Source organism: Colius striatus, chromosome 17 (assembly GCF_028858725.1).
Source record: "Colius striatus isolate bColStr4 chromosome 17, bColStr4.1.hap1, whole genome shotgun sequence".
NCBI lineage: Eukaryota > Metazoa > Chordata > Aves > Coliiformes > Coliidae > Colius > Colius striatus.
Window position 1 is genome coordinate 7,769,677 of NC_084775.1, and position 70,034 is coordinate 7,839,710.

Below are 70,034 nucleotides of genomic sequence, written 5' to 3' on the forward strand. Positions count from 1 at the left end.
GTTTCAATAGCAAATGTGTGAATTCCAGCATCTGTAAACAAAAACACCTAAGTTTTCAGTCTGCAGATTTTCAGGCATTGGAGCAACATGTAGAAGAGCAACAGAAGTTTTGTTTTGAAGAACTTCCCAAGAATTTCATACATAAAAGAGAAGACATAAAACAGGGCTGCATAACATCTGACCATGAGCTTATATAGCCTGCCAAGAACTTTCTTTGACCCATCATAATGCTCTAGTAAACAGACTTCCCTGGACTGTCTTCTTACACTTAACATAGTACACAGCTGGAATGATGCTGAGCCTGCTCAGGGTTGGGACACATGGAGATTTGCTAGCTCTCGGCCATTTAATTAACTTTAAATCCAAGAATTATTTATTCTCTTGGTTACTTGTGGCAATGCTTCAGTTCTCTGAGAGATAAATGCACAGCAGTATAGTGGATAAGTAGCTGGATGGCATGAAGAGTTGTCATATATCACAGACTGAATGTGTCTGCAAAAAGCACATATGGAAATACAGAGTGATTGCTCTGCTCAGTTTAGCACTTGTGAGACTTGAGCCAAATTTCTGTATCTAGTTCTGGACTCTGAAGTTTGAAAAGAGCAAAACTGTGGACAGAGGTGGTGAGGGAGAGAAAGACAGGGAGGGCTAAAGTGCTAAGAGATTTAGGAAACATGACCTGTCAGGAAAGGTTGAAAGACCTGTTTTTGTTACATTTAGAATAATAACAAGGGAAGTTACAAGTCTCAAAAAAATTAAATGGCGGGTTTATTTTATATTTTAATATGTCAATCGTCACTCCTTAAGTTCACTAACACAGAGTAAGAGGTAGTTGGCTAATTTACAGCAAGGAGTGTTAGGTTAAATAGTAGGGTTTCATTTCTGATCTTGTGGGTAGCACACTGAGCAGCAGGACGTGTAACCAGCAGGGATGTGGCATCTCGGGGAAGGAAAATTTTTAGACTAACCCAAACAGTCATTTTCCAGGTTTGAACTACTAGTTTTATTACCCTGTTTCCCCTACTCTCTGTCTGTTTGCACAGGTAGGAGGGATATGGAAAACCCCTCTTGTGTCACCACCAATCCCAGCCTACGTAGAGCTCAGGTCTTGAGGATCTGTCCAGACCTACATTTCCAGAAATCTTTTTTAAAATGCCCTGACAGAAGCACTTGTGATTCATAGCGTGGGATATGTGGAAGAATCAACAGAGGTCTGCAGAGAATTTGCTGGTTGTTTAATACTAGAATAGTTATTTGCATCATAATGTTGCGAAGACTGAAGTTTCATGACTAGCCCCTGTAGTTAAAGGAAAAACTTGGTGAAACTAAGATTTGGATACATGTGGCTGTTAGTGCAAGATAAAAAGCAAAAACAAATAAATAAATCCAAATTGCCACCTTAAGTCCAAATTTGGACACAATCATCTCCATGATTTGCAGAAGATAAGCACAATCTCCTATTTCTGTATATATCTTTGCCTCCTGATACTGGTGATGTCTTGGTGGCTTGTTAATAGGCTTCTCAAAAAATGGCCTCAGCCTGTATGGACTACCTCAAAATAACTAGAAATTAACTAATCACATATTCAGAGCTGATCTGGAATAAGAACAATTTTCATTAGACACAACAGATGAAAATGCTAGTCACAGTTTCAACATTAAAAACACTTTGGAAATTCAGAAGTTCTAGAAGTAGGTATCATCCAACACAAGTGATTATTTAAGTATTTTTTCTTCAGAAATAACCAATTCATTTGAGGGTTTTTAAAATCATTTCACATCCATTATAGAATTCCTGTAGAGACATATGCAGGAGAAACATTGTCAGCACAGCAAGAAACAATTCCAAAGTGTCCAAGTTCCAGTGAGAAATGTTTCAGATTGGTTTCTCTTTGGTAAACAAATAGTAACATTCTGAATCTGCCATGAATAACACAATCAAACTAAGTTTTACTTTTTGACTTTCAGGTTTTTTATTTTCAGTTTACATGTGTAAGGCTTGATAGGTAAAAAAGCTGATCATTGCCAGCACAGAGTGAGATCTGAAACACTTCACAGTTTTCATCTTTGTTTATTTTTGGATGCTGCCATCTTTCCACTTTGCTTAAGAAGTCATCCAGCAGAATTCCCATTCTTTTGGGGGTTTTGAAAAGCTTGCTGATGCTCCAGCATTATAAGTTATGCCTATTGTGAAAAGTCCAAAGCAATGAGACAGCTGATGTTTGAAACTGTGCCTAGAAGAAGATATTTTAGATATATGTGTCAGCCACCAAACCACAGTGAGCAATGCTTTGTCTGCAGGTGGCAAAAAAGGAGATGAGTTGATTATTTTCTATTCCACCCCTAGATGCAGCCACGTATCTATTGGCTTGGCTGATCTATTCTGATTATATCCTATCAGAATCATAAAGATATGAGATTTACTGTATATGCATACCACCTCTTGAAAGCATACACACTGATTTGGGGAATAATATATAAAGTGGTTAGTGCCATAAAACTGAGCCTATTCCCATGAAATAAACAGGAAATTTCTTACAAAACTGACTTCACAAAAGCAGTTTGGCATTTTTATTCAGAGGATGTTTGATTTCCAGAGCTATCTTTATTAAAAGCCATTCAGACAAATACCAAAAACCTCATTGCAGGACAGATCATATTGGGCACAGATGAGTAATGCACAAGAATTGAAATGAATTTGCCACTGTTCCAGGCACTGGGGATGAATCCTGGTCTGACTGAACTTGCAAGAAACAGGTCCCTGGACTTCAATGAGATAATAATTTGATCCATGCGATTGCTTCTGTCTCTTTCTTTGATACTGCTGTAATTGCCTCTTCTTGCTTAATCCAAAACAACTGAGGTAGAAAGGAAAGCCACACATGTTTTTATAGTTAAAGGACAATACATAATGTTAAAAAAAAGTACTTCATCAAAGGTGCAACCATTTAAAATGCAAAACAGATACTAGAGAGGTGACAAATTCAAGTCCTTAGTTGTTTTTATTTAAGATCTTTGAAGTATTCATTTGCCAAGAATATTTGTTTAAATTTTTTAATGTATTCAGTTAGTCATATTCAGTCCTCTTTTATGTCCAGTTCTCATGAATCACTTGATAGATGATCTTCTACAAGCACATCCCATTGGGAAAAGTAAATTTTGAGTCATAATAAGAACATAACACCTGACATACTGGATCAGAGCAAAGGTCTATCTAGTCCATACCCTGGTTCTGGCAGTAGCCAAGAGCAGTATATTAGATTTTAACAGTAATAGCTTTGATCTTTCAGTGAGCATTAGTTGGTGACTAAGCAGAAAATGAAAATAAATCTCAAGAGCAGAGCATTCCGAAACTCAGAAGAAACAGCACATGAAACCGTTTCTCCCTCTGCCTTAAGGGTCTCTGGCTCACGAAGAGGCAGTATCAGACTGATCAGCTGCAAGGGTGTTACCCTCACAGGCAGCACTGGTGTTACTGAAACTCTGTTGCACACTCAGGGCATGTATTTGTTTTATACTCTTGCCCAGCTAGATACAATGTTTTGGCTACTCTTGCCAGTTCTGTTGCAAAATGGAAGTACATAATTACACTCTAGCAATGGGAATGAAACGTGAATGGAAAAGGAAGAGAAATGGATGGAGGAGGGAAGAATGCAGAGTGGACACCAGGAGGTGTAGGTTGAACACTAGCAGTGGTGAGGAGTTCTACCAAAAGGGATAGTATGGGCTTAGAAATTGGAGCTTACACGTAGTACATTGGCAATATCTAAAACCTATTCAGCTCTCATATCCAGAGCAAGAGCTCCATTTGTTCCAGTGAACTTGTAGTTAAAAGTTCTCAGGATTTAGCTCATCTTTTTAATTGCTGCTGCCTCAATTAAATTGCATGTGTGATAAAAACAGCCCTCCTGGAGACACAAAAGGAACTTGAATACATTGTGAATAAATTAAGTAATTGTGTAAATTATAAAGTTTACATCTAGTGGTTATTGCATACACACTTACATATGGAATACATACCTTTCACAACCTCCCTGCTTTAGGAAATCTTAGGAAAAAAAGGTGCTTATCCTGACAAAAACCTACAAAGATCACTGGTAATTTGTTGATCAGCATTAGGTTCATTAAATCTATGCACTTCATTATCTGATTAATTCTGAGGCAGGTTTGTAATCACTGATGAAATGTTTAAGGTTCTTCTGCTCTGGCCTCCACAACCTCCTGCAACTCATTAGAAAAGCTAATCAGATTGAATTTTCCACCATGCTGTTTATTGTAGCTCTAATGGAAGACAATCACTTTAAAATTACACACTTGGCAGGTAATTTCTAAAAGGCATAAGCTGTGGAAGCTCTCTTCTCCATTGGCTCTTTGTCTTTACCAGGGCAAGTAAGTAAAAGTAATTTCTATTAGAATTTGGAGGGCTGGTTTGCAATATAGGATGCTCCTGGAAAAATATTCAGGTCTTCACTATGCTTCTTGTCACTTCAAAGCCCTTTCAGAAATCTTCAGTAATATGTGATGAGTTTGTTTTAAAGCTCAGATGAGTCTCCCACTTTGTGATTTAATAATTAGAAGTATGAAGGACTTTCTTCATGTACTCTTACCTTGGGGTAAATGGTATTAGTGAAAATAATGAGGGCAACACTTTGGCCCTCATGTTTCCCAGATCACTAGACAGAAATCACAGATCTGTTCTGTTGGAGCTCTCTGAACTCAGATATTACTATGATCTGAAAATACAACATTTAGTGACAAGGAATCAGAAATTAAGGTGACTTAAAATACAGAATAGTCTTAAATTTCTAACTATTGCATTTCTGTGAATTATGACATGAGAGCAGAAGTTGATAGTCTTCTCTTGCACTAGCAATACTGCTGCCACTCTGTTTTTCTGAGAGTAAGTGAATTGGAGAATGCAGCAGGGACAGTCAACAACTGAGTGAGAGGTGTTGTTGTTCCACCTGTTTTAGGAAAGATCCTTTCAGTAGAGCAAGTGTGAAGAACCCCAGACTGGGAGCCAGATCCAAGGCAGCAGAACAATTCCTCTGGCTCACTCTCTGCTGCTTTCTCCATCATGTGGACAAAAGTCTGCTTGTGGTTCAATTGCTGTATCTATTAATCTCTTAACACATGAAAGGATGTGCTCTCCTGTGGCTGGACAAGCACTCATGGAGACATGGGCTGAAGGCATTTGTCCCCTAACATGTAACAACAAGTGAACCCATGATATAAAGGAGAATGTGGACATACTTTTAGTCATATGGTGACTGAATGGATGACATAAGGAATTATTTTCTTTAGTGGTTTATCATAAAGCTTCCCTGACAAACCATGTTCATCACATCTTTACCTACAGGCCATAAGGGATGGAGACATGCCCATAGAACTCTGTGAAGAAGGTGTATACCCAATACAGATCAATCTTTTTGTCAACCAATATGCTCTAAATGTGCCAGCCTCAAGGACTGGATCCTGCTTTTGGGTTCTGTCTTCTTGTCAGTGATCCAGTAAGCAGCAAGTTGCTAATGCCAGCCCTACTTCTGCGTGGATGTGACTGCTTGAATAGCAAGCACCAGTTGTGCTCGGGTCAAAGAACAAAATGTTCTGTGCAGGAAAAGTTGGGGGTAAAGGTCATAGCAAAATGTGTCCTATTCTAGTGGATGACACTCCTGCTTCTCATTGGTTAGAAGAATATTAGGGTTTTTGAAATACTGAAATCTAATGAAATTAGATTTGACTTAGTGTGATGTTTTTCCACAGAGTCTTATCTATCAATTCTGTACAGATGTAACTGAGCTAAGAATAGAGGAGTATTGTAAACCTGTTTGGGAATAGCACCTCTCAGCACCTCTCCAGCCTGGGTCAGCTTTGCTCTAGAGAAGCATTTGTTGCAGTGAGGCAAGGGCTCCGTTTCATGGGATTACCTTGTAGATGAACCTGTGGATGCTCTGTGTGGTTCTGGCAGAGCCACTCACCCACCAGTCATTTTGTATATCTGTGTGTTCAAAGGGCTGTGTTTCACCCATGCCAGAACTCATGCTCAGAAGGTCACAGCCTGTACAGTAATGGAATCTAGTTTTGAGGGCATAGGTAAAGGAAAAGCCTCAACTTAAGAGTCTGGACCATTTTCTCTGGTTTTTGTGCAGGAAGTGTGGTTCATGAGAAATGATGTCTTTCTTCAACGATGCTTTATTAAAAACTACATTTGCCATTCTGGTTCATTCTATTACCCCTCAATAGCTCTTCAAGTGAAAACCTGGGTCTGAATGAATGCATCTTTAATATTATATTGGAGGTTTATGGGCCTATTTAAACAGAAATTAGACATGAAAATAATAGTCAATCATCTAATGCCATCTCCCCATGAACATGCAGTTGCTTTTGTAGTATTTTGTATCCCTTTGATTCAGAGGACTTTGAGGAAATTTCAGCTGTTTTAATCAAAAGCAACACCTCCTGGGGTGTGAGACCTGCCAGTTATCCTTTCAACACCCTTGAAGTCCATTGCCAAATGATATAATCTGTGTCTTTCATCTGACTAATCTTTCAGTGAGTTTGAGGCCGTGTGGATGGTGATATCCAAGACAACTGTATTTAGTTATCTTTATGATGCCACAGAAAAATCCAGTGTTACACCTATTACTGTATTACTTTCTGTTTCAGACTGGCTCACCACTGCTCTGTGTGGTCGCTGTCTAATGAGTCAGAATGTACTCTCCACAATGGCAGGCAGCTCAGTTCATAGCTAATACTCAACAGAACAAAGCCCATCCCACTTTCCTACTAGTTGCTGCAGGCTCATGTCTAACCTGATTTGTGGCTGATGATCCATAAGGTTATGGGTGATCCAACAACTGTCCAGTGCCCTCTCTCCTTCCCAGCATGTGCTGCTATACGCATCATGCCCACGGCTTCCCCACAAATGACTGAGAAGCATTCTCCAAGCTGTCCCAAACTCCCAAATTGAAAACATCTACCAATTGCTCCCAAACAGAGGGTGATAGGTAGAAATGTGTTTGCTGTCCTTAAGTTTTCCATAAGGATACTTTAGAATCCCCAGGAATTTACCTCTCTCGTCTTCACCCCCAACTTCATGAGTCCATCTTCAGGACCTTTGGTAGCTTTAAATCATGAGATTATTCCTGTATCTGTTGTATCCCAAGCTTCTAACTATACAACTAGAGAAACAGCCTTTTCCATACCACTTGACCTCAGGCTGTCATTCCATCTATGATGTAATTCTGTCTAGAACTTTAAAAAAATAATAGGCAGTGAAACTTTTCTCAGTCACAATGAAACAACATTTATAGCAGAGGGTGGAAGTATGGGAGTATTTTAAGCACTGAAAATAATATCTATAGAGCTTCACTGTCACTTTTAAGTGCCTACAGTCTTTTAATCTGGTCCTTTCCATTATGTTCCAATGCAAATATTTCTTTGTAATGTTGTAAGCGCTTAAACAAAAACAAACATGGAAACAAACAAACAAAAGTAACAAAAAAAGAGAACCTTTGAAGCAGGGCACCGTTTGTGTCATGAAGTGCTCCTGAACAGACCTGTCTGAGGAACAGACGTGAGTCAAGTTTGGCTCAAAATTGAGTCTCGCTTTTAAACAAGTTTTATCTGAACGGGAGGCAGATATGAAGATGTGCGTAAGCTACAAAGCCGAGCTCTCCGTGTGGGCCGGCGCTGGCCGGAGCGTTGCCGCTGCCGCCGGTGCCGCGGCCGTTCCGCGGGCTCTGCCGCCCCCTGGCGGCCGCGCGCCCGCCGCCGAGAGGCCGCTGTCCGTGGGCAGCGCTGCTCTGGCAAGGGGCTCTTCACACCCTCCCCTTTACCCTTTGTAGGTTTTCTCCCTTTTTAGCTTTTTATCACTTTCTTTGTTTCCCCCTCCTAGATTTTTTTGTTTCTGCCTCTTAGATTCTTGTTTTCCCCCCTTAGATTCTTGTTTTCCCCCCTTAAGTTCTTGTTTTCTCTCCTTAAGGTTGTTGTGTGTCCCCCCCCTTAGGTTCTTGTTTCTCCCCTTAAATTCTTGTTTCCCCCCCTTAGTTTCTTGCTTCCTTCTCCTAGATTTTTTTTCTCTTCTCTTAGGTTTTTGTTTCCCTCTCTTAATTTTTCCCCCTTCAAAGAAGTCTAGAAAATTACTGTTAGAAAGAAATACTGTTTCTTCTAATCACAGAGCAGATTATTTATGTTAGAGCAGAGGGTTACACACTACTTTCAAGTCAGCTAGCAGTAAGAAAAGCAGTTTCATGCCAGTGGTACGCTTCAGTTTTCTGTGCTCTGTACATCTCTGTCAAACTAGCTATGTCTTACAACAGATTTTAAATTACTGATGGCTCTTTAGGTACTTGTACAGGTAAGACAAAGGTCAGAACAGTTCCTGGGACAGTGTTAATACAGATGATGTAATCAGCCCTTGACTGTCCCACTATCTAGGAGGTAGAGAGATTTCTCCACAGAAATCAATAGAACTCACACTAGACCTGTTGCCTTACATTTTTAATACCTCCTTCTCATCAAAGAGATTAATTTATGAGTTATCTGCAGAACTAAATACAATGCAAGGATAAAATAACTTTAATAATGTTTTACAAGTTTTGCCTTTGCTAAAGGATGATTTTAAAGGCAAATGCTGAAAAAAAGCCACAAGAAATTGGCATAGCTCTTTTTTTGCAGTGAGAGATGGTCTTTTTCAATGTGATGTTCGGAGGTTTTGGCACCATGGGACCCTGATTCTGGTTCATGCTGATAGAAGCTAATGCAGCATGAATAGAAAACACATACTTGCAGTGCAAAGTTCATAGTATAGTTGCTGTGGTACTTTGTACATTCCCCTCACCATCTGTATATCAGTTTCCAGCAGTACACTTAAACATTGCTATTGAAACACAGTGTAATTCGGCAATGATTTTGTTAAAGCTATTTTTAAAGGTTTCCCCACTGTTAGCATAGCTCTGCAGCTGTGAAAGAATGTTTTTCAAATTGTTGGGTAGCACTGAGAAACTGTGGAGATGCTGAGCCCAGGTGAGGTCTGAGGTGAGCTCTCACCCACTGAGCAATTCTCTGGATTTTCTCAGCTTTCTGCCTTCTTCTTTGCCCTGCTGACCAGGGCCTGGGTGCAAACCTGCTCCTTCTTTCATGCTGCTTCCATCACAGATGGAAGGGGAAGCAATTCACAAAGCCAAGAATAAATCAGTCATGAGCTGCTATACCCACAGTACTAAATGAGCTTGAGAATCTACTAGGGCTTGTGTAGGGTTAACTTGAGTCTGTTACATGTTTACTGATAGCAGAAAGGAAATTAACATAACTCTTTTGGGCTTTTTTGGAGTCATTTGCACTCTAAGGGGTCTGTTTCAGTCATAATCACTTTAATAAAGTACGACAGACAAAAGGCAGGAGGAATTAAATGAGTTTATAATTCTATAGTGGATATTTACCTGATAGAACGAATGTCAGATAATAAATATCACACATAGAATCACAGAATGGGTTTGGTTGGAAGGGAACTTAAAGATGGTCTAGTTCTAACCCCCCTTCCTTGGGCAGGGACACTTCCCATCAGACCAAGTTGCTCCAAGCCCTGTCCAACCTGGCCTTGAACACTTAAGGCACAGGGCACCACAACCTCTCTGGGCACCTGTCCCAGTGCCTCATCCCCTTCATAGTAAACAACTTATTCCTAATATCTAATCTAAATCTCCCATCTTTCAGTTTAAAGTCATTACCCCTTGTCCTATCACTACATACCCTTGTAAAAAGTCTCTCTCCAGCTTTCTCACCAGCACCTTTAGGGACTGGAGGCTGCTATAAGGTCTCCCCAGATCCTTCTGTTTTCCAGGCTGAACAAGCCCAACTCTCTCAATTGGTTCACATGGGAGAGGTGCTCTAGCCTTCTGAGCATCTTTGTGGCCTCCTCTGGACTCGCTCCAACAGGTCTATGTCCTTATGCTGGGGACCTCAGAACTAGACTCATTACTGCAAGTGGGGTCTCACATGACTGGAGTAGAGGAGGGGAGAGAATGACCTCCCTTGACCTGCTGGTCACAGTGTTTTTGATGCAACCCAGGATAGGGCAGGCTTCCTGAGCTGCAAGCACATCTTGCTGAGATATCAATCAGCACTTCCACATCCTTCTACTCAGGGCTGCTCTCTGTCTACACAGAATCATTTAGGTTGCAGAAGACCTTTAAGACTACGAAGTCCAACCGTTAACCTAGTACTGCCACTTCCACCACTAAATCCATTGCTTTAAAATGCTTGTCATTAGAGATCTAAGAAACTGAAGGAACAAGAAAACTTATATAAAAACTTCAATCTGTTGACAATTTTACAGGGATATAGGATGGGGGACTGTCAACAAAAAATAAACTAAGCACATCTTGGATTTTTATCCATTTTAGCTTTAACAGTTCCAATGGAGAGGCAGAAAATTATTTAAAGCAGTATTATTTTTATCATTTTTTACCTCAATTGTTCTTGTTTCTTACAAGTAGCTCCCTTTAATGTGCTTTGAATGAATCAGAATTCATTTAAAATCTGAATTCTGTATATTTTGCTAACAGGTGTATCCAAAGAACCCTGAATGCAAGGAGTGTCCTGTTGGACCAGGACAAAGATCCATCCAGGCCACTACTCTCTCCCTGACCATGGCAGTAGGATGCTCTGTTTAGAGACCTGCATGCAAGCCCACAGTCTGTTCACCTCATACTCTCAAGCATCCATAATTATGACTAGACATCAATTAGAGATGTTACACGATGATTCCATGCCTGTTCTCTTCTTTTAATCTGTTTATAGACTCGTTACCCAGTCTGACTAGTTTCCTTTCGAACCTGCTGACTATTGCCTTTACTGCAGCCTGTGGCAGTGAGTTGTAGACATTAATTACCTGCTGTGAAAGAAGGTACTGTCTTTTGGCATTAGTAGTGCCTGATTGGTCTCACTGTGTGCACCTTCATTCTAGTACTGGAAGATCTGATATATAACAACTTCGTATTCACCTTGGCCACTGCCTTTATGATTTCATACACCTTGATCATATCTTCTCTCAGCCTTCTCCCATGCAAGTGGAAGACTCCCCAGTCATTTTACTCTTTTTTAATTTGGCACTGTTCCACCCTCTCGATCATTGTGTCTGCCCTTCTCTTTACTCTCTCTAATTCTGTTGTACTTGTTTTGAGGTATATAGACCTGTCCCTCTTATAAGCAGGGTGCGGGGGTACCAAATTTTCATACAGCAACAAAATTGTTCTTACTCTTTCCTCTTCCCCTTCAGTTTTCATGAGTCTTTTTGTTTTCTTTCAGATGGCCATTTCATGAGGCTACAGGACTGTTGTGCTGCGTTGTGGCTCACTGTTTACACCATTTTATGAAATTGAACAGTTATGTTCTTCAAAAGACTGGAAAAGTGACAAAAAGTTATCTTTGGGGGTGGGCAGGCATAAATGTAATGTCCAGTCCCTTGAAGAAACTGCAGGGTAAGCACTAAAACCTGTTGTCCGGACACTCATAATTGTCAAGTAAAATAATGGATATAACCTGTAAACTACACCAAAAAAAAACAGGTTAAAAAGGGCAGAGCCATCTGCAAAACTCAGTATAACTAATGGCCTGGGTCTTGCTAACAGGAAAGCAAGAGACAAATGATGACATTCTGTCTAAAATGAAAATCCTGGTGTTTTTTCAAGACTATAACAGCATGTCATGGCTGCCAGTAACCTGCATCCAGGCAAGATCCAGCAATACCAGTATGGCTGCACAACCCTTGTTCGTAAACAAGATATGCATCAGTGTCAGAGCCAGAGGATCTGCTCTGGATCCAGTCTGAAGCTAGATACTGAAAGGATCCAGGATACTGGTGGCAGGTACATGAAATGTGCATCTTTCTGTGTAAACTTCTCAGATACCCTGCTGTAATAAAAAATTTCACATTAAGTGGCAATTTGTGAGGACAGTTACAATCAAGGATTTCTTCAGAACTGGCTGTGCTGCTCTTAGTTATAGTGTGGGTGGTATTTTTTTCTTGTCAAGGAAACTTAGATTATCTTATCATTGTCCTGGATACTTCTGACACTGTCTTACAAGCTATAAACCCAAGGGTTAAAACTACAGGTAGTAAATCAGAATTCCCTCTGGTGCTTCAAGTACCACCTGTTGTGTGTGGCAGCTACGTGTGTCAGTGCAGGCATAGGCATGGGCCTCAATAACTATTTTGGAGGGAAAACATGTGGTCTTGGAAAACTATGCAGTCAAATAAAGACAAGGTAAAGATATGAATAAAGCTTTAGCAAATAAAGAAATCAAGACATTATCTAAAGCAGCCTGTTTTTCATATTTATAGACATCTGGAAACTGTTCTCCCAAGTTACCATGGCATCAGACTCAGGTATTTCTAAACTTCAGAATCGCATAATCTGAACGAGCCCTTTTATCAGATGTTAGCATTCTTCGATCTTCACCACCAGCATCCTGCTTCAGCAGCACATTTGAAATCCTCACAGAATCTCTACAGCTTCTGTTCTCACACACGTACCTGCCTGGCACATGTGTAACTTCTCCAGGCAGTCAGTGTAGTTGCTTGTTCTACATTGCTCTGCAACTACACCACTGTGGGCTGACTCTTTCATTTTCAGTTTCCTCTGACTCCATTTTTCTTGAGTAAAACTGATGCAATAATCTTTACATATCCAATAGAAAAATGTTATAGTGCTCTTCAAATATGTTTAATTAGAATTACTTATATTTAATTGTTGTTTTTTCCACATTATTAATAATACACATGTTACGTTTCAGAGCAATAAGCACTATTGATTCAGGGAATGATTTTGATTGTGTACTGAAGTTCTGTGCTTCGTAACTAACAATTTTTGTTGCGTTTTTACGAGTTTTTGAAAGCCTCTTGTAATAACCACATTTCCCTTTTCAAGTTTTCTCAGTTCATAAGGCTTAGAACTTTTTCAGGTGACTTGTTGCATAAAGCAAATGTTAGATCACGTGAGGACATTAACTGACACAAAGGAGGGGGAAAGAGAAATAAGGCCACCCAGACCAGATTTTAGAGTAATTCCTGAGTACACTGAATCGAGAGAGAATGCTTTAGGGAGCAAGACCAGTACCTGGGCTCAGATACTGGTGGCATTTTAGATGTCCCAGGGTAGTAACTTCTGTCCCATGACATATCTGCTGGCGCTGTGTCTTAGATATCCAAGGGCACCCAAAATGACACTGGCTGCTTATGGTTAGATATCTGAACTGCTCCTACAGTGGCTGCTAGAGCCCAGCTGGGGAGGATCAGAGCTGGAGAGCAGTTACACTCAAGCCTCCATTAAAGAGCTAAAAGGCACATGGCAAATTATAGCCTTAATACTGACAGTGACACGATCTCCTCTTCCACAGCTTGCTTTTCGCTAGGAGATTGTGGCAGGGCAGAGCAAGCTGGAAGCTCAGGGGTGAGGCCGGGTTTAACTGGTCTGTCATAGCAAGGCCAGCGATGTGCTGGTGAGGTGGGCTTCATGGGAGACAGCAGGCCTAGGGATGGTTTCTGTGGGTCAGGCACCTCTTCTGGAAACTCCCCTCTCCCTTCAGCAGGTGTTAGGAAACTAAGGTAAGGGTTGTGAGAGCTCTGGGGATAATGTGAGCCTATTTGATAAAGTGTAGAACATCAGATTGTTGTGTCTTTCATCACAGCGAAGATGATACCGAATCTGGGGTGATGTAAACAGGATAAGCCTGATCAACGATTAAAAATATACACGAAGACAAAAGGTACTGGGGGTACTGGCGGCAGACAGACAACGGGCCCTCCCAGAGGAGCTCCAGCAGCCCTCGGCCCGGGGCGACGGGTGTGCACGGAGCACTGCCGAGCGGGACGGCTACCGGCAGCGGCGGTGCAGCCGAGCCGAGCCGAGCCGAGCCGAGCCGAGCCGAGCCGAGCCGAGCCGAGCCGAGCCGAGCCGAGCCGAGCCGAGCCGAGCCGAGCCGAGCCGAGCCGAGCCGAGCCGAGCCGAGCCGAGCCGAGCCGAGCCGAGCCGAGCCGAGCCGAGCCGAGCCGAGCCGAGCCGAGCCCGCCGCGCAGCCCCGCCCCCGCCCGCCACCCCAGGAAGCGCAGCGCTTTAGCGCCCTGCCCGCCGCCGCCATGCATTGTGGGGCGGCAGCAGCAGAGCCAAGATGGCGGCCAGCAGGAGGCTGATGAAGGTAACAGCCAGCGGCGCGCCGGGAAGGGCCGGCGGGCGGGTGGCGGCGGGCACCCCCCTCTCCTCCTCGGCGCCTCGCCGAGTACGAGGAGTCGTCTCCCCGGCCGCTGGCTCGGCGGGGTGGCCTCCTCCCCTCTTGTCGGCGGGCCCCCAGGCAGGAGCGACCGGAACGGGAGCAGCCGGCACCTAGGCCGCGGCCGTGAGGGGCCTCGCCTTCTTCCCCGCCGCCACCCCGGGCTCCGGCGGCACCCTGCGGCCCTCGGCCGCCACGCCAGGCAAGCGGGGGCTCTCGGCGGGCGCCGCGGGCCGCCCCGTCCCCCTCCCTCCAGGGGCTCCTGCGGTGACTAAGCAAAGAGGAAGGGCCGGGGGGGGGAAGGAAACGCCGCTGCCGGGACGCCTTGGCCCCCGCCCGGGGCCGGGGCGATCCCCGGGGCTGCGAGAGGGGTCGCCTTGCCGGCGGCGGTGCCGCAGCCGCGGTGCAGTCCGCGGCCCTGCCCGCGAGGAGGGCTTGGCCGGGCGGCGGGGAAGCGCCCTCTTCTCTTTCCCGGCGGGTGGGAGTTCTCCGCTCCACCCGCCCCTTCCCTGGTGAGGAACCTTCCCCGAATGCTCGGGGATGAAATAATTTCATTTTCGTTGTTTCGGCGAGTAACCTCTTCCTTGTATGAGTAAGAGGTTTATCACGCTGAAATATGGACCTGGGTTCAGAAGTTTCCTCATTCACTGCAGACCTGGTGATGTTTTTGTCTTTGCTGCTTTTGTTGTAAAGTACAGATAAAGCTTGTAAATGTAAACCCGGCCCCAGATGGGTTTTAACCGGGAGCACATATAGTTTATTGTAACATACTGCTTGGGATGATGTTTCTCATCATTTTGCTTGAGGACTAAGGCAATTGTTAGAAAATGATAACCATTGTCCCCGAAGCATACGGATTTGCTTTATGTGTTGTATGTAATTGCCAATTAACATCAGAAGCTGTGTGCAGTGGTGTTTGACTGGGACGTGCATACGTAGCGGCATGAAATTTAGTCATCTGTAAAGTGCTGTGGCAATACCCTACAGTATTTGCATCAAAAGTGCCTGTAATGTAAATCAATGAACTTTACTGGCGAGTCCTGTGAAATGTAGGGGAAAGACCCTGTGACTATCAGGCAATGTTTTAGCCTTATTAAAAAACCTGTTCCTGTGAGATGCGCGAAGATTTAACAGATACATGGACAATTCTGTTCAAATTAATCATGTAGTTTCAGTTTTACAGCTGGCTTCAAGAATGTTGGGCCCTTAATGGGGTTGGGATTTCCCTAGGACGTGTAAATGGCAGGTTTTGAAGTGGCATTTCCTTAATTTTGCAGCTGGATAATTAACCATTATAAGTTTGGACACTTTTGAAGATACCAATATCTTCAAAATAGAAAAAGCAGTGCTTTCATATGGCTGCTTTTGTTCAAAATGTGGAACTTCAATTGGAAGTTCAATACCAGATACATTGTGTGCAGAGTCATTTATACATGTCAAATCAGTAGGCATAAACCTTTAATTGTCCTGAAGGATCTTGATGAGATGGCATTAATTTTTTAACCTTGTTCTTGATAGCTGTTCTATTTTGTCACAGCTTTAGTTTATTAATCGCTATATCTGTTGCTCTATACTCAAATATTGTTCCCCTTAGTTTCAGGTAGTAAACAGCCATTTAATTTTATGTTTTTGTAAGGCAACTTTTCTGCCTGTTCTGAAAAAGAAACATTAGTTGTTCAGAAGCACAGCACTGTTACTCTGTGAGGGGGAAAAAAATACATTTCTAATTATTTCTTCTTTTTACATTGAAAATAGAACATAAAAATCTGAAAGGCAAGAGAAGTAATGTGCTTAATATCTGCAGTGCCTCTTGCTTTTCAGCCCCCCTCCTCTGTTCCACTGTACTTTTGAGACACCAGTTAGTACTTTCAGCTTTCACAAAAATGATGTAAAAATGGGTTTTGACAACGTGACCTCCTTTTCTAGAAAAACTGTGTGTCAGTTGCATTTCAGAGGGAGTGGTATGGGAAGGAAGGAAAGACTGAGCCCTCCTACATTTTTACGTTTGTTTTCATTGCCTGGTGCTTGTGCGTTGTGCATGTTGTGTACCTTTTTCATGCCGGTTTGAGAGCTGTAAGATGCTGTATCACATGACTGGTAAAGGCTGTTAAATAAGCAGCTGCCTTCGTGCCTTTTTGGCAAGTCGAGTCAGCCCAAAGGGCTTTCAGTTTTGCCATTCCTCTCAGTAGGAACAAAGTAGAGCTCTTGTACAGATGATGTAATCTGAATTGCTGCAGCATGATGATTTGAAAGTCCAAATTCACACGTGTATCAACCTAATATGATTGTGTTGAAGTTCCATCTTCACAGATCCACTTTCAGAAGTCTTCCACTACTGAAGTTATACAATATAAGAGTCTGTGACATGTCTTTCTCAGGGTCATAGAGTGATGTGTGATTACAGCTAAAGGAAATAGGGGTTTTTGATGTGTCACTCAATTATCTTTAAAATAATGTAGGATAAGCATTAACTGTCTTTTCTTTGCACTAATTATCAAGCTTGCCTTTGGTAAGAATAAACTTTGAACCTTTTATAGGTCACATAAAATAAAACCATTTTCATTTCCTTAAGGTCTTGCCAACATTTTGAAGTACTGCATTTTTTCTGAACCCATCATTGTTACTCACATTAATCACAAGATCTCAAAAGACTGGATGTAGTAAGTTCAAATTAACACACTGGCCTGTAGAAAACTGGGGAGTATAACTTCCACCTTCCAGGTGGAAATGAGTGTCCTTTTCAGGTCGTGGAAGCCATTTGTATCTTCAGCAGCAAACCTGCTTGTGCAATGGTTAGAAATATTGCCACTGTACTTGAACTGTTCCATTTTAAACATGAAGTTATGACAGGAATGAGATTGTCTTGTTATCTCAGTGTCTGTTTGAGCAAATTAAATTTCCTAGGCCAAAGAGCTTATTTATGGCCTATTTTTGCAGAGCTTTATACCATCAAGTAGTCTAACCAAAGTTTTTTCTGCTGTTTTACAACAAATCCATGAAGGTATGCCCTTTCCAGGAGCACACCTAGGTTAGCAAAAGTGTGACATAAACATGGCTGATAGATTGTGTTCTAGTGACATCAGAGGTGGAGTTCTGATCTATGAGCCACCATTACACCTCTTCAGAGAGCCACTGTTGTCAGATCTTGACTCTTTATGAAATGTGAGAGGTGGGAATAAAGTAGTCTTTGTCAAGGATATGTTGTTATGGATGATCTCCCAGGGTAAAAACAGGTAAATATGAAGTAATTAGGAAAGGCTCTGAAATTTCTCTTTTAAGCTGCTTTGTTTCACAATCCTTTTTCATAAAAAAAGCAAACTGTCTTCAAACATGTATGATTGGCAACATAGATCTGCAGTAGACATGCCAGAGATTACAATGAAATGCTCTTCACAGTTGCCACCCACTAATGTAAAACAAGCCGTTCTCCGTGAGAGATCTGTAGTTACATGCTGAGTGCAGAGGTAGTGGGTAGTTGCAAAGGGAAGGCTATTTCGGTGCTGGATAGTCATAGTGGTGTAGTAACATACCTTCAGCAGGCGTTTTGAGGTGGTGGTTGAGAAGGCTGTCGTGGTCCCTGTGTGGAGCTGCTCCCTTCTGTGTTGGTCTGTGATAGGACTGAGCTGCAGTGTCGGTGAGATCTTTTGTTTCCTGGTTTTTCAGATGTTCAAAAATATCCGTAGTATTAAAAAATTGAGAACAGATTTAAGGAGTAAATAACACCTCCCACGTGAAATGAGGTATGGAGACAATCATTTTAATTTTACTGCTTTTGCTCTGCTTCCGTAATTGCACAGTCAAACGTTTATGCAACTGTTGAACCCCATGACAAAATACAAACACGAGGCCACACCCAGGTACCTGCAGTCTCCAGTGTGCTGTGGTCTTGTAAACACCATAGCTGTTCCAGATAAAGGCATTTTAAATGACTTTGGTATTGGAAAAACTATTCTAGATTGATGCAAATGGTAGTTCTCAGTAACAAGGGAGATGGGATGTTGAGCGATGTACGATTGTCCTTAAGTGGAAGGCAGAATACAGGTTCATTTTCCCTTTTGGAAACTGAGAATTGACAAAAGGATTTTTAGTCAAATGAAAATACTCTGCTAAAAAAGTAAAATTACTCAATAAATAAGACATATGAATAAACAGGGTTGTAATGTTGCAGAGGAGAGTTAATAGTAGCTCTTATAAGAGTTAGAATCTATTTGGCTTTTATTTGATTTTGTGTGTTTGGAGGGGTTTTTCATTATGTTTCTATTTTAGAGTGTTTGAATAGTTCTCTGTACCAGATGAGATTCAGAAAGTAAAACTGGATGGTTCCCTATCAAAGTCTTCGAGCCTGTTTAACTTTGTCGCACTTCTGTTAGAGAATATCATAGAATCGTAGAATGGTAGGGGTTGGAAGGGACCTTTAGAGGTCATCTAGTCCAACCCCCCTGCAGAAGCAGGGTCACCTCGATCAGGTCTCATAGGAACATAAAAATATATTTATCGACAGGTCAACAGTGGAGAATCATGGTTTAGTTATTTCAGTAGACTTGGAAGGGGTGCTTTTAACAGGATTATGTGCTTGATACAGAAGTTTTCTGGGGGCAGTATGAGCTCTTGCACTTACTTCTGTATTCTTGGATTGTGCTCTTACAAGTATTTGTCTTCACTGCATTTTCCCATCTAGCTTGGTTTTTTAGAGAAGTCCTCAAACTTGAAAGATGCGTAGGCAAAACAGTTGCAGAGTTTTTTAGGGACTTCACTACATTTTAAGCTGGTGATATTTAATTTTCTTTTTAATTTCAAACATTTTTGCTTTGAATAGCACAAACGATTACACAGTGTACTTTTATTACTACCTTCAGCATTGTACCTGAAGATCAGATACCACTTCAAAAACAATGTTTTCTCCATTTCATATGCTGCGTATAACGCTTTCTCTGAACAGATCCAAACTACAAACATCACATCTCTAGAGAGCCCCAGGAAGTAAGACATTTCTGTTTTACAAATGAGCAGGCCAGTGCAGCAAGGTCACGTGCAAGGTTGGTAACAGAGTGGGGAACGAAGACTGATTTAAATACTTACTGCAGTCATCTAACCTTTAGGTACATTCCTTCTCTGCCCCTTTAATTATGTTACTTGACAAAATTAAGGAGTGAAGGACAAGAGAAGGAATTAATCTGTTTACTCTCAGCCTAGACTATCAGTATTACTTTCAAATAAATATCTGGGCTGTATCCTTTTACCATGTAAAGTAATTTTTTGTCCCTTTGGAGTTGCTCAAGCCCATGTTAAATGCAATAGTAACTTTTAAATTGTGCTTTTTGAAAGCATTTAGTAGCTCATTTCACTTCTTAAACTACATTTATACTGTAGCTGTGTCTGCCTCTAGCTTTGAGTCAGATCTTTATTATGGGTTTTGGCAGTTGCAAAAAAAAACAGCCAACTTCCCCTCACACCTTTGAATTGAACAGTGAGTATCTTACCACTCCTGATGCATTAGACAGAAAAACCTTAAAAGCATGTCTTGTGAGTATAGAATTACATTGTATTTGTGTGGATAGCAATGTGAAGGAAAAAAACCCCTATTTGTAAATAAGTAACATAGAATTGATTCCTGTAAGAAAAGTAATTTCTCTTGTAAATTGGAATCTCTTAAGCGTTTAGTTCAGACAAGGGCTCAGCTATAAGGTAGGCTTGATCCTCCATGACCTTTGTGGTCCTGCCTGTGTGTGAAGAAAGAATTACCTGATTTGTCCCTATCCTACCCTTTTTTTCAGTTCTCAGTTACTACTGCAGGACCCCCAGCAGCAGCAGGAGAAGCACTGGGTACAGTCCTGATACACTGCATTAATTTACCACTGTCTTAAATCTTGAAAGTGAATTCCTGCAAAGGCTTCACATGTCAATTTAGAGAAGAAAATGTCCTGAATAATTTTTGATGAGTTGTTTAGAGTTTTCCAGGCTCTTTAATTCCCTCTCTTATGTTGTGGACATGAGGGGAAAATGAGGAGCAATTTCCATATTTCTTTAAACTTTTTCTTTTCGTACACAGTTTTGCAGTTTTGTGATGATCTCGGTACTGGATTCTTGCATTTCTTAACTCAATATGCAATTTTTTTTAACCTGAATCTAATTATAACATGCAGATGTTTAATTTTTCAGTAATATGAAGCCATGCTTTTCTAATTTATTTTACTAGTTTAATAACATACCTGAATTGTAGAGTCACAGTCCTCCCTCCTTCTGTGTCTGGGCAATTGTTCTCTGGGCCAGAAGCAGTGCAGTGCTATTGTCTGAACCTATGATAAAAGCTCCTGCATGGAAGCTGCACTCACACTGGTACACTGTGGGGGGAATTTCTGTTGTTTATGTTTCTGATATAAAAACTAGAAGATTGTCTAAACCCATTTTAATTTCCTTGTTCTAGAGTGAAGGCACTTGTGATGGATGTTAATTGATGCTTAAATACCTACTGGTTAATTAGCTTATTTTGTTCCTCATGCTTTTGATGCTTTACAACTAGTGTGGAATGGGATTGATCCCTCTTAGTTCTGTGGAGTCGTGGTTTGCCAGGACTTCACAGTTCTGTATGTGCACAGTGAGCAGAGTGAGCTGCTCCTCTGACCCTGTCAGGCATTTGCAGTTTCAGTGACAGTGAAGGATCTCTTGTAGCCATGATAGTAAAATTATTGCCTTTAGAATATTTCAGTTTGCTCTGTATCACTATAAATGTGCTTTGTGGGATCATCTTTGTGGGAGTTTTGTATGTTTGTCCTTCTCTAAGGAAATAGGATAATCCTCTTACCTTTCTTTTAAAAAAAACACCCAAACTGTCTATGATGCTGTGCGAATCTGTCAGCGGTGGAGTTAGACTAAATAGTTGGTTCTAGCGTTGTGAAGATTGCATTGGACATAGATCAATATTTGAGACTCTAAGGTTAAACTTCCGTGTTAAGAGTATGCTTTTGCTTTCATAGGTGCAGTGGGTGGGAATGTCAGTGTTCGTCTACTCATGTGTGGCTGTCGTGATTTCTTTTTTGTTTCATGTGTGTTTGGAACATGCAAAACAATGTTTCCCTTTGGGTTTGTATCTTTATCATGATGCAAGTTTATGCAGGAGATTACTGCAAATACTAAATCTCTGCCAGAGACAAGAAGGTTTGATCCAAGATGAACATGGAGCTATTTTAGATTATGTTTGGCTTTTTTTCTTTTTTTTAGATAGGATAGTACTTGTACCAGGGAAACTGCTTTGGCTTTTGGATTTGGTGAGTTTTTTGTTGTTTTCAGTGTACAGTCCTTTTCTTGTAGTTGGTATTTTTATCATAATAATATACAATCTAGGAAATAGGCCAGCACCCAGTGAAGAGCTGTGTGCTGGCAGAGCACAGCAGTGTTGCTGTGTGAGCAACACTTTTCCTAACTTAGTAGACACACAGACAGTGCCTCAGTTTTGAAAGCACTGGGAAAGTTTTAGATGCCACTGTGGATGGCTTTTAAGTTTTAATTAGTTAAATTCTCTTTAGAGATAAAACTGCCAAATTCAACAGCAAAGGACTGTAATTGTTAGGGAGGAGGAGAAGTGGAACCTTGAGGCCTTTCTTTTTAGGTCTTATGAAATACTCCAGGAAACTGTTGCTACACCAGGGCTTATACATTATTTTCAGCAGAAAAAAATACCAAAATACTTGCCTTGTTGCTACCTGGATCACTAACTGATGAAAATGGTTTAACTGGTGATTGGTGCAGAAAGACCTTGTTCACGAATGATAACAGCTATAATGAGACGAGTTCACTTTCAGGTACAAAACAGAGATAAAGCTATGTCTTAAGCTGTTGGTGTAAATAAGGCTAGTTCAGCCATATTTTTCATGGGTTTGCATCAATTTCACTTGGTCATGCAGGAAATTCTTTGTTTTCAGTTCAAATAATTGGCCTGTTGAGTGACTTTATCCATGTTTAAAACTTAGGAAATATTTCTTCCAAACCTTTGTTTCTCAGACACATCTGAAGGTGCATTTTATTTCTGTGCTTCACAGTGTTATCAGCAGTTTGTTACCAAAGGCACCAATTCACATTTGGAATAGAAAACCCACTTTTTAATACTTGTACTTCACTGTGTCTAATGATTTTTGTATTTTCTTGGCATATCAAAATGTAAAGGTGTTTTGATGTCTTGTCCAGAGAATCTTCTTACAGGTGCAAAATGTTATTTCCTAATTGTGTGGGTTGCCACTGTGAAAACCTCAAGCTTCTTTACTGTTAAAGAAACCCACATTGACCTCTGGGCACCCTGAAAAAAATAAGTGTGGGAATCTTGCTTAGCACTGTGATTAACGCTTACACTTTGCTTGCTTTTTAGGAGCTTGAAGAAATCCGCAAGTGTGGAATGAAAAACTTCCGTAATATCCAGGTTGATGAAGCTAATTTATTGACCTGGCAAGGGCTTATTGTTCCTGTGAGTATAGACTACTTTTTCTAACAAGCTTTAAAATAAAATGAGGATCATTTGTATCTCATAAATCCTCAGTTTAGTAGTGTTGTTGGTGATTTTTGCATCCTGGAAGGAATCTTTTAATATTATAAAACCTGGCTTTTTGTGTTGTGGGCTTCTCCAGAAGTGAGTTGTTTATAAATACATCTTAAGTTTATACAAGTTATAGTACGGCATCTTAAACCCACTCTGGGCAGTGGAGTGTGCTCCTGGACTTAATGCTTGTCTCTCTTCAGACATTTTGTGTAATCTTGGGCAAATAGTGTAATTTTCCTTTCTAATTTTGAGTGTCTTCTGTGTTCTATTTGATCAGTCTGATAGTGTTAGTGTTTCTTACAGCTGGTCTCAAGAAAATTCCATACATAATTGAAAGGTGCTGCAGATCAATGTCTGCTGAATGCTCCTTAGTGGTAGGCCTGGTCTAATGCATGGCACGGGCTGTGGGCTCAGCACTGACACTGCCATACTCAGGAGGGCTCTTGGAAAGGGAAAGCAAATGAAGTTGGTACTTTATTACATTAAGCTTAAAGTACAAAATTTACCTCATAAGGAAGAAAGTTGTTAGATGAGAAATGTTTGTACTCCTTAATGGCGATGTGTTTTAAAAAAAATCAACTGGGTTTATCTCTAGGATAACACTGAGTATTGGGGAAAGTTTGATGCAAGGAAAATATTTGGGCTTTCAGAAGTTATCTCTTTAATTGGTGCCTAAATAAAGAGACTTTCTTTTAATGCTAAAATCCAAAACTCTATTTTTTTAAAGCACTACAATCTTTTAAGAGAATGTTTAATTGAAGCAGAAAACCACTGTATTGGTCACATAGAGAGGGATTCGTTCCACAGGGGAAAGAAGGATCTTTAGTATGTTGAAGTCACTTTGATTTTCACCTCCTTTCTCTTCCACTGCCATGGCCCATGGTCTTTTTGTTACTTTTAAGTCTACAGCAATAAAGACTGTGCCACTAGGGCATGAGTCCTGCTTTTCCTTGGGTGCTATTTAAAAGACCCCCTGACCAGTGTAAATGTGCCTTTTTATTATAAGACTTTGAGAGATCTCTTTAGCGGCGCCTCTGCTTTGTTAGTTGGAGGCCATTCCCGAATTCAGACCACACAGGCTGGGATAATGGCCAGGCCTCTGCACTTCACATATGGTAGAATACATTGAGTTTACTCTTGTTTACTTACATCCCTGCAAGTAATTCCTTTGAGTGGTTGAGGCTACTCTTGCAAATAAAAAGCAAGCAGGATTCAATGTGCAAATTTGTCAGAAGCTGAGAAACAATATGCTTTAATAAGCCATTCTGATATTTGTGGTTCATGGGCAACAGTTTACTGCTTTGGTAATGCATTGAAGCAGTATAGGGTTGGTAAACATGACTAATAAAGCAAAACACCAAAATACTTGTTTATTCCTGTTAAAATTAGCAGTATCTGGTGTACATCAGCTTCTGCTCACCAGAGGAGGGGCTTAGTGTTTGTTTTGCAAAAGGTTCAAGTGTTTAAACCTTGATGCAGTGAACTGTGCTTCATACCTGCCTTTTGGGTTGTAGTATGCCCTGTTACAAGAGAAAGAACCTTAAATTCACTACTGATATAGTTAAGAGGGAATTTTATCACAAAATTACCTAATTTAGCAATTAATAGTATCGTGTTGTACATGCTCAAAGGGTAACATAGTTTATTATTTTAGATTATGCTACAGAAGATGCTTTAGTTTTAATGTAATTTGTTTAGCTGTTGTGATGCTGGCTTAAAAATGTAATATCCAAGCCAGATGCAAGTTTAATCTTTCAAGAGCATAAACTCAGCAGAGTTTTACATGCTATTTCCATTTTAGAAAATGTTCTTGCTTACAATTTAAAGACATACTGCTCCTACTTCGGTAGGACTAACCAGTTTACTCATTATTAAACTCTGTAACTAAGTGTTAATTTTGTTTAGCTGCTTAATGAGGCTGTGAAAGATACATAGTAAATATTTTTAACAGCATTCATGCAAGAATTACTGTGAAAAACACTGCCTTAAAAGTTTTTGGTCTATGTAACATATTTTGTTCATCAGTAATCTTTTTTTTATAGATTCTGTTTTGTATATTTAAAACATGAGCAGTTCTTTACCTACATTTCTGCCTCAATTTAATGATGAGTTACAGTAAAGAACTGTTCTGAGAATAATGACATTTTCGTAAGCTTTAAATGTAGCAATAGTTTCTTTTTCTTCTGCAGTTAGTATTTGAAATAGTGGCAATAGTCTAACAGGTTTTCCAAATGAGATTCTGGGCATTGTTGTTTCTGCTTCAGCATGAAGAGCTGCCTTGCTTACTTCATGGTTCTCTCATCATGCTCCTTCAAAAATGATCTGTGAAGAGTGGGTTGCTCATTGGCAGACACAGTGACTATCTTTAGTACCAATGAATGCTGAGCAGATTTTTGTGTAGTCAGCACAAAATTCTTCTTGGAACATACAGGGAAATCTGACAAATCTATTTACTTTGCTGTTTGTGCCACCATATTGAGACGTGTAAAATAAGTATGTTTAGGGAAACCTATTTTCTTTGTCAGACTTTGTGTTTTCATCTCAGGGTTTACAATGTTTCATGAAATACCAAGTTGGGAGTAAAACTACTTATTAGGTAGGACCTTGAGTTCAAAGTAAATGGGATTGAATGCTTTCTTCAGTAGATATTCAATAGAGATGTTAGCCAGCTTCAGATCAGTGGTAATCTGCTTTTTCCAGAGTGAAAATGTTGTATTTCTTCTCTCTTACCACATAGGTTCTGTTTCCTAACACACAGACATGTCAGTATGTGGTGGAAGAACGTACCTTTAAAATAGGTCATTTGGTAGATGGAAGTCTGTCAAATAGATACTTTTTTGGAACATACTTTTTCTTAAATGTATCCATTAGAATATTCCACATCTTTTACATGCATCTGCTTTCTCACTGCAGGACAATCCTCCATATGACAAAGGAGCCTTCAGAATCGAAATCAACTTCCCAGCAGAATATCCATTCAAACCTCCCAAGATTACATTTAAAACAAAGATCTATCACCCTAACATCGATGAAAAGGGGCAGGTTTGTCTGCCAGTAATTAGTGCTGAAAACTGGAAGCCAGCAACCAAAACTGACCAAGGTAGGACTCCATGTGGAGAACAAACTGGATATCAAGAAACTTAGTGTTTCAGTTTAAAGCCAATAGTGTTTCAGTCTGTCAGCTGGTCACTGCTCTTACGGTATGCTCATTGTTGTAAGATTTGTGCTATGAATCATGTGTTGTGAGCACAGTGTGCAACTTGTTTGGAATCTCATTTTGTGACTGGAATGTAAGGTAATGACACTGAGGGTGGTGTTCTCACTTCCAGGAAACCAGAGAACTCCTCGTGGCTGAAGAGTTTATTAAACCAGTGTCCTTGGCATACTTAAATTCTGGTGGTAGTTTATGTTAGGTGATTTTGTGTTTCTTTTTGAACTGTGACTTTATAATCCAGAGGCATTCAGTATATTCCTGCATGTTTGAAAGAAAGGGTCTAAAATTTCCAGGCTTTGTATATTTTGTCATGTGGCTCAGTGATTTGAAGAGATGGTTTGAAATATCAAAGGGACAAAGCACTAAATTATAACACAAATTAACTCTTAATTCTTAAAAGACCACTGCTGTGAGGCTTACTGTGTAGCATGTCTTTGGATAAGAATTTCAATATTTTATGGGGAAAAAAACCCTCAGTAGGTTTTGTGGCAGACTGAGAGTGGGATCTGAGTTGGGTTTTTTTTCTGTTGGGGTGAAAATTTCATGATTTTTGACAGGAAATGATTAGTCTGATATTAAGCATTTTTTATTGTACATAGAGGAAGAGCAAACATCCTTCAAAACCTGTGTATTTTTAAATAATACTAATTCAGTTCAGTGCAAGAACTCCAGTGCCACTGTAGTATCTTGCTCTATAGGAGAAAGTATTCCTTCCTTCCAGACTCCTTCAAGGCTACTTTTGCTTGAACTGTGGTCTTGATACTAAACAGTGTTGTACTTAAGATTTCTTTTTTTTTCTGTGTGCTTCTGCATGCCAATAAAACTACTTTCAGTTTGCATAATCTTGCTGCAAAGACAAAATAGGACAATTCTTGTTGTTTGGGGAAAGATCAAGTAGTTGAATGTTGTGGAGAAGGCAGAGGTGGTGGCAAAAAAAACCCACCCTGTTAAACTCAAATAGGTCAGTGAAGATCTTAGGATTTGTTGTTGATTTATCCCAGATTATAGCAGACAGATCCTTGGGAGAAGTGAAGTAGAAACAATGTGTAGAAGGTTCTATTGATGCCTTAGCAGTTGTCTTGATCTTGTGAGCCTTCTCTAGCAGTAAAGGGAATGATATGTCTGCCTCACTTCATGTGGAAGTTGATGAACTATGGAGACAGATGTTTGCATGTAGGGAATGGTCGATGTCTCCTTGAGTATCAGCAATTCCCCTCTTGTCTGAGAGAATGAATATAAACTATGTTAAAATCAGAATTTGGAGTAAATCCTGGATACCAAAGTATTGCAAATCCCTTGATTTCTAGTGGTTTGTGGGCTTTCATTTGTCTTTTACCTCTTTTTCTTCAATAAGTCTTTTTAGTGTCAAGGTCTGTTGTTACCACATCCTCCTGTGAACTGGCAACAGTTCAGCCCTGCTGGAGTGTCTGTTCCTTTTTCTCCAGAACTCTGCACTGGAAAACAAAACCCTAGTCTGTTTGCTGTTTGGGCCTTTCTCAAGGAAATAACACAATGTTATTAGAACAGCATCAAAGCAATTGGATTTGATCAGTCTGGTGTCAAGAAAATAGAGAGATTAGGTTTATCATAAATCATTAACTCACCTTTCATGTACTAATCATGCATCTTACTGATGTACTTATTTATGCTTAATATTAAAACAAACTGTTGTGACCTGTCATTTTAAAATTCCGTGGATATTGAGGCAACTCCTGTTATGACAGTCCTGATCTTTTTTCTGGTTTGTGTATTAACCTTAATAACACAGTAATGCTTTCTCTGTAGTGTTTTAGTGTGTGTTACTGAATGAAAAGGTGTTGTCACAGGCAGTATTGATGCTAATTCTGTAAGGAGTCATCAATGTGGTGACAGTTGCCTTAAGTTCAGGACTGGTAAGTCCCTCAGAAGTAAGTTAATACCAGTTCTCTGGATGTTAAGGATTTGTTTTGAGGTATGTTCCCCATTCCTATGGGAATGAGTGTAAGCATGAGAAGACTGATGCTCTGAGAGAAGTTTCTCTGGTGTCCTAGTATTGATTGAAGTGATAAGTATCATAAGAACTGACATTGGAAAACTAGGAAGAATCCTACTCAACTGCAAAGTAGCAGTTTCAGAACAAACAGACTCTGTCTTTCCAGGAACCATGTGGCTGAGTCGCAGAGCTCCAGCTGCAGACAGGGAAAGGGCTCAGGAGGCAGCCCCAGTGTGCAGTATGGGGAGGTCACAGGCTTTGGTTATAAGAACCCTTGGAGTGCTACTTTGTATTCCTCCAAGTGGCACAGGCTTACCCCAAATGGAGTATTTAATGTTGGCACACAGGGAAATGTTTTTCCTGTTCACCCATTCCTGTAGCTTCAGCGGGTTATGCCTGTACCTGTCAGTGGGTGACTATGAGAACTCCTGACCATGGTGATCTGCCTTGCTTTACATGGTCATGAGAATATGTGCTAGGAAAATGTAGCAAGAAGTGTCGCTGCAGGATGCAACGAGCACTGCACATGTCAAGTGCAGTTCAGTTATTTTAAGAATGACATTTCCTTTGACAGTGAGAGGGGAAGGTCGGTGAAATGGCTGTGAACAGAGGGGTGAAGGACGTCTCATAGTTCTGACTGGCTTGTGTATTGCTACTAGTGGATGTATTTGGCAGTTTAGAATTAGGGGAACAATCCCCTGCTTTTCAGAGGGGAAGGCAGAGACATGGAAAATGAAGCTGAAAAAGGGCTTCCAAAAGCAGGCCCAGTTACAAATGCATCACTGTGACAGGTGCTGGGATGGAAATTCCATCTTTACCCAAACCCTTTGAGGTAAACTTCCCTATGAAGCTTTATTCCTTCGCCATGGGAGAGTATCTCAGACAGGATGCCACTTACAGGGGAAATAATTTGTAGTGTGTTTTGGTGTCTATTCAAGTTGATTTTTGTTTACAAACACGACTTTCTGGTGTTCATTCATGATCATTGAACTAACTCTTGGCATGTTGCTGTAGCTTATTCCTGCTCTGCTTTTGAAAGGACCCTAGATTTGTGGGGGTGTATTGAAATGCAGTTAAAGCTCTTTTCTTACTGGGAAATGGTTGCTTACACTTTGATTCTTAAAAGTTAATCATCTTAGTCTCTGACTGTTTATACTTCTCTTGACAGTAATCCAGTCCCTCATAGCACTGGTGAATGATCCACAGCCCGAGCATCCCCTCCGGGCTGACCTAGCTGAAGAATACTCTAAGGACCGTAAAAAATTCTGTAAGAATGCTGAAGAGTTTACAAAGAAATATGGTGAAAAGCGACCAGTGGACTAAAATCTGACACGATTGATGTCAGCAACGTACGATAGAAGATCGGAGCAGTGCATTTGAGACACCCCGTAAAGCAGGACTCTATGGAAAATTGACAAGTGCCACCTTTCGGTGTTAACTTGTGGCTGTTACTAACTTTCTACAGTTTTCTTAATCAAAAGTGGGCTAGGTAACCTGTAAAGAAAGGATTAAAATTTAAGATGTTCTAGTTCTGCTTTCTTTGTTTAAAAATCACTGCTTCAATATACTTTAAAGTATGCTGTTTTCTTTTTCTTGTCAGAATTTATCAAAAATATCTTAGACTTATATTCTGCCCTTAAATTGAAAAGGTTGTGGCTGTCATTTCTTATTTTCCCTTGCAGTTCCTGCTCTCTTGGATTCGTTTAATTCCTCATTGAGTTTTAGCCCCTTCCCCCCAAACTGATGTCTTAGAAAAAAAAATACCCCAGTTCTGGCAGAACGTGATTGAGTGTTTGGCAGTTTTGTTTACTTTTCTTTCTAAATGTTGCACTGTGCTTGGTGGGACTTCTTGCAAGTTCCCCTTCAGTTTGTAACATAATAAACAAACAAAAAGAAAACCCTCCAAACCAACCTCACAAAACCAATCAGAAATAATGTCCAGGTCTCATGTAAATCTGGCTGATGTTACCACAAAACATTTATTAAACGGGGAAACCCAACCTTTGTGTGTGTCATTGAGTTCCAGTGTGGCTTATGTCCTGCTTTTGGAAGACTCTGTGGGGAAAAAAATTCTGTAGCAAACTAGCAGTGGAATGTGATTATAAACTTCTTTCACTTCTGTTGTTCCTGCCTGGGCAGAGTAGCCAGGAAAATGTGCACAGGACAACACTGCAACCAGTTGAGAAGAGTGTCAGAACCCGGGGACCAAGAGGTACCAAAGTCATCAACTGTTTTTTTGGGTTTTTTTTAGTTAAACTGGTCTGGAAATGTTAATCTTGAATTCAAATACTAAATCTGACAGCACTGCTAGTCATCTTAGGACATTTTTTCCATCAGAATATTTTAAGAACCATCTGTGTTCCATGGGAGGGCACTTGTGCTCCTTCCCAGCTCGATTGCTGTACAGTCCTTAGTGAAAATGGGATGAGACAGTGTGAAGCAATAACCTGTCCAAGAGAACGCTGGGCTGCTGCAGCTCCTGGGCTACAAACAGGTCAGATGATTTAATGAGGGCTTCATGTCTCATTCTGTCATTCTAACTTGACCAGGCAGAGCTGTTTCCTGCTGCTCCAGGGCACACCTGTGCATGCTGAAGGAAGCCCTTTCTGCTCCAAATTGAGCCTCCTTGGCTGGGTGTCTATTGCCTCTCCTGCCTGCCCGCTGCTTTCCCTGATCTAAAGTGTGATCATGGCTCCAGTTAAACTGCCACACAGTCAAACTGCCGCCCCTTCCCTGCCTGCCCAACTTGGGTGTGTGATTGAACAAACGTTTCTCTCCAGAAATCTGTAGGTATCTGGGAGCACATATCATTTTGATGTGCAGGAAGTTTGAGTTAGAAAACTCTCCCACCCAGATGGTTGTTCTCCTCAGTTTGATTTTAATGCAGCCTCTGCCTTTGCAACCTTTCAGAACTAGTGTGTGAGCAGTAGGTCTCTTTTGGTTTTAATGTCTTGTATATTTGCTGTATCTTCATCCCTCTCATCTGGCTTTCACTTCTGATTTAGTGTAAACAATGACAGCCCAGTACCTCACCTCTGTTGAAAGTAATTTTTTTTATAAGTTAGGGAGCTAAGAAATTTTATGTTTAAGTGTTCTTAGACAGATTCTTTGGCAGGTAAATAAAGTTCAACCACTTTCACCTTATTTACGGAAACTTGCATTTCCCAGGTGTTTTCAGGCTTGTGAGAGCACTGTCTGTTACCAAATTTCACATCTTTGTGTCTTCATTTGCAGAAAGTTGGTACTGATTTTGTTTCATTCACGCTCACTCAAGATTCATAATAAAATAATGCCAAATTATCTGTCAACCTGAAGTGTGTAACTTCTGCATCACACGAGTCGCTGTACCTCTGGATCATGTCTGTTGACATGGAAACTTGCCATTCTCTCAACTTTATTTAAAACAGAACTGTAGCACTAGTTTGCTGCCCTTGTTACTAGTGAAGAGTCTACATTCTGGTGTAAGCCTCTCAGGTGCAAGACTGCATTTATCTGTCTGGGGGTGCCTGGGATGCCGTGGGAAGGGAAGGGGCAGGGCTGTGTCGTTCCAGGCCCACTGGTCACTGTGTGCAGCCCTGTAGCTGCACCCTGCCACCCCTTGTGGCTCCAGCTGCAGAGGCTGCACAGGAGATGGCTGTTGCTTCCCTTCTCTTGGTGGGTTCCTCACAGTTCAATTCCTAAATGATGGGACGTATAACCTGTGGCTTTTGTTTGCAGGCAGCTCTCTGAGAAAAGACAGATCAAACACTGCACTGTGTGATCAAAGTCTGAGGAGGAGGGGGAAAAAAAATCAAAGTAGGAAGTCCTATGTTAACTCAGGAAATGGAGCTCTTGTTCTCTCTGGTTCCCTAAGCCATGCTCAATCCTAAACGTGCAGTTTAATATCCAAAGCAAAAGCAACGTGCTGGTGAAACTACATCCACGAGTACTGGTATAGGCTTTCTGCAACTCCATTCTGCTACCCTAATAAAGATTGCTCTCAAAGCTTTTGTGGCATGGTTTTATTTTGAGAGACATTTGAGGTTCAGGTTTCTGTTCGTAAGGATCCTTGGTGCAACAGCATTTGCAGGCAGTGGTCTGACTGTGGGTTTAGTTTGAATTCTGATGTCTTTAAAGCTGTCTAGAACTGAGAAATTTCCTTACCTCTGTTTGTTTTACACAGTGGAAGAGTTCTCTGCTTAGAAGTCTTTTAGCAGTTCTTTGTTCACATCTCCATTTTAAACTCCCTTTCATGTAAAAGAAATTGAGGGTTTAATGCTGTCCATTGCAAAATACAGAATTGCCAGACTCCCTGTTTCTTTGCTGGGGGAGCTGGGGCGTGGTGTAGTGGGCACAGGCCCCGGCAGGGCTCTGTGTGTCAGTGTTAAGAGTGAGGTTAAAAAGCGGCCATTAAAATACGGTCATCTTGCATGGAAAGCAAAGATCCCGTGTGCAGGGACTGCGGTTGCCGTCGGGGTTAGCCCTACACGGGATTAAAACACCATCAGTCACTAGATGGCAGCCCCGGCTCTGTGCTGGAACTGTGGCCCTTCCTGCGGGTCTCCCCCTGCTCGGCTTTTTTAACTCTTCCCCCCACCAGGCAGGAGCTCAGCCCTCAGGCTCCGAGGGGCCGAACTCCAGAGTCGGGTCCCCGCTGCTCCCGTCCAGCTCAGCCGTGCGCTCAGGGGATGGGTTGTTTTACAAACAGATATCTAATTGTGGTAATAATTTAAGGCAGAACCTTGAGAAATATTTTCTAAAGCATCCTTGATGTTGTTTTTCAGATTTGCAGAGAACAAGAACTTCCTCAGATGTTTTCTAGGGCAGGTCAGGCAGTTCCTATGTGTGACACAGCCTCCGCAGGCAGTCGCAGGTGGGTGCGTGGGTTTGCTTTGCTCTCCAGCTATAACTAAAACCAAAAGCATCACAGTAGAAAAAGGCCTGAGTTTATTTTTCATGTAATAGAATGATGATCACATTGATATTTTTAGTATTAAGAAAAAGTTAACCAAACTGATGATGTAAGATCACTTTTGTGCAGAAAATGAGCGTAAACAATCAAAAATGTCTTTTTCCCCTGTGAAAGTTACACAGGAGTGACAGGAGTACAGTCAGGAATGCAGTTAAACACATCAGTGCTAGACTAGGGCCTGCTGAAGTTCAAATGCTTTGGTGACAGGAATGAAAATGGAGAAATACAAGGACTTTCACCTGAAAACTCACTCTCCATTGGTACACAGCCATCCCACGTTCTCATGAGAGGCAGTGGGCAGTGCAGGAACAGTTGCTGGTGAGCAACAGCACACAGCAGTTACTGAAATGGCAGATGGGTCAACAGTTGCTGTTCTTGCAAAATCATCAAAAAAAAAGCAAGCAAAGACTGTGTGACAGGGCTGTGACTGGTGTCGCTTTCCCACGGTGGCTCAGTGCCAAGAGGCAAGTAGGAGGAGCCCTAGTTCCTGCTGGATGAGGTGCTTCATGCAATGTGGCAGCAGACACCTCTGTGCTAAACCTGTGCCCCAGCTGCTCTGACCACAAGGTAACGTGCCCCTGTGCCCTCACCATCGATGAGCAGGTGCGAGTGAAGGGGAAGGGACGTGGCCGAGTGCTCTCAGAAGACCAGATGCTGCAGGTTGCCAGGCCTCCCGTGAGCAACCTCCAGCCAGCTGGTTGCTCCAGAGCAGCAGCTGCTCCTCAGCATGTTTCTTTTCTTTGCAGTTAAGTCCATAAAGGGAACAAACTGGAACACTTGGGGTGCTCCTTGGTCTCACAGCATCACGCTGGGTGAGGGCTGGGCCTTGGCTGCTCTCCCACACCGCAGTGGCAGGTGAGGTGTGAAGCAGGGGAGGGTGGTCACACTCAGAGGGGCTCTGGGGCACCTGTAGCTGCTCCCAGAGCGCTGCACTACTGAGGGCATCCTGGTGCCACTCCCAGGCTGTTCCCAGCCCCTGTCAGCTGCACCTGGAGGTGTTGCACTGATAACGGTAGTTTAGCTTCTCGGGACAGCAGCTGCCTGTCCTCAGAGTGTGAGCAAGCATATGTGTGCTTGTTTACTTAAAGATCTTTGAACGAACATAGCTGAATGTTCCTGGCTTTGTAATGGCTCTGCAGCTCTGGCTTCATTAACGTCTGCAGTTCATGGAGGCGCTCCCAGGACTGTGAGAAATCATCGGGTCCCTCCCCGCAGCCGCCCAGGGGCGGGACACTGGGGTAGCCAGGGTGTACCATCAGCTCCACGCTCACGGCCCCGCTCTGCGGCGCAGCAGCAGCCCGGGACACCAGCTCCGCAACAGCCGCGTCGATGGCGCTGCCGATGGCCCCGACGGACATGTTCCTGCCCATGGTGCTCAGACCTATGTAGATGTCCGTCCACCTGCACCCGGGGGGAAGCAACAGTGGTATCAATGCTAACGAGGTAGGTAGAAGAGTTTGTTACATCCAGTGGGTTAGGAACCAAAATGTACTCCAATCTGAAGCTAGTAAAGGGGGGATATTTTTAAACATTCAGCTACAAACAAAGCAAAACCACAACAAGCCAGTAGTGCTTTTTCCTTCCTTATCGAAACCAGGACACTGAGGCAGCAGTTCTTCAGTCCCAGAAAGTCCCAGCACAGCCCCAGTACCCGTACTGCTATTATGACCCTGTTTCCAGGGACTGTGTCACTACACAAGGGTTGTTGGACGTCTGTGAGCTTACAGGTGTGTTTTGTTGGCACAAAGAGGAAGAACAGAGATAAATCAAGAAATGCCAGGCAATCAAAATAACTTACTGCTGCCAGGCCAATTAAACCTGACTAATAGCCTTCTATAGATAATAACCTGTGACTAAGTGGAAACAAAAGAAGTGACTGAAATAAAAAGGAAATACGTTCAAGCCTTTAAGGAAAGTGTTACTGGGGGAAGGGCTGAGCCTCCTTTGGTTTGGCCTCTGAGACGCAGGACACTGGCAAGACTGATCAAGACTTAGAGCAGTGATCACCTGCTGGGCACCACAAGCTCTCTGAGCTGCTTGCTTCTCCTTGTCAACAAACACTTGTTTCTAAGTAGTCTCTTTCCTGCTACTTAAAACCTTTCTCCCCTCTTCCAGGGAGATGAAAAGTTATTTCTCAAAAACCTTCCTTAGATCACGCTTCTAAAATTCCACTGTTGCTACAGCACTTGAGCCTTCCACCACACTCCCAGGTGCCAGCCTAAGGCAGCTTCACTAGAAAAGCTGAGAAACAGACCCTGACAAGAACAGCCCCTTTCAGGTGAGAAGTTGGTCACCTCTCTTCAAACAAAGCTGCTTATTGAGCCCACCTGCCCCCAGCAACTTTTGTACTCTACCCAAAGCTTCCTGTGAGCCCCAAAGTGGAAAGAGAAAGATGGTGGTTGACTCTGGAAGGATGCTATCAGGAACTGGATAAGAGAGGGTGAGTAGTGCCTGTCTTACCTTATTCCATGCCTTGTAAACACATCCACTGTGTTAAAGGAGTCTTCTTCTACTCCCAGATAAAATTCCATGAGGGAGGGTGGGATCCAGTCGCAGTTATGAAGGCCTGGCTCTATGGGGACACGGGTGTACTTAATGCCATACTCCTCTAACACCTCTGCAAACACGTGCCTGACCTCTGTGAGTAAAAGCAGAGATGCTACAGTCAGGAATCAGATAACCAGCTCATCATGTCCCCTGTAAGCTGTTAGCACAGAGATGTCTTTCCATGTTCAAGACAATATAATCCCATTTGGCTTATCTTCTACTGATACGTTTTCTCCATCTGGATGGGAGTCCCCTTCTGTACTGGAAACATGAGTCAACATGTGCTGTAGACTCCTTGTCTTCCCCTCAGCATTGAGCATTTCATCCAGCAATGCCTTCAAGTTAGTGGCTCTGGTTCTGGGGTGCACCAGAGGTGACTTCACTGTCAGGAACAAGTTCTTCATCAAGTCCCCGCACAGAAAGATGTGCTGGGGGAGCAAATTGCCAAGAGCAATGATGCCCAGAGGCAGCTGAGTACCAGAGTGGGGAATGCTGACCTTTGCTCACTTGGTACCACAGTGACTTTGGTCAGACCCAGGTTAGGCAGGACTGTCTCCCCAGGGCCCAGCTGGGACCATTCCAACTGCTGCTGCAGAGCAAAGGTCTTACACGGAGGTTTATTCCCAAACAGGGAGCTGTGGCAAGGGGAGTCCCCTCTGAGTGGGGTCCCCAACCCTCACCTGCCCAACAGTGGGAAGAGGAGGATTCCCTCCTTACCTGGGAGGACGTGGACATGCTGGTGCCCATCCATGTGCGGAGGGAGGTGGCCTGTCAGCTCCTGGAACAGCTCCACCTGGGCCTTTAGCTCCTGCTTCACCTACACAGCAGAGAGGGTCAGAGCAAGATCTGCCACCAAGCTGAGATCAGAAGAGGGTGAGTGGGCTGCTGGAGACCTCACTGGCTCATTCCCAGGACTTATACCTGGGAGGCACCACGTGCTCTCATGTTCAGACATGCAGCACTGCTGGGTTGCCCAGAACCTCCCCTAGGCAAGGGTCTCCTCATGGACTGGTTATGAGGGTGGTGCTGATACTGGGATTTTCTAAAATACACAGGATATCTGAATGCCCATTTCTCTCTAAAATGAAAGGGGAAATGAGTGCTCATATCCCATGGGCAGTTTTGGTCACCCCAAGCCGCCATCCTTGCTCATAGAGCAAAACCAGCCACCTCCCTCAGAGAACAAAGGCCTCTCACAAGGTGGTGAAAAACCTCCTACCTACTCAGTACTACTCTGGCATTTTCCTTTTATTGCTTTCTAGGTTCTTTGTAAATATCTGTTGCAATACCTCTTCTGCCTCCTCAGATAAGTAGCTAACAGGACTTTAGTGTATGCAGGTACTACAGCAGGGAGGAAAGAGTTCTCAAAAGCTGCAAAGCCTTTGGCAGAATTAGGCCCAGGACCCAAAAAGCCATTTCCAGCTGCCCAGGCAACTCAATCAGAATTAATCTCTAAGCTTACAACTGGGACCTAGGCAAGATCTTCAGCTGTTACGTGCTGGGATAAGTGCAGGCTGATCTGTATCAGGAAAGCAAGTTGAATGGTTGTATGTGGCTTTCTCCTACCTCTGACATATTCAGGAGACCTTTTGATAGAGCTGTTCTGAATCCCATTTTTCCATGGAAGAATCCATCTTGGTTGAGCAGAGAAGAGTTTGTCTTGAGCACCTCACATACAGGAGAGCCCTCGGAGAGGTTGGCATGCAGGCCTATTGGGATGTTGTATCTGTAACAGGAATGAAATACCTGTTCAGCTTTGCACCTCTCCCTCCTTTAGCCAAAGGGCGAGATTTCAGTGAAAGGTCTAGACTGAGCTAAGAAGTGGCATCCTACTCACTGGAGTATCTCCAGATATGAACTCTCTGCAGTCTGACATGGGACAGCCCCTGAGACTCCCCCAACTCCCACCCTGACTCCTGTGGAGAGGGAGCCTCAGGGTATCTTAGGCTCCGTGCTGGAATTGCATTAAGTGCTGTGACTATGTTAAATGCTGTAATTGCCCTGTAGTAACTGGTGACTCACACAAAAGCCTGGACCTTGCAACCCACACAAAAGCCTGGACCTTGCAACCCATTTCTAAAGCACTTCATGAGCCCTTGGTAGCTATTCCCTGGAGCTGGTCACCCTATTAAAGGTGCTACATTTATAGATATTTGAGTTGTACTTGACAACTTCTGAAGCTGCACTGAAGTAGAAATCCAGTCATATATAAACAGTGCCCAAGGCAGCTGTTACAGCAATATCACAGGCTACAAGTGTAAATACTGAGTTTAAGGGTTTCTTAGTCCAAGGGCTGCAGCTGAAATTGCCCACAGTGGCCAAGTTTCTACTGATCATCATTCACTGAGTGACAAGGCAAAGCTGTGCAAAGTAGCATCCCTCTGGCACAGCCCCAGGATTACTGCAGGGAGCTCAGCAGTGTCAGACTTTCCTAAGGAACCACGAGGATGAAATTTATTAACTAGTTGCACTCTGCAACATTAAATGCTGTAAAATTGTAGAAAATGTAGGAAAGGGAAAGTGAAGGAAAAGGAATTATCAGCAGAGCTCCTCTTGGCCACAGGGCTTTGCAGAGTGCTGGTGTTTCCTTCTTGGATTGTGCTATGTTCTTCTACAACAAAAGCAGGACCTGTGAGTGCTCAGATTTGTACTGAGTTTCATTAGCACTTCTGGACTCAGTGGCCAAAATGATGCCTCAATACTTTTTCCAAGACAACCCCTGGCCTCTGGCTGTCTCAGTAAGTGAATGACAGAACTGCAATGTTTCTTCCATGCTGCCCAGCCTGAGTCCATGGTGCAGACTGAACTTCAAGGCAACAAGTTTGTGATGCTTTAAATCCTTCCTGGAACTTCTGCGTGGAGCTGCTAAAATCAGGCATGGTCCATCCCTGCTACATCCCTTGTACCACAAGGAGGAAAACAAAAGTAATCTGCATTTAAGCAAAGCACAAAAAACCCTAGATCTTCTCCTTCTGTCTTCTGTCCTGAGGCTGACTAGTGAAGGACCAAGTCACGGGACACAGGAGGATTTTGGGTGGATTGGATCAAGTCAGAGTCATTTAGCTCCTTCAGGTCCTAAGGCTTTGGCCCTTGCAGAACTGAAAGTCTGTTTTTCCTGGCTCCTCTATGTCTCATGCTCCAGGCAGATGGTACAGTCTGTTGCTAGAAACCTGCTCCTTTGCAAAGACATAAATGTTAGGAGTCAAGTTATGGACAGCTCTGAGAAACAAAACGAGTCCATGTCTTTCCAGCTCACTGTTTGATTAGGGAGCTTGAATGTTTGCTTAAATGGAGCAAAACGGTTTGTGGAGAAAAAGGTCTCTGGCTTTTCTGATGTGTTGGTTTCTCTGCAGCAGGGCCTAATTGTATCATTGATAATAAATATTCATCTCATTTTCATAGGTGGGGCCTGAGCACATGACATGCACACTAACTCCTTGCTAATACAAGAACTGGAAGATGCTCTTATTGGGAGTGGGGGCCCTAAAGCAGGCAGCTGGACAGGGCAGGAGGCAGCTGCAGTGCAGAAGGAGTGCTGTGGCAGGAGGGCTTCCCCTCTGTCCTCTGACCTGCATGAGCCCAAAGGCAGAGGGGGAGCCTCTCGTTTTGTTTTGTTTTGTTTTTTCTTCAAAAGTCCACCTCAGATCCTTTATTGTGTCACTGGGAAGCTCTGACTGCATCAGCTGACAGCATTACTTGTACCACAGCCACTGCTGTCTGCAAGGAAAAGGATTCATATCTTACCAAGAATCAGCAGATGGAAGACTTTCTTTGTTGAGCACTCGCCTTCTCATGTGTTGTGGGAGAGCGAGAAATGAACAGCTGAGCCTCTCAGTGTGGCCTCCCAGGAGCATGGAATGAACTGCCTCCAACTGTGCAAGGCTCAGAGGCTGGGAGGGAAGGGATTTCCAGGAAAAGGCCAATCCAGGGACAGGTGTGGGACACAGAGGAGCCGAGCGCTGCCCCGAGGGGCTTTACAGCCGCTCCCCCCACCCGCTGCCCTGGCCCCAGAGCTGCGGAATGCACAGAATGTGGAAGTGCAGAGAGAGCAGCCTTGTTCTAGTCCTGACAGGAGACTCTGACTGTAACATCAGGGCATGTTTCAGGGCTTTGGCTAACACCAGATGAATATCTTAATAGTTTTCTCTTAGAGTTATTCCTGGCTGGTCTGGCAGGCTGTCCATGCTGAGGCATCTGAACAGGAACTGTGAGCGTGTGACAGCTCCGGGACACGGACTGAGACCAGCACTCAAAATGCAGCACATGGGAAACTTCTCCAGAAATATTCATCTGTAGGAGATGCACAGAAGCAGGCACACTAGGAAAGCTGTAAGGATATGGGAAGGAGGACAAAGCAGCAGGCACAGCAGGGCTCTGCTGCTAGCTAGCATCTTCCTGTCCCTGAAGATGTGTGTTTCCTCTGGATGCAATGAGTCTGACGATGCTACTATTCAGTACCAAATGTCCTGCTGCCTGATGGTCACTCCTAACAGTCCTGACACTGCACAAGTATCTGAAGTCCTACTTTCAATGAGATAAAAACATGAGCAAAACTTAAAAGCTTTACAGTAATTAGTTGGGCTGTAGTCTGAGAGACAGAGCTCCAGTCATGCTCTGTCCTTACCAGAGGCTTGGCCTTTAAGACAAACTACTTTTTCCCCTACTACACACATTGGATTAACTCTCGCTCCCAAGTGCCTCCCACCACTTAAAGAGAGTTTCCAGGACCAAGGAGCAATGCCAAGGTGTTCTGAATTGTACAGAAGTCAGGGGGGAAAGTCAAGTTACAGGAATATCCTAGAAGGGCCCCTTCTTTCAGAAGGCTGATGATTGTTTCTGCTATGTAAACGTACTTTATAGTTCCCCACATATTTTCAAAGACTGTAAATAATCTGCTATTTTATTGCCTGAAATACTGAAGAAGAGACCAGGAACTCAAGTAGCTTATATAGCATGTGATGCCATACTGGGAACAGAGCTCAGCTGTTGTGGGTTTGGCCTTGTACCCACTCCTCTGCCCCCATGCTTTATAGCTGGGAGAGGGTGAGTCTTGCTGGTCATTGCCAGACAGGGCTAACTGGTAACTGCTCCACCCAAGGTTCAAAATAAAATCATCTGCATTGGGCTTCAAGCAACAGTTTATTTTCTGCAATAAAAGCACTGCAGTAAGTGCTGCCACTGCCAAAAAAAAAAAAAAGCAATGCTGAGGTATTTGCTCAGGGTCTCTAAACTCGTTTTGGTGGTTGTTTTAAGCAGCAGTAGCCCTTCCACAGCCTGTTTGGAGAAACCCCTGTCTGTGTCTTTGCAAGTCTGTCCCACTGCCCTGGAGAATGCCCTGCCACAAAGCAGGATTGAGCACAAGGGCTCAGCTCGCTCTGGATAAAGCCAAAGGACAGTATCTACGAGTGGGTGTCCCTATAGCATAAGGAGCATTAGCCTGGGCTGGCTGTGAGCTTGTTGAGAAGACGTTCAGACCTCTTAGTGGCTTCTGCAGCCACTAAGTCCATTAGTGAGCTATTACCACTGAGAGAAAGTTGTCTGTTACCCTTACATCAAATACTACAAAGGGCAACAAGGAACTCAGTCTGGACAGATTTCTGAGTCAGCAAACCCAGCCCAGTTATCAAACAGAGAAGAAATGCAATCGGCTAAACTGCTTCATTTTCAGGTAGTTGGTTGTTTTGCAATAGATGTCTTCTGAGGCAATGGGCTTTGGGTAGCAATCCCTGTTCATTCATAGCCCTAGCAGTAAAAAGGCACCTGAAGATTGTTACTATACCGAGTCTGTTTGGGTTTTTCATTTTAAGTGCCCACTAGCTTTGCAACATTTCTGAGCCTCCAGGATGAGTGACAGAGCCCTGGGCCCTGCCTGGCCATGGCATGGACTCTGTGCCATTCCTGCGATCCCAGAAGCAGTTGCAGTGGCTGTGTGAATGATTCCTCAAGCACAGTCCGTTGTCTTGCAGAAGGCTGCATGGTCTGCCCTAAGCATAGCACCTACCCTTTTCCTTGATAGGTAAACAGATCCCACCTTTAACATCCTGTTTGTATCCTTACCCAGGAAATTACTGCTTCATCATGTTTTCAGCCCAAGTGTGACACAATGACGAGCCTCATGTAACTATCTGTACCCAGCTATCCTGCTTGTGCCAAAAGGTACACCTTTTAGTTTCTTCATGTTGGCATTTGCATACTTTTATTTTCCCCCTCCACTTTCACCCTTTGGCAAATTGTAAGATCTGTCTTTCATCAAATAGCATCTTGTCTTGCTCCATTACTGCCAAGGACTTCTGCTGCAAGAACACACCTCAAAGCCTCTGCAGTGTTCAGAACTGGTACTGTAACATAGCTCAGGGACGTGACTTTCCTTTTAATTACATCTTTATAGCTATTGAAGCTCCTGTGTCCATGTCCTTGCATCAGCAAAAAGTGCTGTGCCCAGTAAAGTTAATATGATCTGGGATTCCAGTTTAAAGCCTCGGATTGGGCCCCACCCCTAATCCAAACACAGTTGGAACTGTCTGCTGTGTGATTAACAGTCAGATAAAAGGGTGATGAGAAAGCATGAGAGACTTAGATGTTGACTGGGAAGGGTCAGAATTAAGTCACAGTTTACACACACATTTTGCAATTCGTGTTGATGGGAAAGGAAGTGAAAACATAGACAGCAATTAAATGTGGTTTGGTTAGATTCTTCTGTTAAATGTACCCAGATGTTGTGAGGCTTTTAGCTTTTGTGTAGCTGATGTTCAGCACTTACACTGAAAAAAATCCCAGGAAGACTGAGGTTATGTTCTAAAATGTGTCACTCTTCTCAAGTATTTGATATAATTATCTGGAAAAGGATCCTAATACTCAGTCACAATGGGGCTGGTTTATAAAAGGGGAGTGAAATATGGCAGCAAGTTTCTTTCTGCTATTTCCATATTTATTTCCATAATTCTCAGGGAAAATTAAGGCATCTATTCACTTCAGGTAATTAAATAACCCTTCTAGTCTCTGGGAAAAGCTCTGGAATAGTCACCAGGAAGACTGTGTGATTTCAAGACAGGGCTTCATAAGTAGAAAATGAAGATTATAGTATGTGGATAACCAGGACATCAGTCAGTCTATGCCCCATAAAGAGAAAAGGTTTGAGTTACTGCCAAAAATTCACAAGAGAAGTCTGTTTTCCTGCCTGCTGTTCTGTTATGTTCTGCTGCAGCAGTTGCTATCAATAGGTTTGTCCTTTGATAGTGAATCAAGCCTCTGATGAAACTTCTCTTTCACCTGAATCAAGCCAGTCCCTTCTTTTAGCCCAGATGTGACAATGAATAAGAAAAGGCCAAACCCCAGAATCTAGATGGTAGGGAAGATGGATTATATACTGCTGTTTTGCATTTAATTTGTGTTAGAGCTGGTACAATGGTCTGCTGACTCCTATCACATTTCTGCCAAGGCTTCTAATGAAAACACAGAACCACAGATGGGATACCCAGAAACCTACAGGATTACTGGTAAAATTAAGGATGCTGACTCCTAACATTGCAGGGCAGCATGAGGTGTTTATGAAGGACTATCCTGCAAAAAAAGTCATCCTGTTACTAACACAAAGCTGTTAAAGGGCTTTGTCTATGTCCAATTAACTGAAAACCAGGTGAGGACAGATTCAGACCTGCAGCAAGGAGCAACTGTGTCACAGACACTTCAATCAGGAGCCATCAGACAGTCTCCACATAGAGCCATAGGAAGAGTCCAGCACCCTGACAGTCCCAGCACCAAATGTGCAAAAGACCAAATCTCACAACACTGGAATGCACCACAGGAGAGAACAAGTTACTTGTTTCAAGCCTCTTCCTTCAGGTGGTGACAGATCCAGTCTCCCTGCTTACATCACTGGTCAAGGCCGAAGTGTCTGCTATGCAGTTAAGTGTCTATACACAGTACTTGCTCAGCTGGGTGTCTGTGGAGGAAGACAAGCACCAGGAGAAAAAACAGGACAGAGTTTCATCCCACTAAAGGAAAGTTTGCAAAGCCTCAGTATTCTCAGTGGGGTAAGAGACACCACCAAGCAGGAGGAAGAAGGAATAATAGTAGCAAGGCAGTCAAGCAACAGTAATACCTTCCCAGTTTTGCACCACAAGATGAAGAGCATCAGTGACATTTGTAGTAGTGTGATCAATTAGACATCTGTGTCTAAAAACAGTTGGTATGAATCTTCACAACAGAGGAAAAGATATCTTGGTGACACAAGTTTGTTTGCATGCACAGGTATCAAGTGCACATGTATGAGCAGCACCTGAAGCAGGGCTTGCATGGGAGCATGGCCAGCCCCTTTCCCCAAACCTGCAAATGCTTCCCCCATGTGTGGGCAGGGCTGACTACAGCTGCAGTTACACAGATGAGGAATTGCAGAACCAGGGCTGTTGATCTTCAGTGCTGACAGATGTTCCTAAAGTGATCCTGATTATGTTCTCAGAAACAGGGTTAAAGCTGTTTCATTTACGTTTACAGTTCCAAATTGACCCTCAAAAGAAACAAACTGTAGCAGCAGGTTGCAGCTTCTGCTGCCACCTGCCCTCCAGTCTGACTTTGCACACCCACATTAGCTGTCAGCACAAGTGTCATGACCTGGATTCAAAGATGCGTTTTAAACCTCTGATTAAGTGGCTTGCTTTCTGGATATGGAAATGAGGCCAGGTGGATTCTATATTTAAAAGCCTACTAAAGACTGTGGCTAAAATAGCTGACAACATTACCACAGCATCGGGGCTTAAACAGCTTCATGGTGCCTCTGAGTCTGACAGAAGTGCTGGCTTTATCTCCATGTTTTACATTTCTTTTGTTTCATTTATTAACAGGGTTTTAAGCATCTCAACAGCTCCTTTGTGTGTGTGTGTAATCCCTAACCTTTTTAACCAGTTTGCCACTAACACCACACCTTGTCTTTCCTGTACTACCCAACAAGTTAAAAGCAATTTCTGAGTACCCCTAAAACCACAGCCAAATTGGGGAAGAGTTGCTCAAAGAGAACAAGGATGACACGACTCTCATGAACCAGTGCCCTGCAGCAGCTGTATTTGAAGCAGAAGATATCGGTTCTTACAGTATCAGCATTTTTCTGCTTTGCTAATTTGTTTCTCAGTCCTGCTGTTCTCTCTTTCAGGACATCCTCCTGCTTCCAAGCACCTGCCCACTTGGAAGCTGAAGCATTAGTTGGGGTTTGCCTTCTAAATACAAGTAATGCTTCCTACTGAAGGATTTGCTGGGCTAGTCCGTGAGAATGACACAGAGCATCTGATTTGCTACAGAGCCAGCTGTGCCAGCAGCCTCTGAAACGTTCATGAAGAAATGAAGGTACAAGGTATTGTCTCTCTATGTGTGCAGTTTTACAAATGGATTTATCAAGCCTAGAATTACCAAAAATATTAAGATGCTGCTTTTTTGAACAAGGTTTCTGGAGTGGAAAAAAACAAGTTTTCCACTGCCCAGTTTATAATTCAGCCCTTACAGCCCTTTCCCTGATTCTGCAATGAACCTGGCTGACCCTGTGTGCACCAAATTAAATGAGATCTAAGGATCTGTGTGTTTATGCCCTAAGAGTTTTAGTGGTAGCAGGGCCAGGTATACAGTTTGGCCTTTCATTCTGGTGGTGCATCTTTTAGAAGTGTGGGAAAAGAAAGTCTACCAAACCCAAACTGTATTAGTCAAATTGTGGAAGTGGCTTTCCATCCCCAGGCAAACAGGGTATAGAGTGCAGTGTCTAATACCAGAGCAAGAGCCACTATGGGTAGAGTTTGACAAGTCACTAGGAAGAGTCTTAGTTTACTATGTGCTTTGAATCCAGTTTTCTTATGCCAGCCCGGGCTGTGACACCGTGGCTGTGGCTCCAAAACAGGCTTGGCTTTCAGTGGATAGCCTGTGGAAGGCTGTCCACAAAGGAGCTAAAGAAAGTAGCTTACCTCCTTGCCAGCTTGGCTGCATCTGCTGCAGCACTTCCGTTGACTAGAAGGGACACGTTAGATACGGCACCAGCCAGGAAACAGTCCACGATGCCTTGGTTTCTCCGAGGACAATAGCCAAAGTCATCTCCAGTTACGATCAGCTTCACCTGAAGCATCCTTAGAGGTCATCCCTAGCAAGAATAAAAAGTCAAGGAGAGAGAATCGGAACAATCGGCACTCTGCATGAGCCAGGAAAACACACGCTCGGGGCGGGAGGGAAACCCAACGGTGACTCAGCCCCTGACGCGCTCCTCCTGCCCCCCATGCCGCCGCTGTCCCGCAGCGCGCACGGTGCGTGTCTGCGCGCGGCCGCCCCGCACCTGCCCGCTCCTGCCGGCGCGCTCCGCGGGAGCCACGGCCCCGCTGCACCCGCTGCGGCTGCGGATGAGCAGCCTGCCAAAGGTCGGGCGCTGCGCGGGCTGATTCAATCGGCTGACGGTGCGTCACGGGTTCAAATTCCGTTCCCCTCCGCACGCCCTCGCCCGCGGTACCCGGCGCAACGGCGGCGGAGCGAAGCGCCAGAGGCAGCGGCGCGGCCGTGACGCCCTCCGGTCACCGACCCCCGGCCCCATCAGCCCCGCGTGCCCGTGCAGAGCCGGAACGCGGCGGCCTCGGGTGCGCGGCTCGGGCCGCCGCAGCCCCCTCCCCCGCCGGGGCGGTGCGTTCCGCCGCTCCGCCCGCCACCGGCGGCTGCTCTGCCCGCGCCGCGCGTCCCCCGCCCCCGGGCCGGCAGCTCCCCCGCCGCAGAGCCCAGCACGGCCCGGCTGCCAGCGGGCGGGGGCCGGGCGGGCTTGTGCTGCTCCCCACTGCCGCGAGGAGACCGCGCCGGCAGCGCCGAGTGCGACGGGAAGCTCAGTTCCAGCTCTTTGGTGCATCGGGCCAAAATTACTCATCCCAGCAACGCCATGAGTATATAATATTCGTTCTCTCAATCCATGATTTCCATAGTGGCCACTTGCCTGTGTGCCCCGCCTTGGTTTGCTGGCAGCGTAGAGCCTGCGTGGGCTCAGTCCATTCGTGGGATGGGCAAGGGTAGGGAGGACAGAAGCGAGCTCTACGAAGGGCAACTTCTAACATGCTGCCGTTCAGTGCTGGATGTAAGGCAATTCTCCAGCAGACTGCATGTAAAAGCCTGTTTGCCCTGGCATTGAACTGTGGGTTTTTCTTTCTGCTGAAAAGATATTCTTAGAATCATAATGGTAGGGTTGGAAGGGACCTTTACAGATCATCTACTCGAACTCACCTGCAGAAGCAGGGTCACCTAGATCAGGTCGCATAGGAACATGTCCAGGCGGGTCTTGAAGACCTCCAAGGAAGGAGACTCCACAACCCCTCTGGGCAGCCTGTGCCACTTCTCCATCACCCTCACAGTGAAAGAGTTTTTTCGTATGTTTAAATTCTTATTTAAACATATCCTTATTTATTCTTAACTACCAGAATGAAAGTGAAAGCACTGAGTAGCTTGGAAATGTTGAGTGGGAGATACTGTTGGCCTGGGGTTTTCTCCTGCAGCAGGAGAAGATGAAGCTTTATAAAGCAGAACACGTCCCTTCTTGGTCTCTAATGTTATCCCAAAACACTCACCTACACCTGCTATTGCAGGAGAAACAACTGACTGATGTTTGGGGCACGGAGAGAGTGCAAAAGTGCTGGGGTGACGTGTCCATGGATTCAGGGTAGCTGCCATGGTGGTTGCTGTTAACCTGCCTGTCCCGGGAAGAAGGTTAGGACTAGGACCCTTGCACGGATGTTGGTGATTTCCATGTCTGAACCTATGCCAGTGTGGAGATAAGAGGGCTGGGGAAGAGAAGGGACAGCTGTCAGGCCAAGCACGGGCTACTTGAAAAAGCAGTTGGAGTGGAACAGGTTGGAAAAGGCTTCAAAGGTTGTTTCTGTGGGAATAGACCGATCATCCTGCTGCTTAACTCATGGATAGGGCAAAGTCCTGTGGGCTAACAAAGACGGGTGTGCTTTTGCAACGGCTGGGGCAGGATGCGGGAGTGCTGTAGGGCACGTGTCCCTTCGCTGTCACTTCCGCACCTGAGCTGAACCTGAATGCAGTGCAGTGACTCTGAGCGGCGGTGGACCGCAGGGGCCCAGGTGGCATGACACGCAGACACGACTGGCCCCGGGTGGTTCTTCGCTCTTGCAGGGCAGCCGTGTGCCGCGGGGCCGGGGCCGCGGGCGCTGCTGTGAGGCGCCGGCCGCCCGACTACAGCTCCCGGCATGCCTCGGGAAGGGGGCGGCCGGCCACGCGGCGCCATTTCGTGCGCTGGGGGCTGTCCCCGCTGGCCGTGGCGGTGAGGAGCGGGCCGAGGGCTGCGGGCGCCCCTCCACGCCCCCTCACAGCTGTTGGGCGGTGCTCTAACGGTGAGAGCGTCCCCGCCGGCTGGGCGCGGGTGTCAGCGATAACAGGCTTCCGAGATTCCTCCGTCACACACGCGATTCCCTGTCCTCCCCTGTTGTTCCATACAAGCGGCATTTGGATGAGAATTGCAAGCAGAAGGTTAAAAGCGTTTAAAAGCGCCGGATCGTGTGGTGTAGACACCTGCGAGCAGGAGGCCTGCGGAATCGGCCTGAGGAGAGGCCGAGGGAGGGAGCCTGGTGTCAGCAGACAGTGAAGTTTTGGCTATAATTCGTGGGGCTGAGCAGAAAAACATCTTCAAAACGGTCTCGGCAAAGCCACGGTGCCCAAAATAAGCTGATTGTGTGGTTTCTCTGTAATGTATCTAAGGAACGAGGGGTTGGTGTGGAGGTTGAGGGCAGCAATCCCAGCACTGCAGTAAAGTGCTGTTACCCGAGACAAAAGCTGTGAAGAGCATTGCTCCAAATTGTTTCAAAACTGCCTAATGCTGGCTAAACTCACCAAAATCCTGTGGTTAGTCCACTTACTTGTCCTCTCCTTTAAAGCAAAAATTCTTTAACGCTAACATGTGCATGTTAACTTTTTCCTTATCCGTTGTCTTCTGCCTGTTTGCTTACTCAGGTTATTCTGACGTTATATCCACTGAGTGCCAAAACCTGAATAGCTGACTTAAGGTCTCTAGTCCTTAAAAAACTTGGGCTGAGTGATAAGAACAGTGTCATTTTATAAATGTCTGGTAAGCCATCGTTTTTGTCATTTCAATTTCTCCCTGAGTGACAGCATTTTATTGTTACTGCTGCTGTTCTCTATTTGTGTAATGCTTAGGGGTCATAGTTAGAAGAGCTCTGTTGTAAGATGTGCCAATGGATACAAATGTTTGACCTGAAGTGAGGTTTGTAACTAGCAGTTCAGCAGTGTGGGGTGACGGAAGGAGACAGAGAGAACCACAGAATGTGTACAGGCCTGATTCCTTGCTTTTACTCCCTTAAGTGCAGTTCATCTTTATTGACATTGGAGACAGGATCAGATGCAAAGACAATGGAAGAGCTCATGTAGACTTATTTTTCTGTCAGGTACTACTATCTTCAGAACTGTGCCCTATCTGTTTTGCCCAAGGTTAATGACAGCCTGAGAAAGGGTCCAGTGTTCTCCGTAAATCCAGGGCTGTCTTGTACCCAAAGATGCACCAGTGCTTTTTGAGGTGTAGATCAAGCCCAGGAGTTTAGTCACTGCTTTTGTCATCCAAAGCAAACAGAAAGCTTAAAGTATATTTAACTAAAAGCCAATATAAAAAGAAGGAAAATCCTTTGCTATAGGTTGCTTTGAGCCAGACTATGCCCTCTGAAGTTTCCTTGTGCCACCAAGTTCTCTGTGAGCTAAAAGCATTTAGCACTGCCAAATCCACCAAAACCTGTTCTTCACAGAGGGATGGGTTATACCTAGAGGTGCACCTGAGTGGAAAAGGTAAGCATTTTCAAAACTCAGTGTGCACAGGGACTGCAGGGTTAAGTGACTGAAGGCAGAAGGCATTCTAGTTACATTTTACATCTCCCCTTTTACAGCACTGTCATTTTGTTCCCGTGCATAAACAAGAATCGTAATGAGCTTCCCATCGAAAAAGCTGATGTTTCCATTCCCCATGTGCACCATCACATCATTTCTCAGGCAATTTTACCTGTAACTTACAGCAGTCTCCTAGAAACAATAGTGGGCCCTGTAGCAAGGAGGTGGCTGTTAATTGCCACGGGTTTTTGGCATTGATGGGGTTCTTTGTTGGCAACCGTTCTAACCCAATTACATTTCTAAAGTGGGAACTGAAAAGCATTGTAGGGAGCACCATGTAAATGGCACTAAATGCACTGAGACTGAGCGACCTCCCAGAAAGACAGACAGGTGCCAGCTAAAGCCCCATATGATTGATTTTCCACGGCTAAAATGGGAACCACGGACATCTGGTTTTGCCCCATTTATAGCAACAGCAGCAAATGCAAGCTGTTGTCTTAGGACAGGAAGGCTTCTTGGAGTGACATAGAAATATGGCATTTTACTACCAGTGCCTGATCTTTTGCTTTCTTGTGAGCAAACATTTATACTTCTGTCACTAGGAAATGAGTTTTCGGTCCTCAGAAGACCACATTGAGTCAGGGGACGTGTGCACACATGCACATATGTGGCTGAGTGCAGTATTTGGGCTTGGTTTAGTGCAGGCCTGACATTTATGTGAAGAGATTTTTCTTAGCTGTAGGTATAGCTGTGAAAAATGGTCCAAAGCCAGCTTAAAGAAAACTAACCATTCCATTGAGTAGTATCACATGGGCAGGAAAAAGCCTCTCAAATCCAGGTCTGGTAGAAGAGACAGTCAGCTGAGCATCTCATGATGTCCCTGCAAGCCAGCCACACAATAATGTGCTTTCTAAATCACTCTGTAATGGAAAGTGCAGTGTTGCAGTTCTTTGCCATTGCACACACAGAACACCATTGTTACAGAGGCTTAAGTCCCATGGCAGGTGCCCTTCAAAGTGTTTCCTGGCTGTTAAGAAGGTCAAAAGCTTTTGTTCTATTAAATTACTTTGTATTCCTGGGAGTGTTACACAAGACACACCAGAGTGTCTATGATGTGATGGATGGGTCAATCCAACCAACAGTTTCAGAGGCAAAAAGGTAATGGACTATGTAGGAGTTTCTGTGTCCTTTGTCCATGGTTGCTTCCTATTGATAAAGGAGATGGGTGAAGAGCAGGTTTCTTCAGCCTGTAACAAACTATGCAACAAAGGACAGTATGTATGTTAACTTGCACATATTTTATACAGAATAGAGCTTGATAATAGATCTTTTTTTGGTTAGAACTCCACAAAAGAGAGTGAATCACACTGGGTGAATTTACAGATTCAAAAGCAAAGATGCGATTGCTACAGCTTAATAATACAGCGACCATTGTCAGTCCTTTGTATTTATGCCCTTTTACCAGAAACTCTAATATCATCCACAAAATACTGAACCAGTGGCAAGACATTTCAGTTTCCTTTGTTTTTTAACATTATGTTACATTTGTACGTATTTGCCCAACTGTAAGAGCCAGCGCTGCAGGGAGGAGCAGATCGTCGTGCCCCCTGCTAGCTCTGAGCTGGAGGTGGCCTGAATGCCACAGCACAGGCTGACTGACCTACTGGTGCCAACACTGGCTCCTCGAGGCTGTCTCTAGACCTGTGCCAGTAACCATAATGCTGTTCCATGTCTGTGTTCTCACTGGGATGACATTTGTTCTCCCCTAGCTCTGACAGCAATGGCCTGACCAGTCCCACCTGCTGCATGTTTTCCCCCAAAGCTCTTTAACAGCCAGGCACAGTGGCTCGGCAGCTGTTTTTCTAGACATCAGACTAAAGGGCTGCTGCGACAAAGCTGCCCGCAGTGCTCGGGGACCAACCGATCCTCGGCAAGCGCAAACTCTGGCTGAGAGCGACAGACAGATTGCTGCCAACGCTGCTGCAGCGGCGCTCGGGGCTGCGGCCCGCTGGAGTGCCCGGCGGTGCCGCTAACCCTGCGCCGCGGTGCCAGGGCGGCCGCGCCGCTGCCCCTGCGATGCGACGCCCGTGCGCTGCGGTGCCAGGGCGGCCGCGCCGCTGCCCCTGCGATGCGACGCCCGTGCGCTGCGGTGCCAGGGCGGCCGCGCCGCTGCCCCTGCGATGCGACGCCCGTGCGCTGCGGTGCCAGGGCGGCCGCGCCGCTGCCCCTGCGATGCGACGCCCGTGCGCTGCGGTGCCAGGGCGGCCGCGCCGCTGCCCCTGCGATGCGACGCCCGTGCGCTGCGGTGCCAGGGCGGCCGCGCCGCCGGCGCTGCGGGCCCGGCCCAGCCCGCGGACGCGCCTCAAGCGTCGCTGAGGTCACAGCGGCGCGCGCCGCCGTCGCGCCCTTCCCTGGGAGGTGCCACGCCGCTCGCTCTGATTGGTCACCTTGTCCCCTTGGCCCAATGAGCTCTGCTTGCTGTGTCGCTCGCGGCCGTGAGGTCACTAAGGCGTGGCCCAATGGGGGAGCGAGGCGCAGCGGAGGCCGGGTGGGGATTGGCCGGCGGCGGCGCTGGCGCGGGGCGATTGGCTGCGCGCGGAGGGGTGCGGCGGCGCTGCGCTGAGGGCGGCGGGTCTGGCGGCTGCGGCGCGATGCGGAGCGGCCGCCGCCTGCTGCCGCTGCTGCTCCTGGCGCTGCTACGCGGGCTGTGCCGCGCCGGCCACCCCGCGCCGGGCGCCGTCACCTGCGGCTCCGTCCTGAAGCTGCTCAACACCCGCCACAGCGTGCGGCTCCACTCGCACGAGGTCAAGTACGGCTCCGGTGAGCAGGACCGGCCCGGGGGGCGCCTGAGCAATGGCGGGCGGGGAGCCGCGAGGGCGCCGGAACGGAGCGGGAGGTGGGAAGCGCTGAGGGGAGAGGCAGTGAGGAGGCCGGGGAAGGGGCAAGGGACGGGCGGTGAGGGAAGCGGGGGGTTGATAGAATGTCAGGGAAATTGCGAGGTTAGAAGCTGTTGATGTTGCTGTGCCTGGCACAGAGGGAGCAGCAGGTCAGCGGTGGGGCTGTGGGATGCGCTGGAGACCTGGCAGCCTGTCAGCGACAGGAGGTTGCTGAGGCCTGGGGTACGGGAAGATGTTCCTGCCAGGCTCAGCGGGTCTTGGAGTGGGGATGTTTTGCACTCATCCCAGAAGCGTCCCCTGTCTTTAGAGCCTCAGCAGTACCTTCCCACAGTCTTTTCTGGTAACAAGTCTGATGGTTTGTTTGAGCACACAAAGAATTTGGTAGTATATTTAAGAAAGGCAGGATGACACGGGTGGTATCCATCATGGATCAGATTTTCATCTCGTGTTCACCATGAATGTTGACAGTTTGGATCTGCTAACACATGCAGTGTTTACCCTCTTCAGCCTGAAAGGTTATTTGGTGCCCGCGTTCCCACTGCAGTCAGTAAACAGATTTGGGAACTAAGCAGGAAGGTCTGAGAACATTAAACCAGAAATTTTATAGTTCTTTCAGGACTTCTTGATGCAGAGAAATGGGTTAAGGCTCCCTTCATTTCATTCTATTTGAACAGGAAGTGGGCAGCAGTCCGTGACGGGAGTTGAAGCTTCAGATGATGCAAACAGTTACTGGCGGATTCGTGGGAAGAGCAACGGCAGTTGCCAGCGCGGAACGCCCGTGAAATGTGGGCAAGCCATACGGCTCACCCATGTTAACACAGGGAAAAACTTACACACTCATCACTTCCCATCACCACTCTCCAATAACCAAGTAAGTTGTTTTAAATCTCAGGCTTTTGTATAAATATTGAATGCTGTTGACAGTACTTCTCTCCAGTTCTTTGTGTTTCTGAAGAATCAGGCTTGGGTACCAGCTGCCAGAAACAGTATGTCTGTGCATATATTCTTTTCTGGATCTTGGAATCATGTTCTTGACAGTGGTAGGATTTAATATGTGTCATTATCAGTATTTCACAGAGTTTTAACACATCTGCCTTTTTGTTTGTTTGATTTGTTCTGCACCATTTCTGTACTGGAATGTTAAGCAACTTCAAGACACTGGAATCTGGGCACCTCCCTCAACATTGTGAAGATTGCTGTAGAGCAAGGCAACCAATTATGTGTTGTAACACAGGCATTCCTATCTCCAGGTCCTTAGGGATCCAATCTATTGATCTCAGTCCTTGCTATCCCACTTCTAATTCACTATTCTCATCTGTCCCCTCTCCACAGGAGAAATTAATTTGCTCTCCCAGTTATATTTAATTATTTCTATATACGTAGAGGAGTGGAATTTCTAACTGTAACTAGGTCCCAGTCTCATCCTTGAACAAATGCTTCTCCAAGATTGAAAAAGGTTTGTCTTTTACCATGAGTAAAGTGGCTGAAACAATGAAGTCCAGATTTCTGTCAGGTATCTAGGTGATCTGGTTATTAGAAAAAAAAAAGTGATGGAAAAAAACAGCATTTCAGAATTATTTAAAGAGCAGATTGATTCAAACCTTCCCCCAGCTTTTATTTGTCAGTTTAGAGAGTTTGAATAACGATATCATTAATGTAAAAATGTTCAGTGACTGTCATGTTTCTTTGGCTTTGCTATGTGTTTGCACCATGTCTGAGTGAAAGGAAACTTTGCATGACTTTGAAAAGATTGACAGGATTGTGACTTATGGTCTTTGAAATGTAATGTAGTTACAAACACAAACTTTTATTTCATTGTGGTGGTTTAGCCCTGGCTGGGTGCCGGGTGCCCACCCAGTCATTCTATCAGTTCCTCTCCTAAACTGCCCAGGGGAGAGACAAATATAACAAGAGGTTTGTGAGTTGAGGTAAGGACAGGGAGATCACTCGGCAGTTAATGTCACGAGCAAAAGAAACTCAGTTTGGAGGGAAATGGTTTGATTTATTAACAATCAGAACAGTGTAGAGAAATGAGAGAGGGGGAAAAAATATCAAAACACCTCCCTCCATCCTTCCTTTCTTCTTGAGTTTCTCCCTCCTTCCCCCCAGCAGCACAGGGGATGGGGAAGCAGAACAGTTGTTGACTCAAGTGTGAGCTTGGTAAAGCTTAAGTAAAAATGGAGTATGACTACTTAATAAGCTAAACTGTTGGGAAGTTGCAATAGAAACACATGTTGAAAAAAACCCATTGCACTGGTAACTGTGAAGGTGGTCATCCTACAAGCCTAAATGTCTGCAGTTACAAACTTTTTTTGAGTGGAGAAAATTTGCATCAGCATTACTGTTGTTTCTTTTGATTTTTTTCTCAGAAGGATTGTTCTGATCTCTGTGCTCAAATCCTCTTTCATATCACTTGTAATATATATTGGGATTAGGTGGCGCATCAGATGTTCAGAGTGTAGCGGTAGAAAGTTAGTGCTTCTGGATTTGGCAACTGTTGACAAAGCAATGCAGCCATGTTTTCTGCTTTCCTCTCCATCCTTGCCTTTAAACTCTGCTGACTTTGTGGGTGATGTTTTTGTGTGGTGCACTGAGGGAGTTCATTTACGTTTTCACTTCAGGAAGTTTGTGTCTCTAACAGGAAATAAGTGCCTTTGGTGATGATGGCGAAGGAGATGACCTCGACAACTGGATTGTGCAATGCAGTGGGACTTACTGGGAACGGGAGGATGCGGTGCGCTTCAAGCACGTGGGAACAGAGGTGTTCCTCTCAATAACAGGGGAACAATATGGCCATCCTATTAGAGGCCAACGGGAAGTTCATGGCATGCCTACTGCCAGTCACCACAACTATTGGAAAGCAATGGAGGGAATCTTCATCAAACCCAGTCTGGACCCTGCAAAACATGACGAGCTCTGAATTCATCCAAAATGATTCAGCTTACTCCAGTGTTTGGAGATGCTACCCCTTGGTCTCTTATAAGTCCTGCCTTGCCTAAGTGACTGACTTTGTGTGTTACTGAAGGGCATTAGTTCATTCTAGGAATGCAGCACTTATGTGGGGAATGGCATTTGCCAGGTCCAGCCATTGAAATGTATTTAGCAAAATCTTTTCTGAATGTTCAGGCTTAGTTGGTGAAACTAGTTCATACATCTGTTAGTTTTCATTGGCGTTTGTTCTGCTTGTTACTGTTTCTCAAATTCAAAGGAAATGGAAAAACTGAAGTAATACATTTCTGTAGCCCTGAGTACAATAAAACTTTGTATTTTGTAATCTTTTTTTCCTGTGATAATTAAATACGTGGAAGCTGATTTCTACTTCTTAGTGAATGTTATTAATGAGGAGGTGGAGTAAGTCTAGAAAGGGCAAAGTAGTTCTCACATGTGATATCTTTTGATTGGCTTGAAACCAGCTCTTGAGCCATCCAGAAAAAAAACATGTTGAAAGTTATTTTCAGTGTCTTTCCCGAGGTTCATTGTGTACTGTATTGGAAGAGTTTAAAAGATGATGTATGTTGGAGTAGGAAGGCAAAGCTTTAATTTATTCACTTCCTCCAAGAAGTTCAGATTTTCTAATAATGCTGATACTGCTAATTATCAAATGGTAAAACTGCTCTGCTCTATGAACTTGTGTAGAAAGCAACATAATTTGTTTAACATCAGAATTTTATGACATTTGGTGTGGTACAAAGGGAACAGTTGAATGTGACTTACATTGTAAGACCGGAATGAGAAATCAGATGAATAAATGCTGGGGCATATACCCATGTGGGGTTTTCCGTGTGAATCCAGAGCAAGGGAGGAAAAAAAAAGAATGTTGAACAATGCTTTGGTCTTCGATTATTGACAGAATGATACACTCTGGAGTGCTAGCAAGGAGTCATCATAACATAGCTGTTTCATCAGCTGCCTTTTAGGAACCTATGTGTTTGGACTTAGAAGACAGCACCCATGGTCGTGTCATTAAGCTTCTTAAGGAAATGGTATTTATAAAGAAAGTTACCATTAAACAGGAATACTTGAAGTCTGTTTGATTCTGTTCTATGGGAAAGGAAGCAGAAGGGATAGTTTGCTTCCTCAAGAAGGAATACAGTGTTCAATTGTGCCAGCCAGGAGCTGCATTAGAAACACAACATAATTCAAACTTCCCTTGGGGTGTTTAGTGTTTATTATGTGTGCAAGTCACAAGCAGTAACAAACTTGGGGGTCCTGAGGTTATTTTAAATACCTCAGAAGAATAAGTATTTCATATCATCTCTCCTCCTCCCACAGACATTCAAAGCATCTCAGTGCTCCCATGTCTATAAATACTTTAGCAGGACCTTGAGTATTTATACCTAATAACTTATTTTTACTCTATGCAAAAGACAGAACACTGGGGTTAGCTGCTTCTAATCTGTGTCCTTAATCAAATGTGCAGTGACTTCAGGAATGTGTAGGAATCGATTGAGAGCTAGTCAGATAATCCCTCTGAGGACATTACTGAATTACTGTGAGTGTGTATGAAACAAGGAGTGAATATAGTGAGCACCTCAAAAGCAGACTTCAACAGTCACTTCAAGACGTTTCCTTTACATTGCAGCGAGAGTGTAAGCTGATTATAAAAAGTTTTTACTGTACTAATTTGAAATTAAGTTCATAGTGGAATCCTGCTATGGCTGCTGATACTGCTTCAAGCTGCTGCTTTGTGAGGGATTCAGCTATCTTCAGTGTAGGCACAGACGTAGCTTGGACCAGCCAGCTTGAATAAAGATGGTAGGGATAAGTTAATGCAGCTGGCATGCTACTTCAGAAACAGGTGCTGCAAGTTAATCAATTGGGCCCTGGGTGATCTCATGGGCAGAAGCAGCATATAAGGAGGTAGCTAGCAAAGGAAGGGTGGCTTCGAGTCAGCTCTGGTGGTTGTACTACGTTGCCCCTGTACGTCTCTGCACGTGCATTACTTAGACCTTCTACGTCTTTGAGTGATTATTGCCTTCACAACAACAACACTTCAGTCCTTTGGGAAAAAAGTGTCCTCCTTCCTTAAGGTGAGAAAGCTGTATGAAGTCTGGAGGGTACCAGACCCCCATGAAACACAAATTAATCAGAATGTGTACAAGCTATTAAGCTGCCTCATTAGTTCCCATATGCTTTTGTAAACTCAAAAACAATGTGTAGGTGATGGCTTTGTGTGTCTGGGGGGTGGTAAAGCTTGGATCTTAGACTCTTTGCTTGTTCTTCCTGATGGTCATGTGTTTATTTACCTAAGCTTAGTTTTCTGAGGAGTCGTAGAGGTGTGTGCTGTGCTAAAAGTCGAAGTATCTGGGGTAAATCTAGTGTAACTCCAACCACAGCTAAACATAAAACACAAGAGGTACCCGATGTTGTTATTTTTCTTCTGCTGCTGCCTTCTCAGCCCCATCTTTACCTGCTCTTCCAGCTGCAGGGTGGGAAGGATAGGACTTGCAAATGCCCCCAGAGAGCCCTCAACCGCCGGGCTTTGGTTCTACTCATTTCAGTCCCATTGACTACTCTGTCCTGCCTAGGAGCCAGCCCTTCGGATGGTCTGTATGAGAGCTTGGCTGGGCAGGTGCGGGCAGGGCTGTTCGGAGGAAGAAGGACCATAGCGTGTGTCCCGTTCCCATGGAGCGCCGAGGCGCGTCCCGGGCGCGGCGGCCGCTAGTGAGCGCTGCTCCTCCGCCGCCGCGCCGCCGGCCGGATCGGGCCCCGCGCAGCGCTCACGCTTCCAGGGGGAAACAAGTCACAGCCGCCTCCCCTGCGTTACACTGCCAGACCTCCGGTGCGGCCGCGCCTCCCCTTCTGTGCGCTCTGCCGAGCCGCAAACTACTGGGTTTTTTAAAGGAATCTCAAGACGTTAGCGTAGGCTATGAAGCGGTGCTTCAGGCGTTTCTCTTCGCTGCCTTTCTACAGGATCGATAAAGCGCGGCCAAGTCCGTTTGCTTACAATATACATTTAAGGCAATTATCTGTATCATAAAATTAAATAGCGCTTTCCTCTCTGGGAGGAAAGAGACCAAAGGATCGTTAAACAGGGAGCTGCACTTCTCCCGTCATCTACAACGCTCCCATTCCATTTGGCGACATCGCGAAAGCATAACGTGAAATCGAACGATCTGTCTCTAGCCGGTGTAAGATACGCTACAGGTCAGTGGTAATACTTACATGATCGCATCTTGTCCTAGTGCAACTCAGCCGGCTCTCCTCGGCTCTTGCCTGGACCGCTTCCCCTGGAGCGGATCCTGTGCCAGCCGCCGTGGGTTCCCGTTGGCGTTAGGATGAAAGCCGCGCTGCCACCTCTTGCCCAGAGGTTCTGGTTTGCGAGCCCCTGTGAGGCTGCACCCGTCTGCGTCTCCCTGCCATCCTGCGGGGCTTCAGGTCCGCCTGGCTGGGTGGATCACCCACGTCGCGCCCCGACAGCCGCTGTCAGTAAGAACCGCGGGCTGGCAGGTCCAGCTTCCGTGCCTGACAGTAACACCCGGTTATTGCCCAGGGCTTTGTTCATTTGCCAGACAGGTGTAGGTTTTTGTGCGGATCCTCCCGGCAGTGCAACTTTTGGTTCTCGGCATCAGCCGCCTGCCGATATTCCTTCATGTTTAGCTGAGAGATGAACGTTAGCCTTGTGCGGTCCTGGGTACCAGTACTCGCGAGCCGCCTCTGCGAATGGCGATCCTCGAGTGACAGCAGAGGCTTCCTCCCAGACCCGCTTTTCCGTAGCCGAAATTGCCCTCACGCCGCACGCTGCCCCCGCCCTCCCTCTTCCCTCCCAACCCCTCCTGCTCCTCCGGGCGCGGTCCCCGTCTCTCCCTTCAGCCTTGCCCGCTGCAGCGAGGCGCGGGGAGGTCTCACGCTCTGGGCCACGCGTGCCGGCACCGCTGTCAGCCTGAAACCGGCCCCAGCTGCGGGCAGAGCCGCCGGGTCCCGGCAGGAGCCGCGGGGGAGGTCGGGCGCTGCACGACACGGCACCCGCGGGCAGCTCCTCTCTGGCCGGACGCGGAGAGCCGCGGTAGGACTCAGCCTCAGGGACGGGGGCGCGGAGAGCGGGCATCCTTTCCCGGTTCCTCCTCTGCCTCCACCCGACTTGCTCTGGGCAGGTGACAAATTTAAACCCCGGTAGCCCAAAAGCCGACAAACAGAAGCGTTGAGCTGAGGAACTGCAGGAGAGCGATGCCTCCTTGTGCCGAGAACACAGCAGCACGTCCGTACCTGCCCGGGAGAGGGAGCTGAGGGGCACACGGGCACCTCCGGATGCCCTGAGCGCTAGTCCCGCGTGTAAGGCGTCCAGAGGGCTACGTGCTTATGGAAACTAACCGTGTTGCTGTAGGGCTTGTGAGAGGTTTTCCAGCCCTGTTCGGTTGCTGACAGTGAAGGAACACACCTTCGTGCACCTCGAGCAGTTCCCATCCTACTACAAACTGGTCTAGCTCGGTAGCTGGTTTCAATGGGCACAGAGAGTGTGATGTGATAAATTAAATGTATAGACACTTGTTTAATCACCAGTCTAGTTCACTTGTATCCTCCCTGATTGTTCAAAACGGAAAAGTTCATTATTCATGCCAGCAACATCTTCTACTGGGCTGGTGTCTTGTGGGCTTGTGACTCCATCACCAAAAAACTGGCAGCGGTAGCATGAAACCTGGGTGACTAAAACAGACATTGGAAAGTGTAGAACGCGAGGCTTCTCCTGAAACTGCACCCAAGGGAGCACTATCTCCTCTCTCCCTTGCAAATATTATACTTCGGAAAGCATTACCTCTGCCTTCGCTAGGTGCGGGCGTGGAGGTGATTACTGTCGAGATGGAGGCAATTTGCTCTAAAGCTGCACAGTACAGCACGTTTCTGTCGTGCTGCGTTTCCTCAGCAATACGATGGTGAGAAGGCTCTGAGGCGAGCTTAGAGAACTAGAGGCTCTGGGGCAAAATAGCTTCAAATGTTAAAGTCTTTATCGGTCTGCTGCTTTCCCTCACGAGATGTGTGGCTGTTCACTGTGAGTGATTAACTGAAACCCTATTAAGTCTCAGCAGCCTCGGAGCCCCACGGTCTCGGTTCTGGGAGCAGAAGTGCTTTGTGTCGCCCCTTAGGAAAGCTGCCTTTCTTGGGGCTAAAGCCGGGCACTGGCGGGCAGGGTGGGGTGACCAGTCCAGCAGGCGTTGATGCTTTTGCTCCTGAGAACAAATTCTCATCTGGGAGAGCTAAATTTCCTTCCTCCCTACTCTAAAAGGAAGCGATAAGTGTGAATTTCAGAAGCGGCAGCTGAGGTGGAGGGGACCCTCTACTCCGCGAGAGCTGCGGTGAGCAGCGGAGAAAAGCAGCTCTTCCAGCTTCCTCCCCAGCGGCACCCGCCGGGGCGGCGGCTCGTGTTCTGCGGAGACGGGAAAGTGAGGAGGTGGATCATGAATGTGAAGAGTATCAGGACAAAGGGCCAGCGGTGGAGAGCGAGGGTTTCTACTGCTCCCTTCGGGAAACGGGGCTTCCGAGCCCGGCGGTCCCACCAGGGCAGAGCCGCCGACCTGGGGGCGAGCGGCGGTGGAAGGGGGGCGGGGACTGCATGAGGCAGGGCGCAGGAGCTGCCCGGAGGAGGGTGCCTCAGCATCCTCAGCCCTTCCCTGCCCGCAGGGGCAGCCCCTGCTCTGTCCCGTGGCGGAGCACCGGCAGCGGAGTTCCGGCCGCCTAAGGGATGTAGCAAAGGCAGCGCTCGGAAGGCCGGGGCTGAGCGGAACGCTACATTCAAACGTGCTTTTAAAGGAAAAATAATAACGCAAAACGGCTCTTCTCTTTCCAAGCTGCTTTCTGCACTCTGATCCATAGGAAAGTTACCCGGTCTAGTTCGTTCTTGCCAGAAAAACACCTTGACACTAGACCATATTTTCATATATATATAGTACCCCAAGAATCCGAAGAAAAATGATTATCTGTTGTTCACTCTCAGATACTATGGTTCATACTAGAAGAATAGTTTAATATATAATTGTTAGTTGAAGTCGAGGGAACTTTTGGTAGGAATAGGAGGAGCTATGCTTAAGGTACTGAGCTGGGATCGATGACCAGTGCTCCAGCGCTTGGTTTGTGGCTGCAGAACCGAGTGGTCATAAACAACGTGTCAGTTCCTCTTCATCCCGCCTGAAAGAGAAAATGATAGGTTTTCTTTACAGTGTCTGTGAGCGCTGCGCTAGCGTCCGGGCAGCCAGCAGGAAGGCTGGGGGACTTGCCTGGGGCTGTCCAGATGAACCAGGTTAAAATGGCGACGACCACCCTGTCCCTCGAAGACAACAGCTTCTGCGCGGCCCTGCACGGCTGCCCCGGGGTGAGCAGGAGCAGGTGGGAGCCGGGGCGCGGCCGCTGCAGCCCGGCCGGAGGGAGGTTGAGTGTCCCGCCTCCATCCAGATCCCGTCCCGGGGCTGCTGGGGTCCCCGCTCGGCACTGCGGGGTGACAGGGGTTCCTCGCTCCCCGCAGCCCTTCTCCACCCGATGCTTTCCGCCCCTAGGACCCACCGGCCGCCGGCGGGAGACCCTCGGTGCTCCCTTCTTTGCGGGAAGCGTAGCAGAACCCGGCACGACGGCAGGGTGGCCCCGAACGCTCCGGGCTGCGCGGACGAGAGGGATTCTCCCAGTGGCACGGTGGGAGCAACAGTGGGGTCCCTCCAGGCTGGTCTCCAGGGGCATCTATCTGCATTGGTGGGTTTACAGTTGAATGGAAAGGAGCCATGTGCTTGGATTTCAAGGCTATTTTAGGCAGAAATAATCGTAAACGTACGATTGAATAGCCTGAGCCTTTCTGAACAGTCTCTCCTGCTTCCTCCTGCAATTTTATTGTGTCTCCAAATTAATAAGAATATTTCGAGACATCTGTGCCGAGAAGTGGCTTTAGCCGATGTCTCCTTTGCCCCGCCCTGAGCCTCCCCTCCCCGCCTGTGCCAGGGCCAGTGGACGTGATTTTGCATCAGCCTTCCGCGGAGGGGAAGGTGATGGTTTCGAGCGCACCTTCCCCGACGGAAGCGAGGTCTCCCGCGGCATTCCCCCATCCCGGTGAGAGAAGCTCCTCGGTCTTGGCTGCCTTCCTTTTGGACAGAGCCACGGCCCGGAGACACTCCGAGATCGCCACGCAAAAGCCGTCTGCAGAGCACCGTTTCACCCGGCAGCAGTTGTCGGGCTCGGCCGGCAGCGGTGCCCTGGCCCTCGCTGAGCGCCGAAGATGAGCCCCCGGCACCCAAATCCTTCCTTAACGCCGGCGGCACCGCGGCTCGGTGCTGCCCATCCCGCTCAGCGGCTGCTCGGATGTTCGCCGTGCCGTCGGGGCCACGGGCGCGGAACGGAGCCCGGGAAGAGCCGCGTCCCGGCACCGCCGGCCCGTGCGGCCGCCCGCGCCCCCTCCCGCGCCTCTGATGGGGGAGGCTGTTGGCTCGAATCCACCTGCGAAGGGTTTTCCTGCTGTAGTGCCAAGAGCCATTGAGCTGGTCGAGCTTTGGAGAAGACCTCTTACCCCGTTGGCTCCCTTACACAGGGTACAGATGGAAAACAGTTCGGCTTCACTTTCCCCGATTTAACTATTATCCTGATTCCCCTCACCCCTATTTAAATGCTCTCCCACTTTTATCTTTCTTTGTGAGATTTTTGGGGGGAGTGGATTGGTGGTTGTTTCTTTGTTTTGGTTTTCTTTTTTTGTTGTAAAGATTTACCTTTCCATAGATATGTCTGTGTGTGAAAGGGAAGGGATCTCTTCTGATCAGAGTATTCGTCCAGTGATTCAACAGGGGAATACCAAAACTACCCTTTCACTTAGTCCAAATGCTGCTAAAAATGCCCTAAATGAATCACTTGTTGTTTGAGGGTGGGCAGTGAGGAATCCTTAGCTTTGATGATACTTGGTATCTGTAACAGCTTGCACATGAAGGTGGCCTCAATACTTCTCCAGGGCTGTTGCAAGATGCCCTCTTCCTTCAGAATGGAAAGTCTTTCACGTTCTGCTTCTCCCAGAGCAGAGCCTCCCTTTTGTTTGATAGTTTTCAAAACTAAATTTAGAGACGTGTTCATGGCATAACCACTGGAAAACCAAGCAATGGAATCTTCTGCTGGTAGGCTGTGTAAAAACAGAGTGCTGTCACCTTAAACTTCCTGGGAAATGTTGGTGGGGATTCACAGTGGAGGAACAAACCAGTCTGCCTTCTAGCACTTGTGATGGTGGCTTTGGCACTCGGAGTAACTCTCCATTCAATTGGGCAAACTACTCCCAAAGCTGTAGCAACTCTTGGCAGATCAGTGTTGGGAGGGAGGTAGAGGTCTGCCATTTGCTGTAGTAGCAATATTTGACTTATTACACTTGTGCAAAATGGTACATTTGAGTTTGCACCTTGCACAGCACCTTGTCATTGTCACCTGATTGCTCTCTGTGTGTAAGGAGGTTTACAAGACAAGGGGTCGCTCACCTCCCAGGTGAGTGAGAAAGCAGGATTTGTACTGAGTTGGAGCCTGATACTGAGCCCAGGCAGAGCACCTAGTTTCCTGCAGTGCCACAAAGACTATTTTGATCTGCCCCAAGGAACTTCTATTCTCAATTAGCCGCCCACCCACTGTTCTGCTACCTCCTTATGGCAGAGATCTCTGCCCGTAGAGCTTCTGGTGACAACACGCTACAGAGAAGAGCACGGTTTTAAAGCTCTGATGCTTTGAGACTCTTCTTCCCATCTGTTCCCTTCAGAGCAGAGTGATGGGTCTTTTGCAAGGACAGAGGGCTTTGCCTGGGGAAGCTTGCTGTTCCCAGGAAGAGTTTAGCTGGAGTCTCAGAAGTTGCGTACAGATTGAGCCAGGCTTCAGCTGAAAAGCTGGGTGGATAATGCCATTGTCAAGCCTCCAGTGGAGCAGTTTGGCCACCTGCTACTCCCTTTGGATAGAAGCAGGATGCTTACTGGAGGGCTTATCAGGAAGGGAATATACTTTCAGGTACCCTGTGTGTAATGGGGTTCTCTGGAAGAGTTATCAGTGAATACCTTTTTCCTAATCAACCACAGTTAGGAATTAGTTGGGTTTTTTTTTTTTTTTATGTGCTTCATGCTTTTTCTTAGCACTTACTTAGGACCATAATTGCCAGAACATATCCTGTCTTCAGTCTGTGCTGGGATGAATCCTTACAACTGGATGTGGAGCAGTGGCAGGATATACCCCAAAAAAACAGAGGCTAGTGCTTCCTGTAAGGAAGTGGCTGTCTATGGCAGCCCTTCTAGAGTGGCCTACAGCCTCCACTGCAGTGGGGCAGGCACAGTGCTGACCAGCAGGTCTGGAGATAAAAATTCTACTGTGCCTTGGTTTTCAGTGAACATGCCACAAGCTACCCAGTGGTATTAGGTCTAATCATAGGAGTTTTCCCTTCAAAGCTCTGGCCAGATTTATGTTGATCACTTTAAAACAAATCTCATAGATATATTTAGTGGAAGAATGTGTAAAACCCCAACCCCCAAATGGTATTATGTAACCAATACAGTATTTAAGTGCCCCCTGTGTAAACTAAGTGAAAAGCCTGCTGTTTGCCTTCTTCGTCTCTGTTGTGTATTGGTCAACCGAAGCCAAGCACTCTGTTTGCTGTTCTGATTACTATTTTAAAAGGAAAGATCTATAGCATCATGTTATCCAGAAAGTGAAAGAGACTTAAACACCACTCACTGGGCTTAGAGGGCTCTGGGGCTGAGCGCGAGCCCTCCCATGGGCTGCCCAGGAGTGCAGCCAAGAGAGTTTGTGCCATTTGCAAGCACACACAGCCCAGATACAGCCCCACACAATGCACTTTGTCCCTTTATTTTGGCATGTGTGGTGCTGCTGTTCTCAGTGGCCCCTGCAACCTCAGCCATGGGGTTCAGCTGAGCTCAGCAAAGACGAAGGTATGTTAACAGTTGGGTCAAGGAGATAGTGGGCCAACTGGGAACGTGTTCCCACTGCTGTATCTGGAACTGGTATCAGGTGGAAATGTGAGGTGGATTTCCTCTTGCTTTGAACCAAGAGGAGTTTGTAGGCTTCCCCCCTAATTTACTATTATTGATCTGCCATCAGCTCCTTGCCCAGTTAAATCCTTTATTCAAGGTGCTGGATCTTTGGAGCACAGTGGTTTCCCATTATTGTTATAATCTTTTGCCAAAGAGAGATTCCCCCTTCTCAGTAATGCACCAAAGTGGAAGTAATCGCTCTTTTTTCTTCTTGCATTTGTCCTTTCCTGTTTCATTCACCGATTGAAAAATGGCTAAAGAGCAGCCCCCATTTCACCTCCCCTTTTCCCTGATTGACTCAGCAGCTCCTGGGATAGAGAGAGGAAAGGGGCCTCGAGGTCACAACCTTCACAATCTTCAAAGCCCCTGCCGCTTCCAGCAGCTGTCACAGCTCTCACTGACCATATCCCCAGAAGGTCAGCAAAAAAATAAACACTGGGGCCCGACAGGTCCCCTTCTCATGCAAACTGGCCATTTTCCTCCCCAGCTCCCATTCCATGCATAGCTTACACATAGGAGACCCCCTTGGATTTACACAGAGCTATGCAAGAGCAAAATGCCACAGAAAATAAAAGCAGAAGGGCTTCCTGGGCAGGCAGGGTGGGAAAAAGCAAAGCAGCTTCCTGAGCTCTCCATGCCCACCCACAGGCTGCTGCAGCCATTTTGTGTGCGCAAAGCCCGAGGGTGATGCTGGGGAGGGGGTTGACTTCCTTGGGAAAAAGACAAGGAAGGATTCAGCTTTTATATCTGCTTGTGCATGTGAGAGATGGAAGAGAGAATCCCAAAGAAATAGGAAATGAAGCGTAGACTGTAAAAGCCCTTTCATCAGGCGTAGATTGCACCCCTTTCCTCCAGCCAGCCTGCTTTCTGCACTCACCTTCCTCTGCAAAAAGTCATGATGAAGCAGAAGCAGTGCCAGGGAGAAGCACAGGTTCAAAAGGCCAAAGTGGAAAGGTCCTTTGCTAAAGGAAATACTCCTCCCCACTCTTTTTTAATAGAAGTATCCATTTCACCATGGCCGCTAATAACCAAAGGGCTGCTTTCCGCCCTCCCCAGCACAGCTCCCAGATGCAGAGTGCCCTTCCCATCTCCATTATTGCAAACCCTTCCCCTCCCACCCCACACACTCGCTTCCCCACCCATGCTCCCCCATTGCTGATCTCAGCACCAGGGCATGATTCCAGCTCGTTTTTCAGGCTCCACAGAGAAGGAAGATGCTCAGTTTCTCATTAGCGTTTGCAGCCTCTTCCCCACAAAGACCAGACGGGTGATTAGCACACGGATCTCTGGACAAAAACCCGTCCAGGGGATTTTTATCTGCGTTGTGGCTGTTGGGGAGGTGGGAGGGGCTGGTGACCTGTAAGAAAACCCTCCAGGAAGAAACGGCAGCGACAGGGGACGTGGGAGTCACTTTATTTATTCGGTGTGTGCCGGGTACAGCGGCAGGGCGTCCCGCGGGCCCGGGCTGTGTGTGGAGCCACTCACCTCGCTCTGCCCCTGTGCACACCCGCCGCCGCCGTGTTTGAACAAAGAAAGTTGCACAACTCAAGCCCCCCACTCCATTTCGGTGGCTGTCGGGGGTGAGGGGCCGTCCCGGCCCCGCCGGCTGGCCCCGGCGCTCGCCGCTCCCCGGCGCACTGACGCCCTTTCATTATTGCACTGCTCGCTGCGACCGTGACAGTAGTGCAACAGGGAAAGAGGGGCAGCCCGCCCGGTGGTCCCAGCGCCGGCCCTGCAGCCCGGCCGCCGGGCTGGGGACACAGAGGGAGCGCCCCTGGGTGCGGGGGGGGGGGGGGGAGTGCCGGCTTTGTCCCCGAGCTGGCCGCCTGCCCCGGGAATGATGCCGGAGGGGGCGGTTAAAGCGAGGGCTGCGGCGGTCAGCATCGGGCAGCAGCAGGCACAGCTTCACCGCAGCGCTCCGGGCCCTCCCCGCACGCCGGCAAGGCCAGGCCGGCTGCCGCGGTGACCGGCCCGGGAAGCCCCGCGGCAGCGGCTGCTCCGCCGCGCCCCGATCCGGCCCCCAGTCCCCTCCCACCAGCCCTCTCCCTGGGCCCCTGAGGTCCCGAAAGGGATCGCGGGGGACCACCTGAAATGGAAGGCAGGGCCACCCACTCGGCCATCCCGGCTGCTGTCAGCCCCCAGCTGATCGCTCACAAAGCTGAGAGGAGATTTAACACCCTCATCCCTGCTCCGTTCCCACGTACCTCGGCGAACGGCTCTCGGGAAGGGCCCCCGGGCAGCGGGGCCCGGCCCTGCAGCCAGCGGGCCGAGCTCGCCGGGAAGAGGCATGAGCTTTGTTTCAAGGTGGTGACTGGGATTAGCGCCTCGGCCTCTTTGTGCTATGCTCTGCTTCGCCTTGCACTGGTTTCGGGCCGGGATCAGGCACAGAAACGGCAAGTGTTGGCTATGTATCTCCTCCCATCGCTTGGTGGGTGTTTACATCATTATGTAAAGCAGGCACCCTTCAAATGTCTCGGGACTTGTACTATTTTAAAATGGAGCCATGATGGGTTTCTCCGGTTTCAATCATTGCTCGTGCGGTTACACATGAGGCTGCTCTGAGTCCTGTGTGATAGCACCAAAAATATGCCCGTTACTCACAACCTGAGTCACCACAATAGCACGATTATTTGTCACAAGTAACGTCTCTGCCTATCTGACACCCAGCATTTCACAACTTTTTCCCTTAACTTGATAGGCACATAGGATTATTTTTTCCTGCCGTGGCTTTCTTCTCTCCGTGAAGAATAACCCTCAAAAGAAAAGACCCTATAAGCAATATTGCACTACTACCCTGATCACAAAAGCAGAGGCAATATTGATAGGGTCTCATCCTTAAGGTTAGGAAGCTGGACAGTGTGTCTTGCGGCAGGTGACTGGAGGGAGCTTCATTCCATGCCTGCAAATGGGGAAGGGGTAAAAAGTTAGAAAGCAGTGCAGTGCCCTGTGGATCGCAGCACCGTGTGCTCCCGGGAGGACGGGGATGCAGGAACGGAGTAAACCTCTGATCCCACAGAATCTGTGCATGGCCACTACCCCTTTCTCCCAGGACACACTTAACTCCACAGTGTGGATTTTACTTAGGTTTCTGTACCTCCAGCCCCAGTTCTCACATTCTTCTTCTTCTTCTTCTCTTCTTTAATAACCTCAGTTAATTAGCTGCCTGGCTGCTGGAGGCTGGGAAGCACTATTTCTTTGATTAACCGATAGTTGTATTTTGAACCTCTTGGTAACAGGCATAGAGCCCTTGGAGAACTTCCTTTCCAGGGCTGTCCTACTTGGAGAGCCCAGTGTTTTAAAATATCCCTCCCTTCACTGGAAATCGGAGAAACCAAAAATTAGAAAGCGAAACAGGATCTCCAGAGCTGGCTCTCCAGCACTGACTTCACGTTTATGTACTCAGATTAAACAGTGTTTGGAGACGCACGCGTGTTTTGCCCTGGTTTGTTTTGTTTGGCTTTTTCCTCCCCCCACCTCCCCAGCACCTTTTCTGTCCTAGGCAGGAAAGCACAATCTTCAGCTGGGAATGGCTCAGTGCTCAACACAGGGATAGCCACAGAAATAATTCCCAGGGAGGGGCTGAGACACCTCCAGCTTCAGGGCTGCTGTGCCAAGGAGACTCTTCCTCTGCAGTCTGGCTCCCAGTTAACCTGCCCCAGTGCATTTGTCACGTAGAACTTGAGAGTCCAGAGGAAGAGGAAGAAAACTTCATTCCCAGGCCATCCCAAACCAGGTCATGATTTTGACACTTTAAGCTTCTCCTTCCTCGGCCTGCTTTCCAGTGGATTAAATAGCAGTGTGATGGAGAGACAATCCTCTAATTCATGGATTCCTGGCTAATTTATGCATGCCACATTGATCTGGTCTTTGCCATTAGAGATCCCTGGCGCTTAGCATGCTGGTGTGAGGCAGCCCTGCATTCCCTTTGATGTTGCCTGACTTGCCCAAAGCAACCAAAAACCAAGGACGCGCCAAAGAAAGGGGAATAGAGGAAGCTCCATTAATTGCCTGGTTTTTTTTTTTCTAATGGACTGATAAACAAAATCTCCAATCTGCCCCAACCCCTCCCTCTCCCCATCCTTTGTGATGCTCCTTGGAAGCAAACAGGGATCTTTTTTCCACGTTATTTATTTGTATTAACCTTTGCTCACACTAATTAAAAGGACATGTTCACAGAGATTGCTGTAAGCAGCTCAGAATGAGTTTTATCAAACTTCTGTAGTCTCGTTACCTTGGCAAAACCTCAGGTTTAATCCTGCCACTGCTTCTCAACAATCCCTGCAACCTAGACATCCAGTTGGACTGAGAACATTTAAAAGAGACACAGCTAGGCTCAGCCTTACCTTTCCATCTATTCCCGTCCAGTCTCTATTCTGCTTATTGTTTACCATGTCTTTTCCACTCTTCAGCCTCGATACTATCTCAAACGAGACTCAATACACACAATTTAACTTCTCCAGTGGCCCAAGAGCCAAACTCACTGGCAAGTTTACAGTGGAACCCTACAATCAAGTGACTTCACTAATGCACCAGTGGGGTGGGGGTGCACAATTTGACAATTTCTACACAACTTAGGAATTTCAGTAGTTGCAGAAGCTGCAACTGGCAGGAGAGGGTAAGGGATGTAATTGGAAACGTCAGCCACAAGTTAAGTTCCAAGCAAAGGCAATTAAATTACTTTGTCTTTATGTTTCTGGATCTGTGCTGAGAGCCTAGATGCATCTCAAAAATCTGCTTATCTCCACGTGGTGTATTGGCACAGGACTCCCCACACCTTCCTTTAATTTAAAAAATAAGACAAGAAAAAGAAAGACTCAGTCAATCTCCAATACT

At 45.8% G+C, this 70,034-nt stretch overlaps 3 protein-coding genes across 5 annotated transcripts; 2 read left to right on the plus strand and 1 right to left on the minus strand.

Annotated features, from left to right (window-relative positions):
* The first annotated feature begins 14,113 nt into the window (after nucleotides 1-14,113).
* On the plus strand, nucleotides 14,114-31,292 carry UBE2L3 (ubiquitin conjugating enzyme E2 L3). Its single transcript, XM_062010178.1, has 4 exons — nucleotides 14,114-14,199; nucleotides 22,631-22,726; nucleotides 25,712-25,898; nucleotides 29,153-31,292. Exons 1-4 carry the CDS (start codon nucleotides 14,173-14,175, stop codon nucleotides 29,305-29,307), a joined length of 465 nt encoding a protein of 154 aa, XP_061866162.1. The 5' UTR covers nucleotides 14,114-14,172; the 3' UTR covers nucleotides 29,308-31,292.
* A 1,615-nt stretch (nucleotides 31,293-32,907) lies between these two features.
* On the minus strand, nucleotides 32,908-46,056 carry YDJC (YdjC chitooligosaccharide deacetylase homolog). 2 transcript variants are annotated; one of them, XM_062010206.1, is made up of 6 exons: nucleotides 45,786-46,056; nucleotides 45,424-45,596; nucleotides 37,049-37,208; nucleotides 36,200-36,299; nucleotides 35,396-35,507; nucleotides 32,908-34,336 (listed from the first exon to the last, which is right to left on the minus strand). In XM_062010206.1, exons 2-6 carry the CDS (start codon nucleotides 45,579-45,581, stop codon nucleotides 34,018-34,020), a joined length of 849 nt encoding a protein of 282 aa, XP_061866190.1. In that variant the 5' UTR covers nucleotides 45,582-45,596; nucleotides 45,786-46,056; the 3' UTR covers nucleotides 32,908-34,017. The 2 variants fall into 2 exon arrangements, with proteins under 2 accessions (XP_061866190.1, XP_061866189.1); XM_062010205.1 differs by having other exon boundaries at nucleotides 35,396-35,573.
* A 5,890-nt stretch (nucleotides 46,057-51,946) lies between these two features.
* SDF2L1 (stromal cell derived factor 2 like 1) lies at nucleotides 51,947-55,504 on the plus strand. Of its 2 annotated transcripts, none has more exons than XM_062010208.1 (3): nucleotides 51,947-52,153; nucleotides 52,905-53,101; nucleotides 54,872-55,504. In XM_062010208.1, exons 1-3 carry the CDS (start codon nucleotides 51,985-51,987, stop codon nucleotides 55,148-55,150), a joined length of 645 nt encoding a protein of 214 aa, XP_061866192.1. In that variant the 5' UTR covers nucleotides 51,947-51,984; the 3' UTR covers nucleotides 55,151-55,504. The 2 variants fall into 2 exon arrangements, with proteins under 2 accessions (XP_061866192.1, XP_061866193.1); XM_062010209.1 differs by having other exon boundaries at nucleotides 52,152-52,229.
* The last annotated feature ends 14,530 nt before the right edge of the window (nucleotides 55,505-70,034 follow it).

Coding starts and splice junctions, on each gene's coding strand:
- UBE2L3 (XM_062010178.1), top strand. CDS start 14,173: ATGGCGGCCAGCAGGAGGCTGATGAAG. Junction 14,200..22,630: donor CCAGCAGGAGGCTGATGAAG/GTAACAGCCAGC, acceptor CTTGCTTTTTAG/GAGCTTGAAGAAATCCGCAA. Junction 22,727..25,711: donor GGCAAGGGCTTATTGTTCCT/GTGAGTATAGAC, acceptor TTCTCACTGCAG/GACAATCCTCCATATGACAA.
- YDJC (XM_062010205.1), bottom strand. CDS start 45,581: ATGCTTCAGGTGAAGCTGATCGTAACTGGAGATGACTTTGGCTATTGT. Junction 36,300..37,048: donor GTCTCCTGAATATGTCAGAG/GTAGGAGAAAGC, acceptor TCTGCTGTGTAG/GTGAAGCAGGAGCTAAAGGC. Junction 34,337..35,395: donor TTTACAAGGCATGGAATAAG/GTAAGACAGGCA, acceptor CCCCGGGTGCAG/GTGGACGGACATCTACATAG.
- SDF2L1 (XM_062010208.1), top strand. CDS start 51,985: ATGCGGAGCGGCCGCCGCCTGCTGCCGCTGCTGCTCCTGGCGCTGCTA. Junction 52,154..52,904: donor CGAGGTCAAGTACGGCTCCG/GTGAGCAGGACC, acceptor CTATTTGAACAG/GAAGTGGGCAGCAGTCCGTG. Junction 53,102..54,871: donor CACCACTCTCCAATAACCAA/GTAAGTTGTTTT, acceptor TGTCTCTAACAG/GAAATAAGTGCCTTTGGTGA.